The sequence below is a fragment of the Loxodonta africana genome, unplaced genomic scaffold (assembly GCF_030014295.1).
Source record: "Loxodonta africana isolate mLoxAfr1 unplaced genomic scaffold, mLoxAfr1.hap2 scaffold_29, whole genome shotgun sequence".
Classification (NCBI taxonomy): Eukaryota; Metazoa; Chordata; class Mammalia; order Proboscidea; family Elephantidae; genus Loxodonta; species Loxodonta africana.
The window spans coordinates 3,122,818-3,179,290 of NW_026975011.1; the positions used below are offsets into that span (position 1 = coordinate 3,122,818).

General features: G+C 36.0%; 1 protein-coding gene and 1 pseudogene across 1 annotated transcript; both read left to right on the top strand.

Moving 5' to 3' along the window:
* Positions 1-23,659: 23,659 nt before the first annotated feature.
* LOC135229386 (olfactory receptor 4A5-like) lies at positions 23,660-28,289 on the top strand (annotated as a pseudogene).
* Positions 28,290-38,777: 10,488 nt separating this feature from the next.
* On the top strand, positions 38,778-40,075 carry LOC135229387 (olfactory receptor 4A47-like). The gene has a single exon (XM_064278987.1). It carries the CDS (start codon positions 38,988-38,990, stop codon positions 39,795-39,797), a length of 810 nt encoding a protein of 269 aa, XP_064135057.1. The 5' UTR covers positions 38,778-38,987; the 3' UTR covers positions 39,798-40,075.
* Positions 40,076-56,473: the final 16,398 nt, after the last annotated feature.

A 56,473-nucleotide genomic window follows, 5' to 3' on the forward strand; every position in this document is an offset into this window, starting at 1 on the left:
CTTCTTTTTCAGTAATGCTGTACTTATCCGGGGCTTCTTTCCCTTCCATATGAAGTTGGTGATTTGTTTCTCCATCACATTAAAAAATGTCATTGGAATTTGGATTGGAGGTCATTGTATGTATAAATGGCTTTTGGTAGAATAGACATTTTTACTATGTCTAGTGTCCTATCCATGAGCAAGGTATGTTTTTCCTCTTATGTAGGTCCCTTTTAGTTTCTTGCACTAGTACTTTGTAGTTTTCTTTGTATAGGTCTTTTATATCTTTGGTAAGATTTATTCCTGAGTATTTTTTCTTCTTGGGGGCTACTGTGAATGCTATTGATTTGGTGATATCCTCTTCGATGTTCTTTTTGTTGATGTAGAGGAATCCAAGTGCTTTTTGTATGTTTATCTTCTAACCTGTGACTCTGCCGAACTCTTGTATTAGTTTTAGTAGTTTTCTGGAGGATTCCTTAGGGTTTTCTGTATATAAGATCAAGTCATCTGCAAATAGAGAAAATTTTACTTCTTCCTTGCCAATCCAGATGCCCTTTATTTCTTTGTCTAGCCTAATTGCTCTGGCTAGGACCTCTAGCACAATGTTGAATAAGAGCAGTAATAAAAGGCATCCTTGTCTGGGTCCCGTTCTCAAGGGAAATGCTTTCAGTCTCTCTCCATTTAGAATAATGCTGGCTGTTGGCTTTGTATAGATGCCCTTTATTATGTTGAGGAATTTTCCTTCAATTCCTGTTTTGCTGAGAGTTTTTATCATGATTGGGTGTTGGACTTTGTCAAATGCCTTTTCTGCATCAATTGATAAGATCATGTGGTTTTTGTCTTTTGTTTTGTTTGTATGGTGGATTACATTAATGGTTTTTCTAATATTGAACCAACCTTGCATACCTGGTATAAATCCCACTTGGTCATAGTGGATTATTTTTTTGATATGTTGTTGAATTCTATTGGCTAGAATTTTGTTGAGGATTTTTGCATCTATGTTCATGAGGGATACAGGTCTGTATTTTTCTTTTTTGTGGTGTCGTTACCTGGTTTTGGTATCAGGGATATGGTGGCTTCATAGAGGGAGTTAGGTAGTATTCCATCCTTTTCTATGCTTTGAAATGCCTTCAGTAGTAGTGGTGTTAACTCTTCTCTGAAAGTTTGGTAGAACTCTGCAGTGAAGCCGTCCGGAGCAGGGCTTTTTTTGTTGGGAGTTTTTTGATTACCTTTTCAATCTCTTTTTTTGTTGTGCGTCTATTTAGTTGTTCTACTTCTGATTGTGTTAGTTTAGGTAGGTAGAGTTTTTCTAGGAATTCATCCATTTCTTCTAGGTTTGCAAATTTTTTAGAGTACAATTTTTCATAATAATCTGATATGATTCTTTTAATTTCAGTTGTGTCTGTTGTGATGTGGCCCTTCTCGTTTCTTATTCGGGTTATTTGTTTCCTTTCTTGTATTTCTTTAGTCAGTCTGGCCAATGGTTTATCAATGTTGTTAATTTTTTCAAAGAACCAGCTTTTGGCTTTGTTAATTCTTTCAATTGTTTTTCTGTTCTCTAATTCATTTAGTTCAGCTCTAATTTTTATTATTTGTTTTCTTCTGGTGCCTGATGGATTCTTTTGTTGCTCACTTTCTATTTGTTCAAGTTGTAGGGACAGTTCTCCGATTTTGGCTCTTTCCTCTTTACGTATATGTGCATTTATTGATATAAATTGACCTCTGAGCACTGCTTTTGCTGTGTCCCAGAAGTTTTGATAGGAAGTGTTTTCATTCTCATTGCATTCTATGAATTTCTTTATTCCCTCCTTAATGTCTTCCATAACCCAGTCTTTTTTGAGCAGGGTCTTGTTCAGTTTCCAAGTACTTGATTTATTTTCCCTGATTTTTCTTTTATTGATTTCCACTTTTATGGCCTTGTGTTCTGAGAAGATGCTGTGTAATATTTCAATGTTTTGGATTCTGCAAAGTTTTGTTTTATGACCTAATATGTAATCTATTCTAGAGAATGTTCCATGTGTACTAGAAAAAAAAAGTATACTTTGCAGCTGTTGGATGGAGTGTTCTGTATAAGTCTATGAGGTCAATTTGATTGATTGTAGAATTAGGTCTTCCGTGTCTCTATTGAGCTTCTTCCTGGAAGTCCTATCCTTCTCCAAAAGTGGCATGTTGAAGTCTCCTACTATAATTGTGGGGGTGTCTATCTCACATTTCAGTTTTGTTAAAGTTTGTTTTATATATCTTGCAGCCCTGTCATTGGGTTGTAAATATTTAATATGGTTGTATCTTCCTGGTCAATTGTCCCTTTAATAATTACATAGTGTCTTTTTTATGTTTTGCGGTGGATTTAACTTTAAAGTCTATTTTGTCAGAAATTAATATTGCTACTCCTGCTCTTTTTTGATTGTTGTTTGCTTGATATATTTTTTTCCATTCTTTGAGTTTTAGATTGTTTGTGTCTCTAAGTTTAAGGTGTGTCTCTTGTAGGCAGCATATAGACGGATCTTGTTTCTTTATCCGGTCTGAGACTCTCTATCTCTTTATTGGTGCATTTAGTGCATTTACATTCAGGATAATTATAGATAAGTATGTGTTTAGTGTTGTCATTTGTTGCCTTTTTGTGTGTGTTGTTGACAATTTCATTTTTCCACTTACTTTTTTGTGCTGAGATTTTTTCTGCACAAATTGTGTTTTCCTCATTTTCATAGTATTTGAATTTATGTTTGCTGAATCGTTATATTTTTCTTTGTTTTTGTTTTGAGTTACGGAATTATTAGACCTCTTTGTGGTTACCTTAATATTTACCCCTATTTTTCTAAGTAAAAACCTAACTTGTATCGTGCTATATCACCTTGTTTTCCTCTCCGTATGGAAGTTCTATGCCCCCTGTATTTAGTCCCTCTTTTTGATTATTGTGATCTTTTACCTAATGACTTCAATGAATCCCTGTTTTAAGCCTTTTTTTCTTTTTAAAATAAATCTTAATTCGTTTTTGTGATTTCCCTATTTGAGTTGATATCCGGATGTTCTGTTCTGTGACCTTGTGTTGTGTTGGTATCTGATATTATTGATTTTCTGACCAATTTCCTTTAGTATTTCTTTTAGCTTTGGTTTGGTTTTTGCAAATTCTCTAAACTTGTGTTTATATGTAAATATCTTAATTTTACCTTCATATTTGAGAGAGAGTTTTTCTGGATATATGATCGTTGGCTGGCAGTTTTTCTCCTTCAGTGCTCTATATATGTCATCCCATTGCCTTCTTGACTGCATGGTTTCTGCTGAGTAGTCTGAATTTATTCTTATTGATTCTCCTTTGTAGGAGACCTTTCTTTCATTCCTGGCTGCTTTTAAAATTTTCTCTTTATCTTTGGTTTTGGCAAGTTTGATGATAATATGTCTTGGTGATTTTCTTTTTGGATCAATCTTAAATGGGGTTTGATGAGCATCTTGGATAGATATCCCTTCATCTTTCAAGATGTCAGGGAAGTTTTCTGCCAACAGATCTTCAACTATTCTCTCTGTAGTTTCTGTTATCCCTCCCTGTCTGGAACTCCAAACACACGCAAGTTATTCTTCTTGATAGAGTCCCACATGATTCTTCGGGTTTCTTCATTTTTTTTTAATTCTTTTATCTGATTTTTCTTCAACTATATTGGTGTCAACTGCCTTATCCTCCATCTCCCCCTCTCTGCATTCCAATTGCTCGATTCTGCTCCTCTGACTTCCTACTGAGTTGTCTAATTCTATCATTTTACTGTCAATCTTTTGGGTTTCTGAATGCTGTCTCTTCATGGATTCTTGCAACTTATTAATTTTTCCACTATGTTCTTGAATAATCTTTTTGATTTCTTCAAGTGCTTTATTAGTGTGTTCCTTGGCTTTTTCTGTAGATTGCCTTATTTCATTTCTGAGGTCATCCCCAATGTCTTGAAGCATTCTGTAAATTAGTCTTTTATATTCTGCATCTGGCAATTCTAGGATTGTATTTTCGTTAGGGAAAGGTTTTGATTCTTTAATCTGGGGAGTTGTAGAAGTAATCATGGTCTGCTTGTTTATGTGGTTTGATATCGAGCGCTGTCTCCGAGCCATCTATAAGATATTGTAATGATTTATTTTATATTTGCTCACTGAGTCTTATCTTGTTTTATTTTCTTTCAATATACGTAGAAGGACTACTAGATTGTGCTGTCTTGATTGTTGTAGCCTTTGAATCACTTATGTACTATTACCAGCTGGTTTGGGCTTTTACTAGGTATATAAGCCTAAGAGTCCATTCATTATTCTTGAATAGAATCTGATTTTGGGTCACCAAATGTGTGGTGTAGACTGTCACCTATTCACTTAGAGGAGTGGTGGTGATAGTTGTGTGCACCAGATTCTAGTAGCAGCAGGAGGTCACTCTCCGGGGGGGGGGCAGGATGCTGACAGGCTTCCCCCAAGTGCCAGTGAGGTAGGTGTGTCTCCATTCCTAAAGCATTTTGGTAGGTGGGCTCTGCAGCTGTACCTTAGGCACCCAATACATGTACCTCTACAGATTGGTTGGTGTCACTATCTTCAGACCCCTTTGGCAGGAGGCTAGGTGGTTTGGGTGGAGCTTCAGCCCTCAGCTCCCCGTGTGTGTCAGTGAGGGCTCTGTTTAATAGGTAGAGATATCAGACCTGGAAAACTTATCCTTCCAGTAACCTGATAAAACAATTACAGTCAGATCACTATCAGAAAGCCTTTGCATTATAATAACCACCTTGCTCCCTGTAGGGATGAAAGCCCAAGACTGTGGATCTCATAAGCTTGGCTGGAGCTGGTTCCATATTTTTATTCCAATTTCGGGAAGTCAGGGATGGATTTTTGGCCCCTGGGTTTTTAGTAGCTGCTTCTCTCAGGCCAGGAGAATGGGTCAGGAAAAGACACACACAAAAAAAAAAACGCAGAGCACTTCACTCCCTGGCCCAGGAAATTCCAATGTTAATGAAGCCTGGGAAGTGAGGGGAGGGACCAGATAAATAGGACAGAGTAGCACCCAGGAAAATAGACAAAGGTACTTATCTTGCTTGGTGATGACTGATTTATCTGAGATTCCTGAGGGGCATGTAGTCTGTGTGCTCTGGCTAGGTCGAGATTGCCCCCGAGGGTCAGGCCCGCACGTCCTGTGCTTGTGCTTTCTCAGAACCGTGGCCAAGTTCTCTGCTCCCAGTCCAAAGCCCGGCGCCAAGGTTCCCCACCTGGGACGCCGCACTCCAGGCTCCAAAACCCGTTGCTGCCTCCTGGTCACTTCTCTGTCAGCTGCATTGCTGCGCTTGCTGCCTGATGCACTGGCTGGGCTTCCCCTGAGGTCACTTCAGCGGGCTAGGGCTGGGTCCTGTGTTTGTGCCATCTCAGGAAGCTGTTCTCAGCTCCCTGCGCCCAGTCCAACACCCGGCGCCAAGGTTTTCTGACTGGGACTCTGGCTCCAGGCTCTAAACACAGTTGCTGCTTCCCCGTTGTTGCTCGTTCTCTCGTTAGCCCCATCAGGGTGCAACCTGCTTGCGCTGGCTGAGTCTTTACCGAGGTAACCACAGGGGGCTAGGGGTTAGGGCTTTGTCCCCTGCCTGCCCCGCCTCAGCAAGTTGCAATCAGCCCCGCCACTTGGCATCAGGGAACCACGAGGGCTCAAGGCTGTGGCACCAGACGCAGGTTCCAGAGGCTGTTGCTGCTTCAGGATGCAGTTTTTCACTCACCTGTCACTCAGGTCAACTCTTTAGATCTGTGTTTGATGGTCAGGGTTCGTAGATTGTCATGTATGTGATCGATTCACTTGTTTTTCTGAGTGTTTGTTGTAAGAGGGATCTGAGGTAGCTTCTACCTAGTCAGCCATCTTGGCCCTGCCTCCTGGTTTTCTCATTCAGTATTTGACCTAGTTTCTTATCCCTTCATTTCATACTTAAAGTTCCAGAATTGATGTTTGTATCTGTTTTACTTAGTTTTTTGGGTCTTTTCTACAGAGAGATGGCATAATACCTCTGTCTAGAGTCATATTGGCTGGACTCACATGATTCTTTTTTTAATATGGATTACCACTTGTTTCAATACCCATTCCTTGAAAGTCTTTCTCTTCCCTATTGAATTTAATGAAAATTTTTGAGCATACATGAACATATATGTGTGGTTCTTTTTCTAGACTCTGTGGTCAATTTTGTTAAACTATTTATCTGACTTTCTGCAGCATAAAAAACAGCATAACAGAGTATTAATTACATTTGTTCTGTAGTAAATTCTAAAATCGTGTAGTGTTATTCTACCACTTTTATTTTCAAGATTATTTTAGTTGTAGGACCTTTTCATTCTAACATATATTTTAGAATCTCTTGCTCATTTCAACTGTTGCAGTTATGCATTGATGCACAACCAACTACCCTAAAACTTGGTGGCTTCAAAAAACACATTTTTTTTATATCTCACATTTTTAGTATGTTAGAAATTTAGACAGAACTTGACTCATCAATTTTGCTCCATATAGCATGAACTTAGTTTAGCGTTTGATATTTTGCTAATGGCCATACTTACAGGGGGACCAAGATGACTTCACTCATATGAATGGTGCCCTGGCAGGAATGTCTTGAAGACTAGGCTCTGCTGGATCCCTCTTCTTCTCCATGTAGACCTATGTAGAGAAGATTTCTCCAGCGAGCTTGTTAGACTCCTAAAATGGCTACTCATGGCTCTCAGAGGGAGAAGGCAGAAGCTGCCAGGCTAGGTAAGGGCTATCCCCCCAAATGGCTCAACATTCTGTCATATTCTAGTGATCAAATTAGCCACAGACTTGTGCAGATTGATAAGGGTGAAGAAATTGACACTGTATCTTTGGGCAGTGTTAATATAACATGAAGAAAAGCATAGGATAGAAGACATTGTGTTCACCTTTAGAAACACAATTTGTACCAGTTCACTTAAGTTCACAATAACACACTCACACAGGCAAGGTACATTCATCCTCTTCATTAACATCTTATCTCATTATGGTACCAGCTTGAAGTTCAGGACCTCTATTTCTAAATCTTTATCAGCTATGGATGAGGCTCCTTGGGTACAGTTCATTTCTTACAGCTACTAAATTATTGTTTCTCTATGTTTAAAGATATATGAACTGGAGTCATATTCTCTCTTCCACACACACAACGTACAATGGCAGGGAATGCAAGATAACCAAAATAGACACTAATTTTCAGAAGAGTGGAAAGCGAAAGGCTATGGTGCTTCCTGTAGTCAGTTGAATTACATCAATTTATTTCAAACATTAGCCCAGCTTTTATTCGTAAAATAAGATCTACTTTGGGTTTTTTTTTGTCCTGTTAAATTTTTAAAATATATGGCTGTATTTGAATTGTTAAATAATAATTGAGACATTTTGAGGCTATGTTGATGAATTTTTACACAACCTTGTAAGTCTCTTTCATCTTTGCTTAAGAGTTATGCTGCGTGTAGAAAATTAGTTTGAATGTATTTTAATTTTCTCTTGTCCCAAAAGTATTTTTTACTGAAATGTTGAGTAGAATTCATTGATAAAGCTATATATGAATGGAGTTTTTTTGGGGGGGGAGGGTGGGGAAGAATTGTCTTAGTTAAAGTTTCGATTAATTTAATAAATTAATTCATATTGATTTTTAATTTTGTGTATGTGTGTTCCGAAAGTTGTGTAACTGAAAGGTTTCCTGCGCTTCTCAGTTGGCAAAAATATTGGCATACATTTGTTTATAATATCCTTTTAGAATATACAGAATCTGCTGTGATGGACTATTTTTCTCTACCAAATCTGGAACTTTGTTTTTCCTCTTATTTTTTAAATTCGTTTTGCTAGACACTTATCCATGTTATTAGTCTTGTCAAAATTCAACTCCTAATTTTATACATTTTCTCTATTTTTAAATTAATTTTTATGGTAACAATTTCCTTTTATATTTACTCTTTCGATTCTACCATGTTCTCCAGGTTTATTTTGCTCTTTCCTTTCTAGCTTCTTGAGCTAGAAGTTGGTTGATTTTTTTTTAATCTTTCCTATTTTCTAATATTTTCAATTAAAGCTATATATTTCTCTGTAAGCACTATCTAAGCTGCATCTAAAAAATTTTAGTATTTTTTCATTATACTACTATACAAAATATTTTCTAATTTTCATTGTGACTTCTTTGATCCATAGCTTATTAAGAACTGTGTTTTTTAATTTGTAAATAGTTGGGGAGTGTATAGTTTTTAATCAAATTTCCTAATTGAATGTTATTATTATGAGACATATATCTGTATAAGTCCTCTGAAATGTATTGTAACTTGTTTTGTACTAGAATATTGTCTATTTTGGTGAATGTTCCATGAGGACTTTGTGATAAACAAAATAGTCACACATTTCCTTTCTCTTTTCTATTGCCATACCATCACCTTAATTTTGTCTTTAATGGTTTAATATCAAGCTTTAGATTCAGATGATCATTACTCAGCATTTTATTCTTCAAAGTATAACTCATTATTTTATAATTATTATAGGAAATTTGGGTTCAGTTTTATAATCAGATTTAATGTTAAGAGATAATTGTATACATATTCTTCTTGCAGTATAAGTTGTAATGAATTTTTTTATCATTTCTTTAAAATGAATTCCAAAATGAAATTTATATCTATAATTATATTCCATTCTAAAAATATTTATTTCTAGAAATTTTCTCACCATGGAATATAGGAAATTGTCAATTTAAGCACACCTTCACGGACATTGGCTAATAAAATTGTATGAAATATTTTTTAAAAATTGAAGCTAGGTGTTTTGACTTGTAAATAGACACACTCATGTGATTTTTGACAATAAGGATTGATTACACAGGGAAATTAGATAGTGGGGAAACCATTGATGTATGTAATGAATTTCATTCCTGTAAAGACAAAGCAGCCTGAAGGAGAACTGGGACATGTCACAGAATCCTTCAGCATACATTTTGAAGAGTAATTAAGATGATTTAGGGGCTGCTAGAAAAAAAAAAAAGATCTAAAAGTACTGTGACATTAACAAGGTAGAGTTTTGATTTTTTGTCTTCAAGGAAATGCAGAGTAGGTTGATTGAATTTAGTCTCAAATGCTTACGGACACTGAATTCTTCTACTCAGTAATTAGTAACTGTTGACTTCTATGTTATTTAATTTTTTTAAATTTCTTTCTTTTGAATAAAGTATACTGAGTCAAAGATACATCATTTTAACAATTTCTACATGCACATTTCAGTGACCCTGGTTACATTCTTCAAACTGTGCTGCCATTCTTGCTAGTTTCCTTTTCCACATTATTCTACCACAATTATCTTAAAACTGCTGTCTAAGTTTCCCATCCAATATTTCGAGTCACCATTTGTAAATTTGATCTAACATAGATAATTCTTTAAAAGAGCACAATGCTCCAAGCAGAGGTAATTTACGAACGAAAATAATCTATTTTTTGGTTCACAGAAGACCTCAGGGGATAGTTTTGGTTTAAGGTTTAAAGTTTAAAAATTATCTCAGGGAAAAAGTTTCTTGTGCTCACACATATAAGTTGAGTTTTTCTGCATCAACAGTGAACATGCTCAAAAGGAAACAAAGAAAAAAATTCCCTTTTACGATAACATCTAAAAAGATAAAATTCCTATGAATAATTTCAGCAGGGAAGTGAAAGACTTCCACACAGAAAACTGTAAAAGAGTGCTAAAAGAAATTAAAGATAACCTAAATAAATGGAAGGACATTTCATGCTCATGTATTGGAAGACTCAATATTGTCAAGATGTCAATGCTACCTAAAGCAATTAATAGAGTCAAGGAAAGCCCCCTCAAAATTCCAACAGCTTTCTTTACAGAAATGGAAAAAAATTAATTCCCAAATGTGTATGGAACTGCCAAGGGCTCCAAACAGCCTAAGCAACCTTGAAAAAACAACAGAATAGGAGAACTCTTACCTCCAAATCTCTTGATTTTCATTCTTGTGGCATGATCATGGTCACAGGATGGCTGTTGGAGCTCTGGACAACTTGTCTGAGATCTAGAGAAACATCAAGGAGGAAGGGTAAAAGGGAGTTTGGGTTTCAGTTGAATCATCTCACTTCCCGCATGTCTCATAATCTTCAAAAAATGCTGGGAAATTTAATTTTTTAAATCTGGGACTATCACTTTCCCTGGAAATACAAGGTCTAACACTAAGGTGGAGGGAGGAGAAAATATAAAGAAGGTAACCAGAATTCTACAATTTCTACAAATTTTCAGTCTCCTTATGCCCATTTCCAAGTGATGGAATTTCCTCCTCCCACAGGAACACTGTTCCTTGAAACTTTGTGTAAAAAAACGGCAGTGTTTTCCTCAGAAAGGGCTGTGCTGTGTGATAAGACTTAGAATTCTTAGATTTTCAAGCTATTCCTTTAAATTTTTTATACTTCTTCTTTTTCATGTTCAATACAGGTTTAACCTATTTGCCTGTCTGGAGCTCCTTCTGTGACAAACTCCAGATGCTTACTACCATTGTGATATATTAGTTTCCTAGGGCTACCATAACAAAATTCTGCAAAGTAAGTGGCTTTAAACAACATAAAGATAGTCTCAGTTCTGGAGGCCAAGGTCCAGCATCAGGGTGTCAGCTGTGTTGTTTCCTTCTGAGGCTTTGATGGAGATCTGTTCTACTCCTTTCGCTTAGTAGGTCCAGGAATTCTTGAGTTGCTACGGCAGCATCACATGGCATCCTTCATCTCTCTCTTTGTCTCTGTGTATCTTCTGTTTTATAAGAGCACCAGTGTGACCAGCGCTACTTCAATAAAAAATTTTTTTCATAGACCCTCTTTACAAACAGCCATATTCACAAGCATAGGGGTTTGTAATTCAACATATGTTTGTGAGGGGCACAATTCAATCTGTAACAGATGAGAATCCTGCTTTATAAGTATTTGAATTAAGCTTTCAATGACTTGTTCTGAAATTCACTTTCTTGGTCCAGTGAGAGTGAGTTCAGATGTCATCTGCAAAGGTATAACTTAAAATTACACATTGAAGAGGTTTGCCTATTTCGAAGATCATGATTTAAAAAAGAGAGTTTTTACATTTTCAAACTCTCCCCAATCTGAATTCTTCCATTTGGTTGATTTGACCTCCGATTACACTTTTGTGATTTTTCTCCCCCGTGGAGCCAGTCCTGTAATCCTGTACTATGTGGGTGATTATTATTGCAGCCTCTCTGGAGACGTAGAACCTACTCTCAGAATTAGGATTAATGTCCCAATGAGTTTAATAATGGAAGAGTCACCCTATGCATCAATTAAATGGCTGAACAATATTTTTTGTAGTTAAAATGTAAATAAAAGTTTCAAAGACTCTCATGTTACCACAGAGGGTGCTTATCTACGTGAGTATTTACATGACTGTGTTTTCAGGAATTGAAATGATGGACTCAATGCTTAAGAAAAATATGAAAATGGAAATTAATCGCCATCCTTCAGGCAAACCAAAGTTTAACTGTGTTGTAAGAAGTCAGGCCAGTATAACAGATTGAGAATCAAAATGCTCTAAAGGCTATTTCACTTCTAAACCACAAAAGGCAAAATATTTTTGTAAACTATTCACACTTCTTTCTCCCACAAAATTTACTTTTTATTTGTTTTTTTAACCTCCTACTACTTATTTAATATTTGATATTTTAGGGCAAATTATGCCAGCATGGGGGTTTTTAACTCTCCTTACCCTCGTGGTGTAGTGGTTAAGTGCTACGGCTGCTAACCAAAAGGTCGACAGTTGGAATCTGCCAGTCGCTCCTTGTAAACTCTATGGGGCAGTTCTACTCTGCACTATAGGGTCACTACAGGGTCACTTTGAGTTGGAATCGACTCAACAGCAGTGGGTTTGGTTTGATTTTTACTTATAATGAAGACTCAGACTTCCTTTTGTTAGAGGACATTTTTGATATTTGTATTAGGAGTCCCAGTAATTTAAAAGGTAATAATTTTATGAAAGATTAAGATGAGACAGACTTCTTGAAGCATGGAAAGTTTGGCCACAGAGAAACATTTCTAGTTCAGGTGATGGTGCAAGTATTATCTCACTGTCTGTGTTCACAGAGATGGCTCTGTGTATAAGACTGTAATCTTTTGGGACAAGGGTGAAGACACCAAAATCCAGAACTTGGACTGAATGACTGTTTCATTATGCAGGTAACCCAGGAAGGGTTTTTAGACATATGAGTCTTCACTAGGGTTTACATTATGCAAGAGTACATTGGTACTGTGATTTGGAAAGCCATAGTCTTTAAAAAGTTCTCCTGAGTGATTCCAACAATCAGCCTTATTAAAGAGCCTTTGTGGTCGATAAAAATATGTAGAGTGACTTAATTTTGCAATACCCTTTTGGGTATTTTCATAGCATAAAGATCTAGAGTACATTTACCTCATCTAACTTCAATATTCTTAGAAACTACTTTCAAGGGTAAGTATTTGGACTTTATTTTGACGGACAGAGATTTGTAAATCTCATATACGATCAAAGGAAATGTTCTGTAATCTGTTAATAATTAGAGTATGATGTAAATCTGTAAACTTTGAATGAGTGACTTTTGAGCTCCTAAGATAATACTTATGCAAGCAGGTTATTACTTCAATTCATAGGATTGATAGGTTGGCTAAGAAGAGGACTGAAATTGATCAGTAGAATTAGCAAATAGAAGGTGTTTTTTATAAAAAAAGAACAGAGGATTGGGTTGCTTGCTTGAGGAAAATGTAGAGTAGAAGGGCTAATTATTTAAACAATGAAGATACTATACTGTATAAATATAGAGAGGAAAATTGTTAAGGTAGCAAATGGAGGAGACAATTACAGGAGGACTATTTTAAGGGTAATAAAGAGATGGGACCTAGTGCACACATGAAGGGTTTGGCCATAGAAACACAGAAAATCCATGCATTGTGAAGAGGTGATCCAGCAGAATTGTGACATCAGATATTGAAGTAAAAATCAATAGAGATTTTAAGAGTAACTGGATATCATTACTAGGATTATTTTAAAAGAAAGCAGGGTTGGTTACTATTAAAGATATTTATGATATTGTGTGTGTGTGTGTGCACGCCATCTTTTTTCTTTTTTTCCTTGGAATCTCTTTTCTCATGTTTTTTACTCCTGCACACATATTACCACCAAAAAAGAAAACTGCATACAACAAAAATTGTATCTTTCCATGTTTAGTCATGTTCATATAATTATTTTTATTTTGTTTTATAGTAGTATTATACGTAGTTTTCTGCTTATTTCTTTGTTGCTCAACAGTACCTTGTCAGTACAAATTTTTGAAACTGTGAAACATGTCCATTGGGGGTTTCAGTTATTAGTCAAAAAGATTCTGCCATTCTTACAATGCATTAAAAAAAACCTCATTTACTAACATGAAAGTGAATATTAAGTAAATCTTCCTTTATTTTTATATTAAATCTTTACTTACATTTTATTTTTATAAATAGTATTAACTATATATACACAATTTTATTTTCTACCAGATGTGGCAAGTTAGCATGGTAACCCTATTTATTTCATAATCTGCTCTTTTCCCATATGTTTTTAATTACTTGTTTTCTTTGTTATTTGATAAGATCACTGAGGTTATGGACCATATTTTAATCAGCCTTATATTCCTAAAATTTTGTACAGTGCTGAAACATAATAAATCATAATGTCTGCTTGTTGAATGAATAAACAATTTATCTGGAGATTTTATAAAGTCACTAGTTGCCATTACATTTACAGGTAAATTTGTCCTGAAGTCTAAAACAAGGACACACGGAAGAATATATGGAACAAGAGAACAATGTGACTGAGTTTATCCTCTTGGGGCTCACTCAGAGCCTCTAGGGTCAGAAACTATTATTTGTTGTGTTCTTGCTCATCTACATTGTGACAATGGTGGGCAGCCTCCTCATTGTCCTGACTGTGGTGGTCAGTCCAACACTGGATGCTCTTATGTACTTCTTTCTTGGCTACTTATCATTTATGGATGCTATTTATTCTACTACAGTTACCCCAAATATGATTACAGACTTAGTCTATGAGAAGAAAACCACCTCTTTCCAAGCTTGCCTGACCCACATTTTGCAGAACACTTATTTGGTGGTTCTGAGACTTTACTTCTGGTGGTTATGGCCTATGATTGCTACGTAGCTGTCTGTAGACCCCTGCATTATATGATGATCATGAACCAACAGGTGAGTGTTTTGCTGTTGCTGGTGACCTGGGTTGGAGGTTTTGTGCACGGTATAACTCACCTTCTTTTTGTTTACAATCTTCCTTTCTGTGGTCCCAATGTCACTGACCACTTTTGCTGTGACATGTACCCCTTATTAAAATTTTCCTGAACTGACACCTATGTCACTGGTCTCACCGTGATTGCCTATGATGGGGCAATATATGTGGTCATTTTTATGCTGTTTACTCATCTCCTATGGAGTCATTATGCACTCCCTGAAGAATCTTAGTCAGGAAGGGAGGCGCAAAGGTTTATCCAACTGTGGTTTCCACATCACCATGGTGGTCCTCTTCTTTGTCCTTTGTATTTTTCTGTATGTGAAACCTTCTTCCACCTTACCCACTGATACATTCTTGACGGTATTTTGCACTGTTTTCACCCCGATTTTGAATCTCTTAATATATACTCTGAGAAATACAGAGATGAAAAATGCCATGAAGAATCTCTCAATCAGAAAAAGTAAATGAGGTGACCGGCAAATGTGTCACCCACTTTCGATAAAAAATTCTCCCTTCCACTAAAACAAAACACTGAAATCCATTGCCATCCAGTCAATTCCAGGGAAGTTGCGTTTAATTATTTAATTGTGCTAAATATTTCCTCATGTCATCATGCTTGTGCCTGATGAAAAACATTTATTAGGATACCTCCAATGATTAATTTTGTTGAAAATACATTTTTAAGATTTTTATTTCCTAAGAAAATATACATCCTTTTTTTCCTGGTGTACAATAGTTCTGTTGAGTCTATAGATTTATGTTCTATGTGATGATTTATGCTACAGCTAATGTCAAAAATTTATTTTAGTTGATGGAAGGTTCTCTCATGTCTCTTTCTTAAATAAATCTACTCCTTTTTTCACAAATATTGATGCTCATTGCCAATATCAGAATAACACACTTTGAAATATAACATAAAAATGTTTCCATCCACACCATAAAGAGATAACTGCTAATACTAAGAATATTATATATTTATTTTTGTATCCGCAAGATAATTTAAACATGGTGTTTTGTTTATATTAGCATGTTAAGGTTTATCGTAAAGAATGAGTCAGAATTCTAAATTAATCATAAAGAGACTAAACATACAAAAAGAATGTGAATGAACAAGGCAGATAGGCAGGAAAATGTCTCAGTCTTATTTTCCCAATTGGGAAATCATCTTATCTCCTCAAGTGGAGAAGCTTTGTTTGGTGTTATGTTTTCAGAAAGATGATGAATTCATCTTCCAAAGTCATTTAAAATATCTGATGAATGCTTTGTTATTTTTCAATATCCCATCTCCTTCTTGCTCTTGGGATTCATGGTCTTCCAAAAGGTCCTAAACCAAAAACACCGAACCTGTTGCTCTCGAGTCGATTTTAACTCATAAAGACCCAGTAGGACAGAGTAGAATTGCCCCATAGGGTTTCCAAGGAGTGCCTAGCGGAACCAAACTGCTGACCTTTTGGTTAGCAACTGTAGCTTTTAACCACTATACCACCAGGGTTTCCAAAAGGACTTAGGCCCTGCCTTTCTCATGGAAAATTAGCAAAATCCATAATCACTGAGCTTCACGTGTACACTCCAGAACTTGACACTGGATTGTTTTGTGTGATTTCATCTCAAGAAAGATGCTGACCATTCATGCTGTTTCCATCCTCACATCTCTTCCTAGGGGAATGCAGATTATTAAGTAATAAAGAGATTGGAATATATTGTTTTATTTGACAGAGGCCTCATTCATTACATTTTTGTCAGCATTTCTCTGTTGAATCAGGCTTAAAATATTATCTACCCCTGTGATAGTAGGAAACTTGTGGTCAAAGACACTCCTGGTCCCTGCCTTCCCTATTTAGGCCTATTTTATGATGGTCTAATGTGGTGGGAGATTGGGTCCATTTCACTGGTAAAGCACACTGTATGCATGACTTTGTATCCTGGAAATTATCTCCAGTATGATATTATTACATGGCTATTTCTTACACCAACTCAAAAGCCTAACACATTTCATCAAATAATGTCAAACATTTGGTTGGTCTGAGTTAACATAACTAAATCCTTCACTTTTGGCAATTTAGTCAATTTTAAAATTTGCATAGTTATCTCAAACGATGAGATAAAAATTCTAGTTAATTATCTATGTTCACTGATTTATAAGTTACCGGAAGGTAAAAAAGTTAATTATTGTTGTGCCCTCTCTTTCTTGTGCAATGTATGGGATATAGAAATCACACCAGAAACTTTTAAATTCTTTGTATTTTTGAATTCTCAATCTATTGGAATCAGAATTTTTACTGATGAATTCTGATGAACTCTCCATGTATTAAATATATGTACTAGTTTTCTTTCATATTTGCTAAAAATGTTTAGCATACCATGTTTTTCATATTATCATTATGACTGGTTTTTATATACATTCTATTTAAAAACTCTTTTACTTTTAGAATTCTTCATTTACTTAAACTTGAGGAATTCTATTCCCTTTCATTGACTATACATTTTAATCTTTTTTGTTTTGTTTTGTAAGTAACTTTGCAAATAATTCTGTTTTCAGGCCGTCTAGAATTTATTTTTATTTGTGGAAAGAGACTATCTAAAACTATTTTCTCCAAATAGGTAAAATATTCTGCCAGCATAGCTTATTAATTAAGTACAAATTGAATTTTTTTTTCTGTTAATATGTCATTTTATACACCTTTAAAAGAATTAAATCTTTTCTTCTATTTTTGGTTTATTTCTCTGCTACTAAAACACATATTTCAGTAATCAAATATTTCTAATGTTATTTATACCTGGTACACCCCCAAAAGAAACCAAATCTGTTGCCATCGAGTCTATTCTGACTCATAGTCACTCTGTAGAACAGAGCAGAACTGCCCCATAGAGTTTCCAAGGAGCAGCTGGTAGAGTCAAAATGCTGATTTTTTGGCTAGCAGCTGAGCTCTTTGACCACTATGCCACACCCTTTTATTTAAGAACTCTCTTTGGAAAACAAAGGATTTTGTTTTTCTTTCAGAAAGTGAGCATCACAGTCATATCACTCAAAAACAGAATGGAAATCTTGACAGAAGTTTCATTTGTTCTGAAAATTATACTTATGAATATAGCATACTTCCCCTGAGCCACATCCCTGGCCATGTATCTGTATGTACAATTTTGTTTTTATTAAGGAGTTTTGTTATGCTGCTCAATCTTTTAGTGAATGACTCTCTGATATCAAGCATGATGTAAAGGGCACTCATGATGTCATTTCCTTGTGTCCCTATGAATTCCAATGACCTTACGCTAGCTGTCTTTCAAATAGCATGCATGTTACCAGTGTATCAGGAAACTATTGAATCCTGCCTCCTAGTGTTCATCACTGGGTGACAATATTAGACTTCTGCCAGTGTCTCCATGCACAAATGTTCGTATAACAGACATTTCCAAAGCTATCTGAGCACTAGGATTATGGCTTTCTAATGCAAAAGCTATACAAAGAAAAAAGAAGACAAAAGGAGAATTAGTACATCTGAATTGTGGTGTCAGCAAAGGATATTTAAAATACCATGGACTGTCAGAAGAATGTAATGAGTTAACTTACTTTGAGTATGATCCTGTCTAAATTTTATTTCACAAAAGTATGATAATATTCTAAGTCAATCCTTGGGGAAAAGAGTAAATACATATTTCCCTTTTTTCTACATATAACTATGCCTAACATTTCTCTAATTCTAAAAGCCCATTTGGAAGCAGAAAAGCATGGAAATTCCATTAAAATTTTGAAAGATTAATGAACTGTTGCCGATAAGAAGAGAGACTATAATGTAAAATTAAAGTCAAGTGATAAAAAAAAAAAGTGATGCTGCCCCAAAAACACACTCATACACATAAACTAACCTAAATTCATATATGCATTTAAGATTAGGGTGTTTCAGTTAGGATGCTTTTGGTTGCAAATGACAGAAAACTCAACTAGAAACTTTTTGAACTGTAAATGTACTTATTAAATGGTCATTGTAACTATAAACTTCAAGGTTATGGCAAGCTTCAGGGTTAGTCGATAAAGTGTATTAGTTTTGTGTAAAGGAGCCATGCATGCAAGTAAAACTTAGCTCACTCAAAGTTAAGGTGCCAGTTTGAAGTCCTAGTCAAGTTGAGTCTTGGTCCAAGAAAGAATAACATGATTAAGTTAAGACACATCTTCTTGGATCGGGAGTTAAATCTTCATGTTGTAACTATTCATGAAAGCAATTGCTGATGGTGTTTGCGAGATAGATCAGTGTGGTTCTAGCTGATCTAGATTCAGGCTTAGATCAACAACATCTGCTCCAATGCAGAAGTGCAGAACTGTGATTATCTGCCTTTTCAAGAATCGGAAGGTAAATTTCAGTAACTTACCTAGTCCCAGTGTTCTCTGCCTCTGAGCCATAAGGTTTATTGGGTATAACGCTCTAACAGTCAGAGTAAGGCCTTCCTCTGCTAGGAATATAGTAACGCATGAGAGTCTGGGACTTGTTCTCCCTTCATTTTGGAATAAATATTATCTACTTTATCTAAAGAATTAGTCAATGTTCAACCATTTCAAGAGGTGGCATATGATCAGGAACCAATGGTACTGAAGGAAGAAGTCCAAGCTGTTCTAAAGGCATTGGTGAAAAACAAGGCTCCAGGAATCGATGGAATATCAGTTGAGATGTTTCAACAAACAGATGCAGCACCTGAGGTGCTCACTCGTCTATGCCAAGAATTATGGGAGAAGGCTTCTTGGCCAACTGACTGGAAGAGACCCATATTATGCCTATTCCCAAGAAAGGTGATCCAACCAAATGTGGAAATTATAGAACAATATCATTAATATCACACCCAAGCAAAATTTTGCTGAAGATCATTCAAAAATGGCTGCAGCAGTATATCAACGGGGAACTGCCAGAAATTCAGGCCGGTTTCAGAAGAGGACGTGGAACCAGGGATATCATTGCTGATGTCAGACGGATTCAGGCTGAAAGCAGAGAATACCAGAAGGATGTTTACCTGTGTTTTATTGACTATGCAAAGACATTCGACTGTGTGGAACATAACAAACTATGGATAACATTGCAAAGAATGGGAATTCCAAAACACTTAATTGTGCTCGTGAGGAACCTTTACATAGATCAAGAGGTGGTTGTTTGTACAAGACAAGGGGATACTGATTGGTTTAAAGTCAGGAAAGGTGTGAGTCAGGGTTGTATTCTTTCTCCATGCCTATTCAATCTGTATACTGAGCAAATAATACAAGAACCTGGACTGTATGAAGAAGAACGGGGCATCAGGATTGGAGGAAGACTCATTAACAACCTGCGTTATGCAGATAACACAACCTCGTTTGCTGAAATTGAAGAGGCTTGAAGGACTTACTAATGAAGATCAAAGACCACAGCCTTCAGTATGGATTGCACCTCAGCATAAAGAAAACAAAAATCCTCACAACTGAACCAATGAGCAACATCATGATAAATGGAGAAAAGATTGAAATTGTCAGGGATTCCGTTTTACTTGGATCCACAATGAACAGCCATGGAAGCAGCAGTCAAGAAATCAAAAGACGCATTGCATTGGGCAAATCTGCTGCAAAAGAACTCTTCAAAGTGTTGAAGAGGGAAGATGTCACCTTGAAAACTAAGCTGGGCCTGGTCCAAGCCATGGCATTTTCAATCATATCATATGCATGTGAAAGCTGGACAATGAATAAGGAAGACAGACGAATTGACGCCTTTGAATTGTGGTGTTGGAGAAGAATATTGAATATACCATGGACTGCCAAAGAAAGAATAAACCTGATTTAGAAGTACAGCCAGAATGCTCCTTAGAGGCAAGGATGGCGAAACTGCGTCTTACATACTTTGGACATGTTTTCGGGAGGAATTAGTCCCTGGAGAAGGACATCAAGCTTGCAGAGTACAGGGTCAGCAGAAAAGAGGAGGGCGGTCAACGAGGTGGATTGACACAGTGGCTGCAACAATGAGCTCAGGCATAACAACGATTGTAGGGATAGCTCAGAACCAGGCGGTGTTTCATTCTGTTGTGCATCAGGTTTCTACAAGTTGTAAACGACTCGATGGCACCTAAAAACAACACTTTGTCTAAAGATTTACTAATATAAAACTCATAATTTAGTATTCACTTTATTTTAGAATTTTCTCTTCACATTACAGACTTTTCTCATTACTTGCTTGTCTGCTACTTTTTCTTGGCAAGACTCAAGCCTTTTTCCTCTAGGGATGTCTAGGGAAGAAAACTATGCAGGAGAGGAAATTTCATTTGAATTTGTTCCAAATATTCTAACAAACTAATTTATAATGAACTTGCGTTGTCCTTCATTTAAAACAGTGATTATGTAAAAAGCCACACACTACATCTGCACATATAAATGGAAGAATTATTTCCTGATAGAATGACCCAAGAGATTTCTGAAAACTCAAATTCCTGTCTAGGATGGGGACTGTCTGTAATTAGCATCTCGTCCTGTAGATGGTTTCATGTTATATTTTCTGTTGATACATATCTGTCATTCCTTGTTGGAATTTATGGAAAGTCATGATTTTCTGGAGTGCAGGTGGAGAGATGTAGGGGCATTCTTCTAGTGAGGAAAGAAATGGTCTTTGGATATGCTTTTTGAATGACTGAATTGCTGAAAAGATCTGTTCTATCTGTGAGAAGCTCTGTCGTTGGCTTTTCTGGGAAGTTAAATCCCAGCCTTTGCTTTGTTAAGTACAGAATTAATGAGGAGGGAGACATGAGTATGACCCTAGATCCTCAGTCAAAAACTTTTGTTTGCTTCATCATAATTGATTAAAAAAAGACAAATTCAAATAACTAATTTCAGTGATTTTTACTTTGTTTGTGTCACTAAATAACAGGCTTGGCCAGGTTAATTTCCATTAATTTGCCCAGTTTTTACATAGTCATGCAAACATAGCATCTTCATTTTTCTTCCAGCACATTTTCCCAACAGGTGAGAAAGTTAAACTGTTTACTCTGTGTTCAGGCATCCGCATATACACTTCTACAGTTTTCTGAAAAAAAAAAATGATACGATGGGCAGCTTGTGTGGAAGTATGAGAAGTGTAACAACTTGTAACTATTTCTAGAACCACTGAGCAGTGCACATTGCCATGTGTTCTGTGATTTCAGATAAATACATGAGGTATCTACAGTTAGTCTCAATGAAAGAAGCCCTGATTTTCAGGACCAAGGACAAGAACCAAGAGGTGAGTTTTTGAAACATCTGATGGAGGACACTCATTAAAAATGTCCATGATATATTGAAATAGAGTTAAGTTCTTAAATATATTTCACTAGATTAATTGTGAATTTGTAAAATTAAGCAAGAGAAACACAGAAATTAGCCAGAACATACACAGTCTATTTTGCTTAAGTATTTTATCCTGATAGATGTTTACTGTCCATTTGCCGGATAAAAAATGAAGCAAGTTATGCATTACAATAAGTCAACAGATTTGTAAACTATATGTGATATGTTAATATATATTTATAGTTATTTTAGAAATATTTGAGCTAGATCAAAAAACCAAACCCTTTGCTGTCAAGTGGATTCTATCTCATAGTGACCCTGAAAGGCAGAGTAGAACTGCCCCATAGAGTTTCAAGGGAGCAGCTGGTGGATTCAAACTACCGACCTTTTAGTTAACAGCCATGCTCTTAACCGCTGCACCACGGAGGCTCCATATTTGAACAAGAAAATTTAAAACTATGTATTATATCAAGTGTCAGGGTGTAAAAAAAAAGTTATGTCTGAAAATTTGATATGTGCTTTTAAGTGGGAATATTTTAAAATTATGCTAACAACCTTATATATATATATATACATATGTATACCTTTTTGTATATATACAAAATTATGACAACAACAATATGTACAAATGCCTATATATATATATATATATATATATATATAACTTTTTTTAATTATACAAAAAGAAACTGGTGATCAGGAAGTACCTTGCCTACTGCCACTTAGACTTAAAAAACTGTAATCGTAATGTACTATAGAGGTTATTTTTGTTACTATGGCATTTTAATTTCTATTTGTAAAAAGCCATGTCCTTATAAAAATAAGTTAAATGATTTTTTTTCTAGAAAGGTGTAAGCTTAGTGGTTTACATTGAGAGCCTAGTAATTATTTTAGTTTTTATAGTATCAAATCTTTGAGGACTGAAACTATAGTGGATACTTCACATACTGATTGTTTTACATGGAAATAATTTAGCTGGCCAATAGAATATTTATTTCGGTGAAATCCAGCATTGACATTAATAAAATTAAGAGCACTAGACCTTGAAGAAAATAGTTAAAGAAAAATTAGATATAAACTATCTTTAACCATTATATTCTTCAACAGCTGTGCCTTTATTAATCTACAAATCTTCAAAAATGAAAGAACTCCTGAACCACACAGACATATAGAAGACTCATTAGAGCTGGTTCCTAAAAGATAGCTCAAAATTCCTCTGCACGTGTTCTTTCCCCTCAATCAAATCAATATCAATGAAATCAGCTTGTCTACATTTGAGATTTAGTAATTCAGCAATTTTCTGCAAGAAAGAATAATCCTAAAGATTGTGTTTGTATCTATATATTTACTGTCCACTCTTATTTGAGTTTGTCTTTAACCATAAGTGCTAGGGCCTCTGAGGGATCAATGTTCTTTCTTTTTTTTCCTTTGAATTTTCTTTTCTTTTTACCCTTTTCCTTCACTTGCTTTCTCTTTCCTTCTCTCCTTTTCTCCACTCTTATTCTTCTTCTTCTTCTTTTTTTTTTTTGTTTCACTCTCATCTCTGTTTTCCCCTTCCTTTCCCTTTTTATTCTTTATTTTGTAGGATGGGCTCTGTGTTTAATTGTAATGGCTTCCCAAGAAGCCTCCTGAGTAAGTTCAGGAAGCCTCAGCGGTTGGTCTTCCAGCACTCTTTCACGAGAAGAAATCTTTCTGAAGATTTCTTAAGAAAGCTATCCCCACTTAACACATTAATATCCCCATTACCTGTGTATATTAATTTCTTAAATATAATTTCTCTGCTTCCTGATTTGATTCTTCTTTTCTTTCATTTTCTACTTTTTAGGTCTCCATCTGATGCGTGGGTACAAGTTTTTCCTTTTTTCCTGCTTAACTTTCATCAATATACTCACCATGAGAGGTAAATATTAAGACACATTCAACAAAATAGACAATTCTTATAATGTACAGTTTTATCCTATGTCCAAAAATGTGTGTCTGTGAATTATAAATACATAATATTCTTTTTATAAGTAATATACTTATAAAAGATCCAGATGATTTGTTCTGATCAAATGTCCATAGAGAAACATTCAAGGACAATAATAAAAAGCTATTGTTTATTGATTCTTTATCAGGATCCAGGCAGTTCTTTAGGTACTTTACATGTAAAAACACACACACACTAACTTCAGAGATACATACAATTGATTTCCCCATTTTACGAATTATGAAACTGAGGCACAAAGAGGTTTACGAAGTTGCACAAGGTCACAGAGATAGTAAGCGGTGAAGGCAGAATTCAAACACAGACAGTGTTGCCCCAGAGTACGCATTAATCGTCACTGTGCTGTGCGCTCTTTCCAGGGGTGTCCTGGGCCTTAAACAGGCGCACACTGAGTGAGAAAGCTAACCATTATTTGGTCACTTGAATGATCCAATTCCAACGCTGACTAGCATTTTTTAAAGTATCATTGATGAGTTTCGAGATTGTTGTTTAATTACAAATATATAAATAGAAATATCCAGCAGAATAAAATAAGATGGGGTTTCACTGATAGTGTCATAGACAGTTGGATTAGAAACGATTCTAAGATCATCTAGTTTAATCCTTTATTTTCCAACGAGTAAATTGAGACAGATTTGTGGCTAAATACAGAAAACAACTAAAACTCATACCTTCTTACACTGAGTTTGGATTTTTCCTTTGAGTATGTTCCTTTTCGGAATCTGGATATTGAAGTTCTAATTCTGACCACTCTCAGCGCCTAAGAAGTATTATATATAAAAACCTCTTCCGTTGTCCTTTATCTCTCTTTACAGTGTCTATTTTCTCCCCCATGGCTACCCAGCACACCTGCGATGGGTTTGAAAAATGCTGGCTGCTAAGGTACTAGTTGTTAATTGTTATGTGTCAGTTAACTTCAGTTCAAAAATGTTTGCTGAAAATATAGATCATATTGTAAGGGTACTCACCACAAATACTACCAACTCAAAGTACTGACTGTATGTCAGTAGAGTATAAAAGTATGTTAGGAGTTGTGGGATAAGCAAACAGAAAATGGAAGGCATTATGAGTTCTTAAGAAGAGACAGAAAATCTATGTCCAAATAATTGCTAGAGGGAATAATATACTAAATAATTTTGTAGTTATCTGATGCATTTCAAAGTCCAGGCTCTTCAAATTTAGTGAGAGATTCATAAACATTGAAAGCCATTTGAGGCAGGAAGGACCAAGCTTCTAATAGTGGAATATCATAATATTTCATGAGATATTCCTGAAGAGGGGTTATTTTTGCTGCTATATAGATCATATTGTAAAGGGACACACCACAAATATTACCAACTGTAAGTACTGGTTTTATATCCATTTATTTGTTTAGAGTTTATCTTTGCCACCAGAGAATGTTTCTTGAAAGCAGAAATCCTTTCCCTCTTTGTCATTGCTGACCTCTGTGCCAAGCACTGTCATGTTTTAAAAAAGAAGTATTAAATGAATGAAAGACTGTTGAGCCCCTGACTGATCTTCTGTGTAGAAGATCCACTAAGATTTAGAGAGAGAACCTGTTATTCATGGGCACATGAATAGAAGTAGAATTGTTAAGGGAAGACATACTGGAATCTTTGGAAGAGAAACTCAGTACATATTTCTAAATATTTATTATGAATAAGCCACTGCACAAGATTAATAGTGAAGAAGAACTCCAAGACCTAATGGACATATTCACACTGATGTTCATGATTTCTTTACAGGTATTGTTCTCCTAAGCTCTCATCTCTGAATTAGGTCTTATAGAAGAGTAAATGGGATACAGTAACAATGTAACAGAATTTGTCCTCCTGGGATTCACGCAGGATCCTGAGGGCCAGAGAGTGTTAACTGTCATGTTTTTGCTCATCTACATTGTGACAATGGTGGGCAACCTGCTTATTGTCATGACTGTTGTTGTCAGCCCCTCCCTGGGCTCCCCCACGTACTTCTTCCTTGCCTATCTGTCACTCATGGATGCTGTTTATTCCACTGCCGTTTCCCCAAAATGATTCTAGGGTTACTCTGTGATAAAAAGACTATTTCCTTCCCAGCTTGCACGGGCCAGCTCTTTATAATGCACTTGTTTTGTGGTGTCGAGGTTTTTCTTCTGGTGGCAATGGCCTATGACCACTATGTGGCCATCTGTAAGGCACTGCATTACTTAACCATCATGAATCGACATGTTTGCATTCTGTTGCTGGTGGTGGCCTGGGTTGGAGGTTTTTTGCACTCTGTGGTTCAACTTCTCTTTGTGTACAGCCTCCCCTTCTGTGGCCCCAATGTCATTGATCACTTCATGTGTGACATGTACCCATTACTGGAACTTGCTTGCTCTGACACCTATTTTATAGGGCCCACTGTTGTTGCCAATGGCAGAGACACCTGTATGGTAATTTTTATCCTTCTATTAATCTCCTGTGGGGTCATCCTAAGATCCCTGAAGACTCACAGTCAGGAAGGGAGGTGCAAAGCCCTGTCTGCCTGCAGCTCCCACATTACAGTGGTTGCCCTCTTTTTTGTTCCCTGTGTTTTCATGTATGTTAGACCTCTTTCCAAATTTCCAATTGACAAATTTATGACTGTGGTTTATACAGTTATCACTCCCATGTTGAATCCTCTGATATACACCCTGAGAAATTCTGAAATGAAAAATGCTATGGAAAAAATCTGGAGTAGAAAGTTAACCACATGTAGAATAAGAATTTGCATCCACACTGAAAATATTGGTAATTCTAAAGCAAGTAATAGGCAATGAACTATTACATTGAATGATTAAGTCAATTCAATGGATTCCCTAGGAATACTTCTCTTTACTGACGTAAAGGCATCCAAAATGTAGAATAAATTATCCTTTGACATTAGAATGAAACTAATCGAGACATTCTGGAGGCTGGATAGAAGCCATAAGTATTTTTCCTGTTATAAATAAAAATAAGTTTACTTTTAATTTTATTTTTCTCAGTATATACTGAAAGAGGAGTCAAAAAAATTATTTTTTTTCCTTTTAAAAAGAGAAAAAAACAAGTTACTTACAAAAATTTTCTATCATCCATATTAGTGAGAAAACAATTTGGCCAATACTTAGAACAAATTTTTGAGGCCAAGAGTGCGGTTTTAAAATTTTACTGTTCATTATTCTATTAACACAACAGTTTTTTTTAGCTCCACTATCCGTTTTGTGTTTAAGATTACTTCTGTTCCTCTGGGCAATTTCTATGTATTTCCAATTCTGCATATTTTAGTGGGACATGATATTGTGTTTGGTTTGAGACACCATCAGTGAGCAATTTTGATAGATGGGATGTGGTTGATGAAGAAAACCCAATCTTGTTCTCGATTAGAGGAAAGATACTACTCTTTCACTTTGGATTTGAAAATGACATTAATCTAAGTTATAAACATATTTATATTTTCCTCATTAGTTATTATGTGCATTTTTTGTGGTTCTTAAAAGATTAAATACAGCTTCTGATTTTATCTCCATGAAATTGAAGACGTAGAAAGAAATGTGTTATTTTTCATAAGCAGCATGTTCCCTAAAAGTTGTACTAAACTTAAATGCTTTTTTATGTAGCACTTAGTAATGATTTGGTTTGATAAAAACAAAATTTTATTTTTTCAATTTTATGTAAAAAAATAAGTTTTTCTTAGTCTACAGCCCATCCAGGAACAGAAACCAGAAAGCAGAAAGATTTTTTTCAGTGTAATATGGAACATTATGCTTAACAAGAGTTTACTTTTCTAACTAAAAGAAAGATTTTAAAACATTTCTTATTTTTTAAATCTTAGTGTGTAATTTTTCATGTATATCCAGCAATATATGCAATTATTTATAAATCTTGTAGCCTCTTACCTAGAATATTATCTATATAATTGAAACTACGTGATTGCACTTCTCTGATGCCATTTCTCCACCTCTTCTCAGAATTAATCCCAATCCTAATTTTTAACCATAGTTAAAAATAGTTTATGTGTGTATGTATCCTTAAAGAATATTGTTTAGATATTCTTATTCCAGTAGGTTCCTTATGGAATATTTGGTGTTGTGTTGTGTGTTGTCTATGTGTAGGATCATATCATCTGTGCATATGGATAGTTTTAACAATTCTTTTTAAATTTGAATGCCGTTATTTATTTTTCTTGCCTAATTTTTTTTTAATTTCTCCAGCTAGGACTTCCAGCACTAGTTTAAATAGGAGTGGTGATAAAGGGCCTCTATGTCTTATTCCTGTTCTCAGGGGGAATGCTTTCAACCTCTATCCATTGAGAATGATGCTGGCTTTTGGTTTTGTATAAATGTTCCTTAAATTTCTCTACTATTCCTATTTTATTGGTTTTTTTTAATCAGGAATAAGTGTTGGGCTTTATCAAATGTCAATTGTTTTATCATGTGATTATTTTCTCTCATTCTTTTTGTATGATGGATTATGTTGATTGATTTTCTAATGTTGAACCATCCTGATACACCTGGTATGAATCCCACTTGCTAGTGGCGTATTACTTTTTTAATATGATGCTGAATTCTATAGGCAAGAATTTTGCTGTGTATTTTTGCTTTTGTCATGAGAGATAAAATTTAGTCTGTACTTTAATTTTTTATATTTGTGTGTTTTCCTGGCTTTGGTACCAGGGTTTTACTGGCTTTATAGAATGAATTTGAGAGATTTCCTTCATTTCTTTGCTCTGAAATAGTTTGAATAGTGCTGGTGTGAGCTCTTCTCGAATATTTGGTAGACTTCTCCAGTGAAGCCATTCAGGCCAGGGCTTTTATTTGTTGGCAGTTCTTTTTTTTTTTTTTTTTTTTTACCCCATTCAATCTCTTCTCTTGTTATGCATTTTTCAGATTTTCTCTCTCAGTTTTTGTTCATTTAGGTAGGTAGTGTGTTTCTAGAAATTTAACTCTTTCCTCTAGTTTCTTGAATTTGTTGGAGTACAATTATTCATAGTATTCTGTTATGATCTTCTTTATTTTAGGTAGGTTTGTTGTAATGTCTCTCTTCTCATTTTATTTGGGTTATTTTTTTCCTCTCCTTTTTTTTTCTTTTGTCAGCTTGTCTGATGGTTTGCAGAATTGTTTGGTCTTTTCAAAGAAAGAAGTTTGGTCTTGTTGATTCTTTATGTTGTTTTTTTCTGATATTTCATTTATTTCTGCTCTAATCTTTATTACTTCCTTTTGTTGACTGTGGCCTCTTTTTGCTATTCTCTTTCTATTTGTTCTAGTTGTAGAGCTAACATTTTTCTTTTGATATGTTCTTCTATTTTGATGTGTGCATTTACTGCTATAAATTGACCTCTGAACACAGCCTTTGCTGTTTCTCAAGGGCTTTGATATGCTATGTTTACATTCTCATTTGATTCCAGGAATTTTTTGATTCCCTCTTTGATTTCTTCTATTAGCCAGTGGTTTTTAAGTAAGATGTTATTCAGGTTTCATGTATTTGATTTTTTTTCCCTTGCTCTTTTGTTGTTGATTTCTACTTTTATGGTGTTCTGATTAGAGAGAACGTTTTGTATTATTTTAATGTTTTTGATTTTATTGAGAGTTGTTTTGTCCCTAAAATGTGGTCTGTTCTGGAGAATGTTTCATGTGCATTGAAAAAAATTCACGTTTTGCTGTTGTGTGCTGAAGTGTTCTATATAATCCTATGAGGTAGAGTTGGGTGATAATGGTCTTTATTATCTTCTGCATTTTTGCTGTATTTCTTTCTAGATGTTCTGTCCTTTATACAGTGGTGTGTTGAAATCTTCTGCTATTACTGTGGAACTGAGTATTTCTCTTCTCCATGCTCTTAGAGTTTGCTTTATGTATTTTGGAACCCTGTCATTGAATGTATAGATATTCGATTGTCATTTTAATCATTATATACTGTCCTCCCTTGTCTTTATGTTCTATTTTACCTCAAAGTCTATTTTATCTGAGAGTAATATTTCCATTCCTACTCTTTTTTGGTTACTGTTTCCTTGATTTTTTTTCTTTTAATTTTTGGTATTTTTATGTCTTTTTGTCAATGATATGTCTCTTGTAGATAGAATATTGGTGAAATATTATTTTTTAATCATTCTGCCACTCTGTATCTCTTTATGGGTGCATTTAAGCCATTTATATTCAGTGTAATTATTGTTGGACGGATATGAGTTTATTCCTGTCATACTGTGCTTTTCTTCTGTGTTGCTCACGTTTTCTTTTTTCTCTTACTTTCCCATGCTGAGTTCCTTTTGTTTGTGGATTTTCTTTTCCTCTCTTTCATTATTATAAATTTTGTGTTTACTGAGTCTTTATTTTTTTTATTTTTTGGATGGTTAGTTTTGTTAACTTTCTTTATGGTTTCCTTGAAATTTACCCTTATCTTCCTACGTTTGAATCAGTCGTTTATTACTTGATATTGTCTTGACTACCTCTCCATCTGAAAGTTCTATACCTACCCATTTATTCTACTTTTTATTGTTTTGATGTTGTCATCATTTATTGATTGATGTTTCTGTTTTCCTTTCTGAGTCTTTAGCTTTGTTTTATTATTGAGATTTCTTTGCCTAGGTTGGTATCTGACGGATGCTTACCTTTGTCCTAGATTGTGGTTGTTGTCTGATGTTGGTTCTATAACAGAAGGTCTCCCTTTACATTTCCTGTAAGTTTGGTTTGGTGTTTTAGAATTCCCTTAAATTCTGTTTATCTGGATACGTGCTAATTTTGCTATTTTATTGGAGAGTTTTGCAGGATATATTACTCTTGGTTGGCAATTTTATTAATTCAAGGTTTTTTATATGTCATCCCATCACCTTCTTGCCTGCATTGTTTTTGCTGAGTAATCAGAGTTTAATCTTATTTTTTCTCTTTGTAAGTGACTTTTTGTTTTTCTAGAGCTGCTCTCAGGATTCTTTTTCTTTGGTTTTGGAAAGTGTAATTATGATATATCATGGTAACTTCTTTTGGAGTCCATCCTATATGGGGTTTTTGAACTTACTGGCTGGTCATTTTTTCTTCTTTCATGCTATTTTGGAAGTTTTCTGTCAGCACATCTTCAACAATCTTCTCTGTTTTTTCCACTTTCTTCTCCTGCTCTGGAACTCCAATCATGTGCAAATTTTGCTCTCAATTGTATTCCACATAATTCTTAATTTTTGTTCATTGTCTTCTCTAATTTTTCCTCAGAGTGGTGTCCATATATTTTTTTCAATATCACTGATTCTGTCTTCCATTGTTTCAATTTTGCTTCTAAAGCCTTCTATTGAGTTGTCTATTTCTGAAATTTTGTTATCTTTCTGACTTTTAGTTGCCTTTTTTCATGATTTCTAATTCTTTATTTATTGTGTAGTTTTGTTCTTGTATTATTTTCCTGAATTCTTCTATATTTTTGTCTGTGTTTTCCTTTTTTTGTCTTTGTTTTTGTTGTTTTCATCTATTTTTTTTTCATAATGTTGTGTATTTTTTTCTTTTTTTTTCTGTGTTTATTTATCTCTTTCCTAATGTCTTGGAGAGCTCTAAATATTAGTATTTTGTATTATCAGGTAGTTCCACTGCCTTTTCTTCTACCAGAAGTTTATCTGATTATTTTGGTCACTTTCTGGAGCCAACTTGTTCTGTCTCTAAGACATTAAGGTCTTATTTTCTTTGTTTATTGATTGTATATTTGTTTGTTTCATCCTGTTTTTCTCTTTCGTTTTGATATCAGGGTGGGTAGGCTGGGCTTGCTTGCTGCTTGCTTGTTGTGGGCACAATATTTCTCACCACCTTGTCCAGTGGGCAGAGCAGCGGCAGTCAGGGTAAGGCTTCTTCTTTCTACACTGATTTGGTGAGGTGGGTTAAGGTGGCTTGGGTGGGTGATATTTGCTTTCTGATGTTGGTCCAGAGGTGTGGGAGCATTCACAGCCCCTCACTATATGGAACAGGGTGTCAGATGGGTGGTGGTACAGGCTTACTTCCCACCATTCAGCTGTTGGTTGAGTGGTGGAAAGGCACATGCAATGGAAGTCTGGGGTGGAGGTATGCCTGAGTGTTGGGGATACTCTAGCCTTGGCAGCAGGGAGGGGTCCAGATAAAGGGGAGGAAGTGGCATATGTACTGAAGGAGGAAGTGTGAAAAAGCTTGTTTTTCTGGTTACGAGGTGTTCTGTACCGTGTTGTGAGCTCTTTGAAGTTGATTTCCATCTTCCCTGTCTGGGGTCATTATTGGTTGTTTCATAATAGTTGACAGGGACCTCTACTTCATGTCTCTCCTAGCTCTCTGCTTTCTGTCAATATCTTCTTTCATTCAGTTTTTGACCTAGTTCCTCATCCCTTCATTTGATGCTTAAAGTTCCAGGATTGATGTTTGTATCTCTTTTACTTAGTTTTTTGGGTCTTTGCTTCAGAGAGATGGCATGGTGCTTGTGTCTAGGATGTAATGTAAGCTGGATTCACATGATTCATTTTTTAATATGTGTATCCAGTTCTTCGAATACCCATTCCTTAAAAGTCTTTCACTTCCCTATTGAATTTAATAAAACTTTGTTGAAAATTCACGAGTATATATGTGTGGTTCTATTTCTAGACTCTGTGTTCAATTTTGTTCAACTGTTTGTGTAATTGTGCAACAGTGTAACAGAGTGTTAATTACATTTGTTCTGTAGTCCATGTAGACCTATGTAGAGAAGGTTTCTCCAGCGAGCTTATTAGACTTCTAAAATGACTACTCATGCCTCTCAGAGGGAGCACGTAGAAGTTGCCAGGCTAGTTAAGGGCTATCCCCACAAATGGCTCAAGATTCTGTCATATTCTAGAGACCAAGGCAACCATATACTTGTTCAGGTTGATAAGGGTGAAGAAACTAACACCATATCTTTGGGTAGTTTTAACATAACATGTAGAAAAGTATAAGATAGAAGAGTTGTGTCAACCTTTAGAAATACAATTTGTATCGGTTCACCTAAGGTCACAATCACAATCATACACAGGCAAGGTACACTCAACCTCTTCACCAACATCTTATCTCATCATTGCCTCAGCTTGAAGTTCAGGACTTCAATTTCTAAATCCATATCAGGTATGGGTGAGACTCCTTGGGTACAGTTCATTTCGTACAGCTCCTAAATTATTGTTTTTCTGTATTTAAAGACATATGAACTGGAGTCATGTTCTCTCTTTCACACACACAACATACAATGGGAGGGAATGCAAGATTATCAAAATAGACACTACTTTTCAAAAAAGTGGCAAGTGAAAGGCTATGGTGCTTCCTGTAGTCATTTGAATTACATCAACTTATTTCAAATATTAAGGCCAGATTTTTTTCTTAAAATAAAACCTACTTTGTCATGTTAGATTTTTAAAATATATGGCTGTATTCGAATTGCTAAATAATACTTGAGAGATTTTGAGGCTATTTTGATGAATTTTTACAAAATTTTGTAACTCCTTTTTTATCTTTGCTTGAGTTATGCTGTGTGTAGAAAATGAGTTTGAAAGTATTTTAATTTTCTTTTGTCCCAGAAGGATTTTTTGCTGAAATGATGAGTTGAATTCATTGATAAAGCTATATGTGGATGGATCTTTTTTTTTTGGGGGGGGGGGGAGAAATTAAAGCATCATTTAACAGGTATCATGTTATTATTTTGATTTTTAATTTTGTGTGTGTGTGTTCAGAAAGTTGTATTTTTCAAAGGCTTCCTTCACCTCTTCTCAGTTCAGAAAAATATCTGCATGTATTTGTTTAGAATATCCTTTTATTATCCTTTAGAATATACAGAATCAGCAGTGATGACACTTTCTTCTCTACCAGATCTCGGTTTGTTTTTCCTCTTTTTTTTTTAAATTCATTTTGCTAGACACTTATCCATTTTATTAGTCTTCTCAAAAACCAACTCTTAGTTTTATGTATTTTCTCTATTTTAAATTAATTTCTATGTTTATGATTTCTTTTTTATATTTACTGTTTCAATTCTACAATATTCTCCGGGTTTATTTTGCTCTTTCCTTTCTAGCTTCTTGAGGTAGAAGCTAGTTCATTTTTTAAATAATCTTTCCTATTTTCCAATATTTGCAATTTAAGGTATACATTTCTCTTTATGCACTATCTAAGTAAGCTGCATCCAACAAATTTTAGTATTTTTTATAATATAATAATGTACACAATACATTCTAATTTTTACTGTGACTTTTTCTTTGATCCATAGCTTATTAAGAACTGTGTTTTTTAATTTGTAAATAGTTGGGGAGTGTATAGTTACTTGTTTAATCAAATTTCCTAGTTGAATGCTAATATTATCACACATATTTCTGAATAAGTCCTCTGAAATGTATTGCAGCTTGTTTTGTGCTAGGATATTGTCTATTTTGGTGAATGTTCCATGAGGACTTTGTGATAAATAGAATAGTCCCAGATTTCCTTTCTCTTCTCTATTGCCATACCGTCACTTTACTTTTGTCTTTATTGGTTTAATATAAAGCTTTAAGTCAGATGATCATTACCCAACATTTTATTGTACAAACTATAACTTCTCATTTTAGAATTATTATAGGAATTTTGGGTTGAGTTTTATAATTTGATTTAATGTTAAGAAATAATTGTATACAAATTCTTTTTGTAGTATAAATTGCAGTGATTTTATCATTTCCTTAAAGTGAATTTATATCTATAATTATATTCCAGTCTAGAAATATTTATTTCTAAAAATTTCTTCAGAATGAAATGTAGGTAATTGTCGATTTAAGCACTCTTTTATGGATATTGGCTAATGAAATTGTATGAAATGTTTAAAAAATTAAGCTACGTGTTTTAACCTGTAAATAGACACACTCATGATTTTTGACAATAGGATTGATTACACAAGGAAATTAGATAGTGGGGAACCATTGATGTATGCAACAATTTTCGTTTCTACTGAGCAGCCTGAGAAGAACTAGGACATGCCACAGAATCCTTCACCACACATTCTGAAGTGTAATTAAGATGATTTGGGGGCTGCTAGTAAGAAAGATCTAAAAGAACTGTGACCTTAACAAGGTAGAGTTTTGATTTTCTGTTTACAAAAGAAGTACAGAGTAGGTTGCTTATGGACATTGAATTCTTCTACTCAGCAATTATTAACTCTTGACTTCCATGTTATTTTATTTTTCTTAATTTCTTTATTTTGGCTAAAGTATACTGAGCCAAAGATACGTCATTTTAACAAATTCTACATGCACATTTCAGTGACATTGGTTACATTATTCAAATTGTGCTACCATACTTACTAGTTACCATTTCTTCATTATTCTACTACCATTATCTTAAACTAACTGCTGCCTAAGTTTCCCATTCAATGTTTTGAGTTGCCATTTGTAAATTTGATCTCACATAGATCATTCTTTAAAAGCACACAATGCTCAAAGCAGAGGTAATTTACTAATGAAAATAATGTATTTTTTCGTTCAAAGAAGACTTCAGGGGTTAGCTTTGGTTTAAGATTTAAAACTTTAAGAGTATCTCTGGGAAAAATTTCCTTGTGCTCATGCATGTAAGTTGAGTTTTTCTGCATCAGCAATGAACATACTAAAGAGGAAAAAAAAATTCCCTTTTACAATATCATCTAAAAGAATATAATCACTAGGATTAATTTTAGAAAGACTTGTACAGAGAAAAGTGTAAAAGAGTACTAAAATTAATTAAAGATGACTTAAATAAATGGAATGGCATTTCATGCTCGTGGACTGGAAAATTCAGTATTGTCAAGATGTCAATACTACCTAAAACAGCTTATAAATTCAAGAAAATCCCCCTCAAAGTTCCAACAGCCTTCTTTCCAGAAATGGAAAAATCAATCCTCAAATATGCATGGAACTGCCAAGGGCTCTTAGTTGCCTAAGCAATCTTGAAAAAGAACAGAGTAGAAAGACTCTCACCTCCCATTCTCTTAACTTCCATTCTTTGGTATGATTGTGGTCACAGGATGGTTGTTGGAGCTCTGAACAATTTGTCTGAGATCTAGAGAAGCATCAAGGAGAAAGGGTAAAAGGGAGTTTGGCTTCGAATTTGATCATTTCACTTCCTGCGTGTCTCATTTAATGACTTAACTCGTATCTTATGTCACCTTAGCTTTCAAAGAATGCTGGGAATTTAATTTTTTAAATCTGGGACTACTGATTTTCCTGGAAATATAAGGTCTAACACTAAGAATCATAGATTTGCAAGCTATTCCTTTAACTTTTTTTACTTCCTTTATTTCATGTTTAATACAGATTTTACCAATTTGCCTGTCTGAAACTCTTACAGTGACAAACTCAAGGCTGTTACTGCTAGTGTGATATATTAGTTTCCTAGGGCTACCATAACAAAATTCTGCAAAGTAGGTGGCTTTAAACAACAGAAAGTTAGTCTCAGCTCTGGAGGTGGAGGTTCAGCATCAGGGTGTCAACTGTGCTGATTCCTTCTGAGGCTTTGATGGAGGTCTGTTCTGCTCCTCTAACCTAGTTCCTAGTAGCTCCAAGAATTCCTGAGTTGCTACTGCAGCATCACATGGAGTCCTTCATCTTTCTCTCTTTGTCTCTGTGTACTTTCTCTTTTATAAAATCACCAGTGTGACCCACCCTACTCCACTAAAATCTCTTATTAATCTAACTAATAACATTTTCATAGATCCTATTAAAAGTGTCACATTCACAAGTATGGGGTTTGGACTTCAACTTATGTTTGTGAGGGACACAACTGAATCCATAACAAGTGAGAACCCTGCTTTATATATATTTGAATTGAATTTTCAATGATTTGTTCTGAAATCAATAGTCTTCGTCCAGTGGGAGCGAGTTCAGATATCATCTGCAAGGATATAACTTAACAGTACACATTCAAAAGGCTTGCCTATTTTGGAGGTCATGATTTAAAAAGGAGAATTGTTACATATTTAAGTTCTTCCCAGTCTGGACTCTTCCCTTTGGATGATTTGACCTCAGGTTATATTTTTGTGATTTTTCTCCCCTGAGTACCTGGTCCTGTAAATCCTATTTTACATGGGTGATTATCCTTGCAACATCTCTAGAGATGCAGAACCTACTCTCAGAATTATGATTAAGGTCACAATGAATTTAATGATGGAAGCATCACTACTTAAGATACATCTATTAAATGACTCAAAAATATTTTTTGTAGTTCAAGTGTAAATAAAATGCCAAAGATTCTTATGTTACCACAGAGAGTGCTTGCCTAAGTGAGTGTTTACATGACTAATTTTTTCAGGAATTGAAATGTTGGACCCAAAGCGTAATGACATATGAATATGAAATTATTCTCCATCCTTCAGGCAAACCAAAGTTTGACTTTGTTGTAAAAAGTCAGACCAATATAACAGATTGAGAATCAAAAGGCTGTAACGGCTATTTCACTTCTAAACCACAAAATGCAAAATATTTTTCTAGTCACATTTCTCTCTCCCACGAAATTTACTTCTTATTTACTTTTTTAACCTCATACAACTTATTTAACATTTGATTTTTTAGAACAAATTATCCCAGTGTTGAGGTCTCTGGCTCTCTCTGCTTATAATGAAGATTCAGACTTCTTTTGGCTAGAAGACATTTTTGATATTTGTGTTAGAAGTACCAACAATTTAAAAGGTAACAATTTTATGAAAGATTGAGACGGACTTCCTGAAGCATGGAAAGTTTGGCCACAAAGAAACAGTTCTAATTCAGGTGATGGTGCATGTACTATCTTACTCTCTGTGTTCACAGAGACGGCATCACAGAGACGGTGTATGAGGCTCTTATTTTTTAGGACAAGGGAGAAGGAACCACAATTCAAAACTTAGAATGAATGACTGTTTCATTATGTAGGTAACCCAGGAAGTGTTTGTACACATAAGAGTCTTCATTAGGGTTTATATTATGCAAGGGTACATTGGTAGTGTGATTTGGAAAGTCATAGTCTTTTAAAAGTTCTCCTGAGTGATTCTGATAATGAGCCATGTTAGAGAACCTTTGTGGTCGATAAAAATATGGGGATTGACTTAATTCTGAAATACCTTTTTGGATACTTTCATAGTGTAAAGATCTAGAATACATTTACCTCCTCTTACATCAGTGTTCTTAGAAACTAATGTAAGGGTATTTGGGGGTTATTCTAATAGGCAGAGATTTGTAAAGCTCATATAGGATCAACGGAAGTGCTCTGTAATCTGTTAATAATTCGATTATAATGTAAATCTTTAAACCTTGCATGAGTGGCTTTCAAGGACCTAAGATGATACTTATGTAAGCAGTTATTACTTCAGTTCATAGGAGTGAGAGATTGAGTAAGAAGAGGACTGAAATTGATCAGTAAACTTAGCAAATAGTGTTTTAACAATGAAGAACATAGAATTGGGTTGCTTGCTTGAAATAGATGTAGAGTAGATGGATTAATTATTTAAACAATGGAGATACTACACTGTATAAATATAGAGAGGAAAATTGTTACCGTAGAAAATGGAAGAGACAATTACAGGAGGACTATTTTAAAAGTGGTAAAGAGATGGGATCTAGTGAACACAGAGGGTTTGGTCATAGAAACAGAAAATTCATATATTGTGAAGAGGTCCAGCAGAATTACAATGTCAGATATTGAAGCAAATGTCAATAGGGACTTCAAGAGTAACTAGATATCATTACTAGGATTATTTTAAGAGAAACCAGGGTTGGTTAATATTGAAGATATTTATGATATACTTTGTGTTTGTGTGTGCCATATTCTTTTTCATTTTTTCCTTGAAATCTCTTCCCTAGTCTTTTTCACTCCTGCACACACATCACCAGCAAAAAGTAAATGGTTTTCAACAAAAATTTAACCTTTCCATGTTTTATTCATGCTCACATAATTATTTTTATTTTGTCTTATAATAGTATTATACATAATTTCATGCTTATTTCTTTGTTGCTCAACAGTAGTTGTTATAAGTATTTTTAAAATTGTGAAGTATGTCCATTGTGGATTTCAGTTATTAGTTAAAAAGATTCTGCCATTCCTACAATGCAGAAAAAAAATCTCATTTGCTAACATGAAAGTGAATATTAAATAAATCTTCCTTTATTTTTGTACTAAAACTTTATTTACATTTTATTTTTATAAACAGTATTGAGTATATATACTCAATTTTATTTTCTAGCAGATGTGGCAAATTAGCGTGTTAAACCTATTTATTTCATAATCTGCTCTTTTCCCATATGTTTCTAATTACTTGTTTATCTTTGTTATTTGATAAGATCTCTGAGGTTATGGACCATATTTTAATCAGCCTTATATTCCTAAAATTTTGTACAGTGCTGAAATATAATAAATCCTAATGCCTATTTGTTGAAAGAATAAACAACTTATAGGGAGATTTCATAAAGTCACTAGTTGCCATTACATTTACAGGTAAATTTGTCCTGACGTCTAAAATAAGGATACACAGAAGAACGTATGGAACAATGTGACTGAGTTTGTCCTTTTGGGGCTCACTCAGAGTCTCCAGGGTCAGAAGGTATTATTTGTTGTGTTCTTGCTCATCTACATTGTGACAATGGTGGGCAACCTCCTCATTATCATGACTGTGGGGGTCAGCCCAACACTGGATGCTCCTATGTACTTCTTTCTTGGCTACTTATCATTTATGGATGCTGTTTATTCTACTACAGTTACCCCAAATATGATTATAGACTTAATCTATGAGAAGAAAACCATCTCTTTCCAAGATTGCCTGACCCAGCTTTTTGCAGAACACTTATTTGGTGGTTCTGAGATTTTACTTCTGGTGGTCATGGCCTATGATCACCACGTGACTATCTGCAAACCCCTGCATTATATGATGATCATGAACCAAAGGGTGCGTGTTTTGCTGCTGCTGGTGACCTGGGTCGGAGGTTTTGTGCATGGTATAGCTCACCTTCTCTTTGTTTATAGTCTTCCCTTCTGTGGTCCCAATGTTATTGACCACTTTTGCTGTGACATGTATCCATTATTAAAGCTTGCCTGCACTGACACCTATGTCATTGGTCTCACTGTGATTGTCAATGATGGGGTAATATGTGTGGTCATCTTTATGCTGTTACTCATCTCCTACGGAGTCATTATGCACTCCCTGAAGAATCTTAGTCAGAAAGGGAGGCACAAAGCTTTACCCGCCTGTGGCTCCCACATCACTGTGGTGGTCCTCTTCTTTGTCCCTGGTATTTTTCTGTATGTGAAACCTCCTTCCACCTTACCCATTGATAAATTCTTGACGGTGTTTTGCACTGTTTTCACACCTATGTTTAATCCCTTAATCTATACTTTGAGAAATTCAGAGATGAAAAATGCCGTGAAGAAGCTTTGGACAAGAAAAAGAAAATGAGGCAATAGGCAAATGCATCACCTACTTTGAATAAAGGTTTTCCCTTCCAGGAAAACAAAAGATAAAACTGAAATCCACTGCCATCCAGTCAATTCCAGGGAAGCTGTGTGTAATTATTTAATTGTAGTAAATATTTCCTCAAGTCATCATGATTGTGCATGATGGAAAACATTTATTAGGATACCTCCAATGATTAATTTTGTTGAAAATAAATTTTTGAGATTTTTATTTCCTGAGAAAATATACATACTTTTTTTATGTAGAATAGTTCTGTTGAGTCTATGGATTTACATTCTGTGTGATGACTTATGCTACATCTAATGCCAGAAAGCTATTTTAGTTGATGGAAGGTTCTCTCATGTCTTTTAAATAAGTCTAATCCTTTTTTCACAATTAGTAGTGCTCATTGTCAATTTCAGAATAATACATTTTGAAATATAACATAAAAATTGTTCCTTCCATCCCAAACAGAGACAGAATATATTACTTAGAAATTTATGTATTTATTTTTAAATATGTTTTAAATATAGTGCTCCCCTGTCACTCAGGTCAACTCTTTAGATCTGTGTTTGATGGTCAGAGTTCGTAGATTGTCATGAATGTGATCGATTCACTTGTTTTTCCGAATCTTTGTTGCAAGAGGGATCCGAGGTATCTTCTACCTACTCATCCATCTTGGCCCCGCCTCCCACCTCATAGTATTTTTGAGGAATGCTTGGTGGATTCAAACTGCCAATCTTTTGGTTAGCAGCCATAGCTCCTAACTGTTATGCCACAGCAGCACTAGGTAATTAAGACACACAACAAGTATTAAATGTTTTTGGAACAGATTGTTTTATGTAATGAATGCCTTTCTGATTGTCAGTAAAATAGACTACACATTCTTGTTGACTTAGGTGCTAAATCACCGGTGTCTTCTCTGTTTACAATTGTCCTATAGTAGTTTGGTGCAATGGTTAAGTGCTTGTGTTCATTTATTTCTTTTATATCTCAAAAGAGATTGGCTTAAAACAACTTAATCTTGTAGATTGAGTCTTGCCTCATTAACATAACTGACACTAATCCCGCTTCATTAACATCATAGAGATAGGATTTACAACACATAGGTAAATCACATCAGATGACAAAATTGTGGTAGGTCACACAGTACTGGACGTTCTGGTTTAGCCAAGTTGGCAAAATTTTGGGGGGAAAAAATTCAATTCATTACAGTAATTGGGACAATTATATAGATCAATTAGGCAAATAAAACAATAACTTTTGTTTGAATTACATGTAAAAAGTGAGACTATTGGCTATTCCATGTAGGGAAAAGATAAACAGGTTGAGACTCAGGAAACCTGAATTCTTGTCCTTAATCTACCACCATATGAATGTGCAATTTTGTAAATGTCTGTTTCTTTTCTTAATCTCAGTTATCCTCATTTGCAAAATGAAAAGAATCTACCAACTGATCCAGCCACCCACCCACTCACCCGCCCGCACGCCCGTCCATCCGTCCGTCCGTCCATCCGTCCATCCATCATCTATCATCTATCTACTTATTTATTTATAGATCACATTCTGCCCTCCATGTGCTTAGATTCTCAGAAAATTCTCATTATAATATATGAGTAGGTTATTACTTTGCTCAGTAGGAAACATGGTCCAACTCGTTTCAGAGACTTCTGATTTAGGAGAAATCTTACATTAGAGAATGTAATGGAACTGAAACAGAATAAGCTGGCTTTTAGTTCTAGTGCTTAGTAGTTATACAACACTGGGTGAGTGAAACAAAACATTCTGAACCTCAGCTCTCCCACCTATGAATTAGGAATAACACACTTATGGGGTTATTTGAGTTTAAATGTGAAAGTGCCTTGCAAAGACTAAATGCTCAATATATGATATAAAAAATAAAAATCAAACCTATTGCCATCAAATTGTTTTGCCTTATGGTGACCCCATATATTACAGAGTAGAACTTCTGAATAGGGTTTTCTTGGCTGTAGTCTTTACAGAAGCAGGTCACTGGGCCTATCTTCCATGGAGCTGTTGAGTGGGTTCAAACCACCAACCTTTAGGTTAGTAGTCAAATGAGAACTGTTTATGCCACCCAGGGAGCGACTTAGTTTTAATAACAAATTTAAGGTGGCTTAAATTTATTATTTTTCTTAGAAAAACTATTTTGACAGGGGTAGGAATGTGTTATTAGCTAACCTGAAATAAGTAAGTAAGTATATACCCATTTTCTTCGAGTTGATTTTGGCTCATAAAGAACCTACAGGACAGAAGAGAACTGCTCCATAGGGTTTCTAAGGAGTGGCTGGTGGATTTGAACTGCGGACCTTTTTGTTAACATCTGTAGCTCTTAATCACTGTGCCAACAGGACCCCAAATAAGTATAAAAGCAGTTCTAAATTCTCATTCTAAATTCTCCTAAAAGGGAAGATGGGAAATTCAGAGGAAATAGAGAGATAGGCATAGTTCAAACCCCTAAGTGTTTTTTTGAATCTAATCTTATGCCTCCATGCGTTAGGATGAGAGTCTTCCTAAAGCCTGTGTTGATACATAAATATTAAAGAAGGATCATGCTAACTACCCAGGTAAAGTAAGTTTTTACACGAGAAATCACAAGTGATCAAGGTCAAAAGAAAGACTTGAGGCTAGAGAGGCTTGAATTAGGTCTTCAGACCTGCTCCTCATTAACCACATGTCCTGGGGTAAAAGGCCAAATCTTTTGTTGTCTCAAGTTTTCAACATGTAAAATAGAAAGAATAAGTTTCCTACTATATATAGTGTTATAAAAAAAAATAAAAGAGATAATCTATGTGAAGTGATTTGCACAGTGCCTAGCATATAAGAATATAAGAAGCAATTAATATTAGTTTTTAATCATTGCATGTAATAACAATGTTTAACCTTTACATAGAGCTCTGTAATTTATGAAACATTTTAATATCTCCTATGGGGAAAGCCGGCTTAATTTCTTCAGTCCTTTGTTTTCTCAGGACTCAGTCTGAGATTGCAAAAAAGGAAGTAGAGAAAAGAAGGAAGCATGAGACGGTGATGGGGAAAGCCGGCTTAATTTCTTCAGTCCTTTGTTTTCTCAGGACTCAATCTGAGATTGCAAAAAAGGAAGTAGAGAAAAGAAGGAAGCATGAGACGGTGATGGAGACCAGTGGAGAGCAGAGATCTTTCTGGGAGTGGGGAATGCTGAGCAACAAGATATAAAAAAGTGGGATTGACCCTACAGGGAAAAAGGTAGCTAGTATAATGCAAAGGCATTTCTGATAGGGATCTGACTGCATTTGTTTTAGCGGATTTACTGGAAAGACAATTTTCCTGGGTCTGATATCTCTGCGTATTCAACAGAGAACTCACTGACCCACAACAGAGAACTGAGGGCTGAAGTTCCCCCCAGACCACCTATCCTCCTGCCTTAGGGGTCTAAGGAGGGTGACACCTACCAGTCTGTAGAGGTACTTGCATTGGGGGCCTAAGGTACAGCTGCAGAGCCCACCCACCAAGGTGCTTTAGGAATAGAGACACACATACCTCACTGACACTTGGGGGAAGCCTGTCAATATCCTGCCCCCCGCCCCGGAGTGTGAACCCCAGCTGCTATTAGAATCTGGTGCACACAACTATCACCACTACTTCTCAAGGTGGATAGGTGATAGGGTGCATCACACACTTGATGACCCCAAATCCGATTCTACTCAAGAATAGTGAATGGACTCAGGCATATCTACCTGGTAACAGCCCAAACCAGCTGGTAATAGGTCATAAGTGAGTCGAGGGCTACAACAATCAAGACAGAGCAATCTAGTAGCCTATCTACGTATATTGAAAGAAAATAAAACAAGATAAGACTCAGTGAGCAAATATAGAATAAATCACTACAATATCTTAGTCATGGCTCAGAGACAGCAGTCGATATCAAACCACATAAAGAAGCAGATCATGACTACTTCTACAACCCCCCAAACTAAAGAATCAAAATCTTTCCCAAATGAAGATACAATCCTGGAATTATCGATACAGAATACAAAAAACTAATTTACAGAATGCTTCAAGACATCAGGGATGACCTCAGAAATGAAATAAGGAAGCTACAGAAAAAGCCAAGGAACACACTGATAAAGCAGTTGAAGAACTAATAAACATTATTCAAGAACATAGTGGAAAAATTAATAAGCTGCAAGAATCCCTAGAGAGACAGCATTCAGAAATCCAAAAGATTAACAATAAAATTACAGAATTAGACAACGCAAAAGGAAGTCAGAGGAGCAGACTCGAGCAATTAGAATGCAGAGTGGGAAATCTGGAGGACCAGGGAATTAACACCAATATAGCTGGAAAAAAAATCAGATAAAAGAATTAAAAAAAATGAAGAAACCCAAAGAATCCTGTGGGACTCTATCAAGAAGGATAACTTGCTTGTGATTGGAGTCCCAGAACAGGGAGTGATAACAGAAAACACAAAGAGAATAGTTGAAGATCTGCTGACAGAAAACTTCCCTGACATCATGAAAGACGAAAGCATATCTATCCAAGATGCTCATCGAACCCCATTTAAGATTGATCCAAAAAGAAAAACACCAAGAAATATTATCATCAAACTTGCCAAAACCAAAGATAAAGAGAAAATTTTAAAAGCAGCCAGGAATGAAAGAAAGATCTCCCACACAGGAGAATCAAAAAGAATAATTTCAGACTACTCAGCAGAAACCATGCAGTCAAGAAGGCAATGGTATGACATATATACAGCACTGAAGAAGAAAAACTGCCAGCCAAGGATCATATATCCAGCAAAACTCTCTCTCAAATATGAAGGTGAAAATAACATATTTACAGATAAACACATGCTTAGAGAATTTGCAAAAACCAAACCAAAGTTACAAGAAATACTAAAGGAAATTGTTTGGTCAGAAAACCAATAATATCAGATACCAGCACAACACAATGTCACAGAACAGAACATCCTGATATCAACTCAATAGGGAAATCACAAAAACAAATTAAGATTAATTAAAAAAAAAAACGCTCAAAACAGGGAAGCATTGAAGTCAATATGTAAAAGATCACAAAAATCAAAAAGAAGGATTAAACACAGGTGGCATAGAACTGCCATATGGAAAGGGATACAAGGCGATATAGGACGATACAAGTTAGGTTTTTACTTAGAAAAATAGGGGTAAATATTAAGGTAACCACAAAGAGGTATAACAACTCAAAATAAAAACCAAGAAAAACGTAACGACTCAGCAAACATAAAGTCAAATACTATGAAAATGAGGATCTCACAATTTACAAACAAAAATGTCTCAGCACAAAAAAGTAAGTGGAAAAATGAAATCGTCAACAACACACATAAAAAGGCATCAAAATGACAACACGAAACACATACTTATCTATAATTATGCTGAATGTAAATGGACTAAACGCACCAATAAAGAAACAGAGAGTCTCAGACTGGATAAAGAAACATGATCCGTCTATATGCTGCCTACAAGAGACACACCTTAGACTTACAGACACAAACAAACTAGAACTCAAAGGATGGAAAAAAATATATGAAGCAAACAATAAGCAAAAAAGAAGAGGAGTAGCAACATTAATTTCTGACAAAATAGGCTTTAAACTTAAATCCACCAAAAAGGATAAAGAAGGTCATTACATAATGATAAAGGGAACAATTGACCAGGAAGATACAACCATATTAAATATTTATGCACCCAATGACAGGGCTGCAATATACATAAAACAAATTTTAACAGAACTGAAAAGTGAGATAGACACCTCCACAATTATAGTAGGAGACTTCAACACACTACTTTCGGAGAAGGATAGGACAGCCAGTAAGAAGCTCAATAGAGACATGGAAGACCTAATTACAACAATCAACCAACTTGACCTCACTGATTTATACAGAACTCTCCACCCAACTGCTGCAAAGTATACTTTTTTTTCTAGCGCACATGGAACATTCTCTAGAATAGACCACATATTAGGTCATAAAACAAACCTTTCCAGAATCCAAAACATCGAAATATTACAAAGCATCTTCTCAGACCACAAGGCCATTAAAGTGTAAATAGGTAACAGAAAAATTAGGGAAAAGAAATCAAATACTTGGAAACTGAACAATACCGTGCTCAAAAAACACTGGGTTATACAAGACATTAAGGAGGGAATAAAGAAATTCATAGAATGCAACAAGAATGAAAATACTTCCTATCAAAACCTCTGGGACACAGCAAAAGCAGTGCTCAGAGGCCAATTTATATTGATAAATGCACACATACAAAAAGAAGAAAGAGCCAAAATCAGAGAACTGTCCCTACAACTTGAACAAATACAAACTGAGCAACAAAAGAATGCATCAGGCACCAGAAGAAAACAAATAATAAAAATTAGACCTGAACTAAATGAATTAGACAACAGAAAAACAATTGAAAGAATTAACAAAGCCAAAAGCTGGTTCTTTGAAAAAAATAACAACATTGATAAACCATTGGCCAGACTGACTAAAGAAATACAGGAAAGGAAACAAATAATCTGAATGAGAAACGAGATGGGCCACATCACAACAGACCCAACTGAAATTAAAAGAATCATATCAGATTATTACAAAAAATTGTACTCTAACAAATTTGCAAACCTAGAAGAAATGGATGAATTCTTGGAAAAACACTACCTACCTAAACTAACACAATCAGAAGTAGAAGAACTAAATAGATCCTAACAACAACAACAAAAAAAAAGATTGAAATTGTAATAAAAAAACTCCCAACAAAAAAAAGCCCTAGCCCGGACGGCTTTACTTTAGAGTTCTATGAAACTTTCAGAGAAGAGTTAACACCACTACTACTAAAGGTATTTCAAAGCATAGAAAATGATGGAATACTACCTAACTCATTCTATGAAGCCACCATCTCCCTGATACCAAAACCAGGTAAAGACATCACAAAAAAAGAAAATTACAGACCTATATGCCTCATGAACATAGATGCAAAAATCCTCAACAAAATTCTAGCCAATAGAATTCCAAAACATATCAAAAAATTAATCCACCATGACAAAGTGGGATTTAGATGAGGTATGCAAGCCTGGTTTAATATTAGAAAAACCATTAATGTAATCCACCATACAAATAAAACAAAAGACAAAAACAACATGATCTTATCAATTGATGCAGAAAAGGCATTTGACAAAGTCCAACACCCATTTGTGATAAAAAAACTCTCACCAAAATAGGAATTGAAGGAAAATTCCTCAACATAATAAAGGGCATCTATACAAAGCCAACAGCCAACATCACTCTAAATGGAGAGAGCCTGAAAGCATTTCCCTTGAGAACGGGAAGCAGACAAGGATGCCCCTTATCACCGCTCTTATTCAACATTGTGCTAGAGGTCCTAGCCAGAGCAATTAGGCTAGACAAAGAAATAAAGGGCATCCGGATTGGCAAGGAGGAAGTCAAATTATCTCTATTTTCAGATGACATGATCTTATACACAGAAAACCCTAAGGAATCCTCCAGAAAACTACTGAAACTAATAGAAGAGTTTGACACTCTCAGGTTATAAGATAAACATACAAAAATCACTTGGATTCCTCTACATCAACAAAAAGAACTTCGAAGAGAAAATAACCAAATCAATACCATTCACAGTAGCCCCCAAGAAGATAAAATACTTAGGAATAAATCTTACCAAAAATGTAAAAGACCTATACAAAGAAAACTACAAAGTACTACTACAGGAAACTAAAAAGGACCTACTTAAGTGGAAAAACATCCCTTACTCATGGATAGGAAGACTTAACATAGTAAAAATGTCTATTCTACCAAAAGCCATCTATACATACAATGCACTTCCGATACAAATTCCAACTGCATTTTTTAATGTGACGGAGAAACAAATCACCAACTTCATATGGAAGGGAAAGGAGCCTCGGATAAGTAAAGCACTACTGAAAAAGAAGAAGAAAGTGGGAGGCCTCACTCTACCTGATTTCAGAACCTATTATACAGCCACAGTAGTCAAAACAGCCTGGTACTGGTACAACAACAGGCACATAGACCAATGGAAAAGAATTGAGAACCCAGATATAAATCCATCCACATATGAGCAGCTGATATTTGACAAAGGCCCAATGTCAATTAATTGGGGAAAAGACAGTCTTTTTAACAAATGGTGCTGGCATAACTGGATATCCATTTGCAAAAAAAAGAAACAGGACCCATACCTCACACCATGCACAAAAACTAACTCCAAGTGGATCAAAGACCTAAACATAAAGACTAAAATAATAAAGATCATGGAAGAAAAAATAGGGACAACCTTAGGAGCCCTAATACAAGGCATAAACAGAATACAAAACATTACCAATAATGACGAAGAGAAACCAGATAACTGGAAGCTCCTAAAAATCAAACACCTATGCTCATCTAAAGACTTCACCAAAAGGGTAAAAAGACCACCTACAGACTGGGAAAGAATTTCCAGCTATGACATCTCCGACCAGTGCCTGATCTCTAGAATCTATATGATTCTGTCAAAACTCAACTACAAAAAGACAAAGAACCCAATCAAGAAGTGGGCAAAGGATATGAACATGCACTTCACTAAGGAAGATATTCAGGCAGCTAACAGATACATGAGAAAATGCTCTCGATCATTAGCCATTAGAGAAATGCAAATTAAAACTATGATGAGATGGAATCATTAACTCCAACAAGGCTGGCATTAATCCAAAAAACACAAAATAATAAATGTTGGAGAGGCTGCGGAGAGATTGGAACTCTCATACACTGCTGGTGGGAATGTAAAATGGTACAACCACTTTGGAAATCTATCTGACGTTATCTTAAACAGTTAGAAATAGAACTACCATACAACCCAGAAATCCCACTCCTCGGAATATACCCTAGAGAAATAAGAGCCTTCACACAAACAGATATATGCACACCCATGTTTATTGCAGCTCTGTTTACAATAGCAAAAAGTTGGAAGCAACCAAGGTGTCCATCAACGGATGAATGGGTAAATAAAGTGTGGTATATTCACACCATGGAATACTACGCATCGATAAAGAACAGTGAAGAATCTGTGAAACATTTCATAACATGGAGGAACCTGGAAGGCATTATGCTGAGCGAAATCAGTCAGAGGCAAAAGGACAAATATTGTATAAGACCACTATTATAACATCTTGAGAAATAGTATAAACTGAGAAGAACACATACTTTTGTGGTTACGGGGTGGGGAGGGAGGGAGGGTGGGAGAGGGTTTTTTACTGATTAGTTAGTAGAAAAGAACTACTTTAGGTGAAGGGAAGGACAATACTCAACACAGGGAAGGTCAGCTCAACTGGACTGGACCAAAAGCAAAGAAGTTTCCGGGATAAAATGAAGGCTTCAAAGGTCAGCGGAGCAAGGGCGGGGGTTTGGGGACCATGGTTTAAGGGGACTTCTAAGTCAATTGGCATAATAAACTCTATTATGAAAACATTCTGCACCCCGCTTTGAAATGTGGCGTCTGGGGTCTTAAATGCTAACAAGCGGCCATTTAAGATGCATCAATTGGTCTCAAACTACCTGGATCAAAGGAGAATGAAGAACACCAAGGTCACACGATAACTATGAGCCCAAGAGACAGAAAGAGCAACAGGAACCAGAGAGTTACATCATCCTGAGACCAGAAGAACTAGTTGGTGCCCAGCCACAACCGATGACTGCCCTGACAGGGAGCACAATAGAGAACCCCTGAGGGAGCAGGAGATCAGTGGGATGTAGACCCCAAATTCTCACAAAAAGACCATACTTAATAGTCTGACTGAGACTAGAGGAATCCCAGCGGTCATGGTCCCCAAACCTTCTGTTGGCCCAGGACAGGAACCATTCCCGAAGACAACTCATCAGACATGGAAGGGACTGGACGGTAGGTAGGAGAGAGATGCTGATGAAGAGTGAGCTATTTATATCAGGGGGACACTTAAGACTGTGTTGGCATCTCCTGTCTGAAGGGGGGTGGGAGGGTAGAGAGGGTTGGAAGCTGGCAAAACTGTCACGAAAGGAGAGAGTGGAAAGGCTGACTCATTGGGGGAGAGCAAGTGGGAGTATGGAGTAAGGTGTGTATAAACTTATATGTGACAGTCTGACTTGATTTGTAAAGGTTCACTTGAAGCTCAATAAAAATAAAAATAAAAAAATGCAGTGTAAGCAATACTGCACAGGCTTGACCAGAAAAGGTAATACAGCCTTCACCTGACTCTCTCTCTTGGGAGGCTCACCCTTGGAACTCAGCCACCATGTTGTGAGGAAGCCCAAGGTACATATAGAGGCCACGTGAAGGTGTTCTGGCCAACAGCTCGGGTAGGCCAGTCAACACCAAACATCAACTGTGAGTGAGTGCCTCCAGATGATTCTAGCCCCCAGCTTTCAAGCCACCCCAACAAAGGCCAACTGGAATACAGATGAGCTGTTCTCACCAAGCCCTACTCTGATTACAGTCATACACAAAATAAAAGTTGTCATTATTTAAAAAAAAAAAGTGGGATTGAAGGGGAGGGCATCAGTGAGTGAGAACGCTTCTAAGTAAGTCTACATGTTAATGTCAGAAAATTAGATGTGACATTCACATTAAAACAGTAATCATGTGACAAATTTTGCCTTTATCTACTGCCAAAATTAACCATTAATTCTGGTGATAGTGGTGGTGGTGTTGGTGGTTATGTGCATGTGCTTGTGTGTATGTGTCTGTGTGAAATAGCTTGTAATCACTCTGATAGAGAAGAAAAAAAGATTCATGTTGGGTGTTTAAAAACCTTTCATAAAGAAGAAGTAAATGTCGATTGCAGATAAATGAGAGAAAAATGTGTCGGCATTCTTTACGATAACTAGGTGTTTTGGGGTGGCACAGTTATAGCCTCACAGGAAGAACACTATACTTTTAATAGTCACAGTCATGTTATCCACTTTCATAGGCAGTAAACATAGATACCCTAGTGGTGTAGTGGTTAAGAGCTATAGCTGCTAACCAAAAGGTCAGCAGTTTGAATCCACCAGGCACTCCTTGGAAACCATATGGGGCAGTTCTACTCTGTCCTATAGGGTTGCTATGAGTCGAAATCGACTCACCTGCAGTGGGTTTTGGTTTTACTCTTAAAAATTTCAATAGCCGATAAAAGTAGTTGACATTGATTGTACACCTACTTTGGGCCAATTGCAGAGCTAGTAGCCTTGTCACTCTCACAGCCATACTTCAAGCTAGTTGTCCTCATTTGACAGAAAATAGTAGGGGAGTTCAGAGATTAAAAACATTTTCAGAATTACCTTTGTTAGCTCTTTATTTCAGTGTAAGACTAGGGGTATGACCTAGTGACTAAAGTCAAAAAACTTCCTTACCCTCTTGCTATCTTAGTTATTTCATCTACTATAACAGTAAATGACTCAATATTGACACAAGGATTAAATGTGCTTGGCATTTGAAAAGCAGTCACATAAAAGTTAGCCATGTTAATCATGGCATCTGTACATGAAGTTGTCTCAATAAAGAGCAATACTATCTTTCAGAGGGTGAAGTCCAAAACCTTGGAATAATTTTTACCCTTCTTTCTGACACCCCACATCAAGTCCATCAGCAGGTATTATTGAAGCTACCATCATAATATATCTACTTCCGCTACTCCCACCCTGGTGCAAACCACTATCACATTCCTGCTCAATTGTTACAATATCTTCTGAGTTTTAAATCATAATCTCTACCCGTGGTAAAAGAGGATTAGTGTGTGATGTAACACCCTTCTTCAGGTCACATCTGTGATTCGGTGTAAAGGGAGTTTCCCTGGGGTGTGACCTGACAACCTTTTATCTTACAAGAGACGAAATGAAAGGGAAGGAAGCAGAGAGTGAGGGAACTCATACCAGCAAGAAAGCAGTGCCGGGAGCAGAGCATGACTTTTGGACCCAGGGTTCCTGTGCAGAGAAGCTCCTAGTCCAGGAGAAGATTGATGACAAGGACCTTCCTCCAGTGTCGACAGAGAAAACCTTCCCCTGGAGCTGATACCCGGAATTTTGGGCTTCCAGCTTACCAGACTGTGAGAGAATAAATTTCTCTTTATTGGAGCTATCCACTTGGGGTACTTCTTTTACAGCAACACTAGATTACTAAGACACTTTCCAAAGTACCTAAGTGAACTGCCTATAGAAATTGTGAGACCTGTTTAAGACCATGCAATGAGATGGCGGCACAGTGAGAAAGAAAACCCATGTCTATTAATCCTGAAGCTGATGTTCTTAACCACCATTGAGTTTCAGAATCATAATAGCCTTGCCAAATATTGTTACATCATAGAGTCCTCTGACTTCTTCAGTAAAACATATGATACCCATGAGATGGAACTGTCTGTAGAAACAGGTAGCTATAAAAACACTATGACATACATTTGTCTTGTGGTAGCAGACTTCATTTTTGAAAAGAATCAGAAGTTATTTGCAACAAACTCTTATGAGTTAGGTAAGTTGTTTAGCTGAGAAATCTTCCTTTGAGCAACTGAGGAGTAATGATTTCTCTTTTCTTGTAAGCCTTATGCTTAAGCCATCTCTTAAGCAGTTTGCCAGAGGAGTCTCAGATATAAACTAACACATTCAGAAGTAGAACAACTAAATAGACCCATAACAAAAAAAGAGATTGAAACGGTAATCAAAAAACTCCCAACAAAAAAAAGTCCTGGCCCGGACGGCTTCACTGCAGAGTTCTACCAAATTTTCAGAGAAGAGTTAACACCACTACTACTAAAGGTATTCCAAAGCATAGAAAATGACGGAATACTACCCAACTCATTCTATGAAGCCACCATCTCCCTGATACCAAAACCAGGTAAAGACATTACAAAAAAAGAAAATTATAGACCTATATCCCTCATGAACATTGATGCAAAAATCCTCAACAAAATTCTAGCCAATAGAATCCAACGACACATCAAAAAAATAATTCACCCTGATCAAGCGGGATTTATACCAGGTATGCAAGGCTGGTTTAATATCAGAAAAACCATTAATGTAATCCATCACATAAATAAATCAAAAGACAAAAACCACATGATCTTATCAATTGATGCAGAAAAGGCATTTGACAAAGTCCAACACCCATTCATGATAAAAACTCTTACCAAAATAGGAATTGAAGGAAAATTCCTCAACATAATAAAGGGCATCTATGCAAAGCCAACAGCCAATATCACTCTAAATGGAGAGAACCTGAAAGCATTTCCCTTGAGAACGGGAACCAGACAAGGATGCCCTTTATCACCGCTCTTATTCAACATCGTGTTGGAAGTCTTAGCCAGGGCAATCAGGCTAGACAAAGAAATAAAAGGTATCCGGATTGGCAAGGAAGAAGTAAAGTTATCACTATTTGCAGATGACATGATTATATACACAGAAAACCCTAAGCAATCCTCCAGAAAACTACTGAAACTAATAGAAGAGTTTGGCAGAGTCTCAGGTTATAAAATAAACATACAAAAATCACTTGGATTCCTCTACATCAACAAAAAGAACACCGAAGAGGAAACAACCAAATCAATACCATTCACAATAGCCCCCAAGAAGATAAGATACTTAGGAATAAATCTTACCAAGGATGTAAAAGACCTATACAAAGAAAACTACAAAGCTCTACTACAAGAAATTCAAAAGGACATACTTAAGTGGAAAAACATACCTTGCTCATGGATAGGAAGACTTAACATAGTAAAAATGTCTATTCTACCAAAAGCCATCTATACATTTAACGCACTTCCGATCCAAATTCCAATGTCATATTTTAAGGGGATAGAGAAACAAATCACCAATTTCATATGGAACGGAAAGAAGCCCCGGATAAGCAAAGCACTACTGAAAAAGAAGAAGAAAGTGGGAGGCCTCACCTTACCTGACTTCAGAACCTATTATACAGCCACAGTAGTCAAAACAGCCTGGTATTGGTACAACAACAGACGCATAGACCAATGGAACAGAATTGAGAACCCAGACATAGATCCATCCACGTATGAGCAGCTGATATTTGACAAAGGACCAGTGTCAATTAACTGGGGAAAAGATAGCCTTTTTAACAAATGGTGCTGGCATAACTGGATATCCATTTGCAAAAAAATGAAACAGGACCCATACCTCACACCATGCACAAAAACTAACTCCAAGTGGATCAAAGACCTAAACATAAAGACTAAAACGATAAAGATCATGGAAGAAAAAATTGGGACAACCCTAGGAGCCCTAATACAAGGTATAAACAGAATACAAAACATTACCAAAAATGATGAAGAGAAACCCGATAACTGGGAGCTCCTAAAAATCAAACACCTATGCTCATCTAAAGACTTCACCAAAAGAGTAAAAAGACCACCTACAGATTGGGAAAGAATTTTCAGCTATGACATCTCCGACCAGCGCCTGATCTCTAAAATCTACATGATTCTGTCAAAACTCAGCCACAAAAAGACAAACAACCCAATCAAGAAGTGGGCAAAGGATATGAACACACATTTCACTAAAGAAGATATTCAGGCAGCCAACAGATACATGAGAAAATGCTCTCGATCATTAGCCATTAGAGAAATGCAAATTAAAACTACGATGAGATTCCATCTCACACCAGCAAGGCTGGCATTAATCCAAAAAACACAAAATAATAAATGTTGGAGAGGCTGCGGAGAGATCGGAACTCTCATACACTGCTGGTGGGAATGTAAAATGGTACAACCACTTTGGAAATCTATCTGGCGTTATCTTAAACAGTTAGAAATAGAACTACCATACAACCCAGAAATCCCACTCCTAGGAATATACCCTAGAGATACAAGAGCCTTCATACAAACAGATATATGCACACCCATGTTTATTGCAGCTCTGTTTACAATAGCAAAAAGTTGGAAGCAACCAAGGTGTCCATCAACGGATGAATGGGTAAATAAATTGTGGTATATTCACACAATGGAATACTACGCATCGATAAAGAACAGTGACGAATCTCTGAAACATTTCATAACATGGAGGAACCTGGAAGGCATTATGCTGAGCGAAATGAGTCAGAGGCAAAAGGACAAATATTGTATAAGACCACTATTATAAGATCTTGAGAAATAGTAAACCTGAGAAGAACACATACTTTTGTGGTTACGAGGTGGGGAGGGAGGGAGGGTGGGAGAGGGTTTTTTATTGATTAATCAGTAGATAAGAACTGCTTTAGGTGAAGGGAAAGACAACACTCAATACATGGAAGGTCAGCTCAATTGGACTGGACCAAAAGCAAAGAAGTTTCCGGGATAAAATGAATGCTTCAAAGGTCAGCGGAGCAAGCGCGGGAGTCTGGGGAACATGGTTTGCGGGGACTTCTAAGTCAATTGGCAAAATAATTCTATTATGAAATCATTCTGCATCCCACTTTGAAATGTGGTGTCTGGGGTCGTAAATGCTAACAAGCAGCCATCTAAGATGCAGCAATTGGTCTCAACCCACCTGGAGCAAAGGAAAATGAAGAACACCAAGCCCACATGACAACTAAGAGCCCAAGAGACAGAAAGGGCCACATGAACCAGAGACCTACATCATCCTGAGACCAGAAGAACTAGTTGGTGCCCGGCCACAATCGATGACTGCCCTGACAGGGAGCTCAGCAGAGGACCCCTAAGGGAGCAGGAGATCAGTGGGATGCAGACCCCAAATTCTCATAAGAAGACCAAACTTAATGGTCTGACTGAGACTGGAGGAATCCCGGCGGCCATGCTCCCCAGACCTTCAGTTGACACAGGACAGGAACCATCCCCGAAGACAACTCATCAGAAATGAAAGGGACTGGTCAGCGGGTGGGAGAGAGATGCTGATGAAGAGTGAGCTAATTATATCAGGTGGACATTTGAGATTGTGTTGGCAACTCTTGCCTGGAGGGGGGATGGGAGGATAGAGAGAGAGGGAAGCCGGCAAAATTGTCAAGAAAGGAGAGACTGAAAGGGCTGACTCAAGACGGGGAGAGTAAGTGGGAGTAGGGAGTGAGATGTATGTAAACTTATATGTGACAGACTGATTGGATTTGTAAACGTTCACTTGAAGCTTAATAAAAGTTATTATAAAAAAAAAAAAGATCTAGAGAAGTTTTTATTTCCTTTTCTGAAGAGTAAATGTGACTACATGATTGGGATTTATTCACTATTTGTTCAATAAATGGAGGTATTAATATCTCTAAGTACCATAATAGAATCCAATTATAAATTCGGAAAATGATTAAGGGGGGAAAACACACACACACACTAATTTTAATGCCTTAGTATGTATGTTATGGGTAGACTTACCAAGAGGGAAACATCTAAGGTCAGAGCCTTAAACAAATGATCTTTGTAATACAGAATTGTTGTTGTTATTGGGTGTCATCAAGTTGATTTTCAAGTCATGATGACCCACATGACTGTACAACTGCTCCATTGAATTTTCTTGGCTACAATTTTTATGAAAGCAGATCCCCAGGTCTTCTCCTGAGAAGCCACTTGGTGGATTCACAATGTCAAATTTTGGTTAGCAGCCAAGCACTTATCCATTGTACCAAACTGCTACAGAACAATTATAAACAGAGAGACACCTGTGATTTATCACCTAAGTCGACAAGAATGTATAGGTGGCTTTACTAAGA

What these genes read in the sequence shown, in the direction of transcription:
- LOC135229387 (XM_064278987.1), top strand. Translation starts at nt 38,988, where the DNA reads ATGGTGGGCAACCTCCTCATTATCATGACTGTGGGGGTCAGCCCAACA.